This window comes from Meleagris gallopavo, chromosome 25 (assembly GCF_905368555.1).
Source record: "Meleagris gallopavo chromosome 25, MGAL_WU_HG_1.1, whole genome shotgun sequence".
Classification (NCBI taxonomy): Eukaryota; Metazoa; Chordata; class Aves; order Galliformes; family Phasianidae; genus Meleagris; species Meleagris gallopavo.
In genome coordinates, this window is record NC_139428.1 from 1,226,821 (window position 1) to 1,296,112 (window position 69,292).

At 53.1% G+C, this 69,292-nt stretch overlaps 2 protein-coding genes and 1 long non-coding RNA gene across 7 annotated transcripts; 2 read left to right on the forward strand and 1 right to left on the reverse strand.

The window, feature by feature from the left end:
- Nucleotides 1-4,084: 4,084 nt before the first annotated feature.
- SCMH1 (Scm polycomb group protein homolog 1) lies at nt 4,085-26,438 on the forward strand. Of its 4 annotated transcripts, none has more exons than XM_085208615.1 (15): nt 4,085-4,245; nt 9,591-9,674; nt 10,719-10,787; nt 11,485-11,555; nt 11,832-12,066; nt 14,419-14,507; nt 14,809-15,052; nt 18,806-19,038; nt 19,486-19,612; nt 20,471-20,671; nt 21,183-21,368; nt 22,995-23,126; nt 24,404-24,607; nt 24,855-24,988; nt 25,316-26,438. In XM_085208615.1, exons 2-15 carry the CDS (start codon nt 9,650-9,652, stop codon nt 25,439-25,441), a joined length of 2,076 nt encoding a protein of 691 aa, XP_085064741.1. In that variant the 5' UTR covers nt 4,085-4,245; nt 9,591-9,649; the 3' UTR covers nt 25,442-26,438. The 4 variants fall into 4 exon arrangements, with proteins under 4 accessions (XP_085064741.1, XP_085064744.1, XP_085064745.1 ...); XM_085208617.1 differs by lacking the exon at nt 4,085-4,245 and adding an exon at nt 4,330-4,465; XM_085208618.1 differs by lacking the exon at nt 22,995-23,126.
- A 392-nt stretch (nt 26,439-26,830) lies between these two features.
- On the reverse strand, nt 26,831-40,888 carry CTPS1 (CTP synthase 1). 2 transcript variants are annotated; one of them, XM_085208620.1, is made up of 19 exons: nt 40,737-40,888; nt 40,452-40,629; nt 39,482-39,652; nt 37,300-37,400; nt 36,539-36,655; nt 35,174-35,257; nt 34,768-34,848; nt 33,868-34,019; nt 32,788-32,920; nt 31,954-32,042; nt 31,366-31,460; nt 30,766-30,828; nt 30,151-30,194; nt 29,445-29,541; nt 29,266-29,321; nt 29,085-29,181; nt 28,682-28,826; nt 27,078-27,168; nt 26,831-26,948 (listed from the first exon to the last, which is right to left on the reverse strand). In XM_085208620.1, exons 1-18 carry the CDS (start codon nt 40,806-40,808, stop codon nt 27,084-27,086), a joined length of 1,860 nt encoding a protein of 619 aa, XP_085064746.1. In that variant the 5' UTR covers nt 40,809-40,888; the 3' UTR covers nt 26,831-26,948; nt 27,078-27,083. The 2 variants fall into 2 exon arrangements, with proteins under 2 accessions (XP_085064746.1, XP_085064747.1); XM_085208621.1 differs by having other exon boundaries at nt 40,452-40,621; nt 40,737-40,862.
- Nucleotides 40,889-51,803: 10,915 nt separating this feature from the next.
- On the forward strand, nt 51,804-56,394 carry LOC104914266 (uncharacterized). Its single transcript, XR_014879636.1, has 2 exons — nt 51,804-55,604; nt 55,816-56,394. It is a non-coding gene; the product is annotated as an uncharacterized LOC104914266 (long non-coding RNA).
- The last annotated feature ends 12,898 nt before the right edge of the window (nt 56,395-69,292 follow it).

The following is a 69,292-nucleotide window of genomic DNA, read 5'->3' on the forward strand; positions in this document are numbered from 1 at the left end:
AAACGGGGCCGGACCCGACAGAGATGGCACTCCGCTCCCCCTGCATCCTGCATCGTGCGTTGTGCGTGCTGCACTGTGCAATGTGCACGCTGCATTCTGCAGTGTACACTGTGCGTGCTGCACTGTGCAATGTGCACTGTGCACGCTGCATTGTACACGCTGCATTGTGCACGCTGCATTGTACACGCTGCATTGTGCACGCTGCATTGTACACGCTGCATTGTGCACGCTGCATTGTACACGCTGCATTGTATATGCTGCATTGTACACGCTGCATTGTGCACGCCGCGTGCTGCACACCGCTCCCCTGGGAAAACGAGGAGCACTGACGCCGTGCTCTCCCCAGCGCTGCCGCGCACGGCTGCACGGTCTCCACCCCCCTCCCCATGCTCTCCCCTCGGCAAAGAGGGCTCGTTTCCTTTTTAAGCACTGAATGTGCGGATCAGCAGCGGGGAGATGAGCTCCGAGCACAGGGAGGGAGACGGGGGGGGGGGGGGGAATTGTCCTTTGGTTCTTCCAGAGCGGCTCCGCTCCAGCGCGGCTGCATGCTGACAGCTGGGACGGGAACACAACGAGCAGCGCTCCGTGCTCTGCCCTCTGCAATCTCTCCTGGGCGGTGCATGAAGCTGCAGGCAGCACTGCATGCAGGCCGGGCACGGCACTGCAGACGGTGCTCGGTATGGGTGGTACACAGTGCACACAGAGCAGGACGCAGTTCGTGTCACTGCGGGCACTGCAGAGCAAACCATGCACAGTGCTGCAGGTAGAGAGTGATGTTGCAGGTAGAGAATGGTGCTGAAGGAATGCACGGTGCTGTGGGCAGTGCACGGTGCTGCCAGGAATACATGGTGCTCTGGGTAGAGCTCAGTGCTGCAGGCAGCGCCCTGCAGATGCACCATGCTGCAGCACTGCATGCAATCTCTCTCCTGACTCCACCTCACAGCTCGGGGCTGTTGCACATTTGTTCCACACGCAAAACCCCGATTGCTGTACTGATGAGGAAGTAAGAAGGTATCCTGAGGAACAAGGAGGTTGTGCTGATAGTGGGGATGCTGAGGAGGTGGAGATGCTGAGTGCTTTCTTTGCTTCAGTCTTCACTTCCAAGACCACCCCCCTGAGACCCCTGGACTCCAGGAGGAACAGAGAGAGTCAGGGAATGGAGAGCTTCCCTCTGGGTGAGGGGGGACGGTCCTGGAGCAGCTGGGTGGGAGCAGTGTGCAGGTCTGCAAAAGGGGCAGGGAGGAGGATCCAGGAAACCACAGGCTGTCAGCCTCACCTCTGTGCCTGGAAAGGCCACAGAGCAGCGTGTTCTGGGTGCCATCTCCAGGCGATTGGAAGAGAAGACCATCAGGAGTAGTCAGCATGGGTTCACCACGGGGAAATCTTGCTTGACCAACCTGGCAGCCTTCTATGATGGCATCACCAGCTGGGTAGGTGTAGGGAGAGCAGTGGATGTCGTCTGCCTCAATGTCAGCAAGGCTTTTGATGTTGTCTCCCATGGCATCCTTATATCGGAGCTGAGAAAGCCTGGAGCATCTCCAGGGAGGTCTGTGTGACCTGAGCTGCTCAGCCTGGGGAAGACTGAGAAAGAATCTGATTAGTGCTTATAAATATATTCAGTGTGGGAGACAAAGGCACATGGCCAACTTCTTCTCAGTGGTCTGTGGGGACAGGAAAGGGAATGTCCCAGCCTCCCAAAGTCCTGCCCTGTCTGATCACTGCCTTTATTTACAGTCTGTTCTGGGGGGGGAGGCAATGTGGGTTGTGCTTTGCTCTGAGGACTGATCCTGTTGGTTTTTCCTAAGGGTATTCCATGCACTGTGGCCCATTGGCTGAGTCCCACAGGTCAGCTGCAGATCAGCCAGAAGCTGCTTGGCCCTGGGCCCTGAATATTGCAGAGGCTGCACCGAGTGCACACTGCAGCCAGGACAGCACTAGCACTGCTGCTGTGCTGCATCCTGCCACCAGCAGATGGAGGTCAGCCATCTGTTCCTGCCAGGCAGAAGTGGGCATTAACTTTCCTAAAGGAAAAGAGAGAAACGTAACAAATGAGCTGAGATGTCTCAGACCTTCCTGCAAGGGTCCCATCCCATCTCATCCCATCTCATCCCATCTCATCACATTACATCCAATCTCATCCCATCCCATCCCCATTCACATTCTATCTTCATCTCCATTCCCACTCTATCACATCCAATCTCATCCCATCTCATCCCATCCTCATTCCCATCCCCATTCCATCTCATCTCATCTCATCTCATCTCATCTCATCTCATCTCATCCCACTCCCATCCCATCCCCATCCATCTCCACCTCCATCTCCATTCCATGGCATCCCATCTCATCCTATCACATCCAATCTCATCTCATCCCATTCCATCCTGATTCCCATCCCATCCCCATTCCCATTCCCATTCCCATTCCATCCCATCCCATCCCATCCCACCCCCATCCCATTCCATCCCCATCCATCTCCATCTCCATTTCCATCCCATGCCATCCCATCTCATTCCACCCCACCTCAACCCATCCCATCCCAAACCATTTAATGCCACCCTACCCCATACCCATCCTCATCTCTATCCCATCCCATCCCGTCCCATTCCATGCCACCTCATCCCATCTTATTCCATCTTATTCCACTGCACCCCATCCCACCCCATCAGTGACTCCAAAGTGACATTTCCATATCCCTGCTGAAATCTCTCTGCTGTGTTCATTCCCCCTCAGCCATCTTTTACATTCACTGCTGACATGAGCAGCTCTGAAGGTGACAGCGGGACCCGCAGGGGAGCCAGCAAGCAGAGAGTGGGCAGAACCTGGTGCTGTGTGTGTGTGTGTCTGCCCCATCCCTGGAGGTGTTCAAGGCCAGGCTGATGGGGCCCTGGGCAGCCTGGGCTGCTATGAAATGTGGAGGTTGGTGGCTCTGCATGTGGCAGGGGGTTGGAGCTTCGTGATCCTTGGGGTCCCTTCCAACCCTGGCCACTCTGTGATTCTGTGATTCTGAGGTGTAGGGGCTGGATGGCTGCAGGGAGCTCACACAGACAGAGCTGCAGGATGGCAGGAGATGCCTTTGGAGTGCGTGGCTGTGTGTGCAGCTGGACAGGGGACAGCACAGGGAGAGCTGGTGTTCTGTGTGCGGGTGGGTGGGAGAAGGGGAGGCTCAGAGGAGACATCATTGCACTGTATAATTTCCCCTATGAGGACAGGCTGAGGGAGCTGGGCTTGTTCAGCCTGGAGAAAAGAAGGCTGTGGGGTGACCTCAGTGCAGCCTTTCAGTACCTAAAGGGAGCCTACAGACAGGAGGGGAATCAGCTCTTGGAAAGGAGAGATAACAGCAGGACAAGGGGAAATGGTTTTATGTTGAGGGAGGGAAGATTTAAGCTGGATGTCAGGGGGAAGTTCTTGACAGAGAGCGGTGAGGTGCTGGAACAGCTGCCCAGAGAGGCTGTGGATGCCCCATCCATCCCTGGAGGTGTTCAAGGCCAGGTTGGATGGGGCCCTGGGCAGCCTGGGCTGCTATGAAATGTGGAGGTTGGTGGCCCTGCATGTGGCGGGGGGTTGGAGCTTCGTGATCCTTGAGGTCCCTTCCAACCCTGGCCATTCTGTGATTCTGTGATTCTGTGAAGGGAGGTTGGGGTGAGGATGGGTTTGGCCTCTTCTCCCAGGCAACAAACAGGGCCCGAGGAAATGGCCGCAAGTTGTACCAGAGGAGGTTTAGGTTGGACATAAGGAAGAACTTTTCTCTCAGTGGTCAGGCACTGCAATGGCTGCCCAGGGAGGTGGTGGAGTCGCCGTCCCTGGCAGCGTTCAAGAGGCGCCTGGATGAGGAGCTGCGAGATGTGGTTTAGTGCCTGTGGAAGCAGTGGTGGTGGGAGGGCGGTTGGACTCGGTGATCTCGCAGGATGTTTCACGATTCCATGATCCTACACCGGGATCACAGAGCGTCGGTAAGGTCGGGAAGCTCAACCACAGCACCGAGCCCAACCAGCGCCGGTGCTGCCGAGGCCGCGTCCCGCAGCCGCCGCTCATCCCGTCGGCCTCAGCGCAGCGCCGGGCCCGGTGCGGCGGGGGGCGCCATAACCCGGCGCGGCCCGGCAGGGGGCGGCTGAGCGCCGCGCTGTCCCGGCGGCCGCCGCGCTCCCCCCGCGCCGCCCCCCGCCTCACTGCGCAGCGCAAACATGGCGGCGGCGGCGGAGGCGGCGCGGCGCTGAGACGGAGCCCGCAGCGCTCGGGGCCGCGCAGGTGAGGGGCGGCGGGGCGGCGGAGCGGCGGGCCGGGAGGGGCGGGGGCAGCGCGGCCGTTCCGCGGGGCGGGGCGGGCCCGGAGCGCGGCTGTCACGGCGGCCCGCTCTGCACGCTCTGCCCGCCCGCGGCCCTCCCTCCGCTGTGCCGTCGCTCGGCCTGCCGTGCTGCGGAGCTTCGTGCCGCTCCCAGAAAGCCCGCGGGATGCCCGGCCCCGAGAGGTGACGGCGCGGGACGGAGCCGGGAGCGGCACCGCTCCGACGCGGCTGTGTGCCGTGACCCCGCGGGGAGCATCGCGCACTGCTGCACCGGGAAGCGTCGGTCCTCCTCCACAGCCCCTCGGGATCCGCTGCTGGAGGGGAGAGCTGGAGTGGGGTGGGGTTGGGTTGGGTTGGGTTGGGGGTCAGGCAGAGTTCAGGTCGAGGGCCGGGCCGGGTTTGTGCTGAGGGTCAGACAGGTTCGGGTTGGGATTCGGCGCAGGGCTGGGACTTTTCACGCACAGCACAATGTTTAAAAAAAAAAATAACCGCCCTGCCAGGCTGGCCGCTGCCGCACAGCACTCAGGTTTAATAACCCTGCGTTCTTCGAAGCCGCTGCGTGGAACTGCGGCCTCCTGCATGCCGCTGGGATGGCCGTGCTGGGATGGCCGTGCTCAGATGTGCTGCAGAGCATCAACCATCGCAGGGCCTGCAGCCGGCTGCCAGCCCGGCTCCCAGCGGCCAACGCAGAGACCCAGCGCAGGCCCCGGCTTTGATTTTTGCCTCCTTTTCTGTTGACTGTTGTTGTTTATAGCGAGCAGCGGGCGCTGAGTGGCTGCGAGCAGCCATGTGGCAGCTCCTCCTCAGCAGCAGCGGGAAGCCGCTCCCCCGCCGCTCCATGGCTGCACTGCTGGCACGGCCGCAGCCTCTCCTTGTCAGATGCTGCTCGTAGACCTTCGTGCTGTTGGGTAAACCGTGTGATGGGATAATTAAAAGAGAGCAAATGAGCACGAGTGGCACCCGCTGCAAGCCGTAGAGCCGTGCTGGAGCCCAGCCAGCCCCTCTGTGCTGCCTTCCTGCGGCACTATTGGGTAGCGTTGACCTCTGAGTCACCGGCCCAGGAACTCGATGAGTTCTGCAGCGTGCTTGGTGTGTAACTGGGAGATGCTGCTGGGGTGCACAGCGCCGATGTTATCCGTCAGCTGGCTGCTGTCAGCAGCCTGGGCTCGTGTCCTTGCCTTACGTTTAGTTTGCAAGGATCTATAAAACTTGATGTCAGTGCTGGGGCACGGCTTGCCCGGAGAGCAGCTGGAGCGGCCGCTTGGCTCCTGGGTGAGCCTCAGCCCTTCTGCTTCACATTTCTTCTTCCAGGCATCCTCCTGCTGCCCAGGTGCAGCACTCAGCCATCCCTGCTGCTGCGTTCCTCAGGGCTGCACCTTACCCTGCTCGTGCTTTGAGCCTGTTCCTTTCTGTCACACATTCCAGGGCACGTTTTGCTCTCTTCATCTCCACAGCTGAATTTAACCTCTTCAAAGGCTTTTTTCTCACATCCCAAGCTCTGTTGCTGTCCTCATTTTGTACGGGCCTGTTTTATACTCTGCATATCTCTGCCCTTCTCTGCATGCTGCTGCTGACCCGTGCTGTGGTCGGGCTGGGCACAGCAGCACTGCACTGCATGGGGCTCAGTGACCTCGTTCTCAGTAGGTCTGAGTGCTGCTCGGGGACAAAGGAGTGCAGCTCTGGTGTTTGTTTGCATACTGAGCAGTGGGTTTGTGGCAAAGGAGCTGGCAGCACTGTGAGCCCCAGCGTGCTCCGTCTGGAGGAGCTGCTGGCAGCACTCAGTGCTGGGTTCCCAATGGCATTCTGTTTGCATTGGGGCTCTGATCACTTTCCTGCCTTTTGCTTGCTGCAGAAGTTCAGCTTGCGATGAGACAAGCAGGTTTGGAGGCACAAGTTAGACATTTATGTTTAGAAACTTTCCTGATACGATGGCCATGAGAAATGGGGCAAGGTGTGCTGGGGTGGAGCCGCAGCTCCAGCTCCTCTTGCAGGGTTGGTGGCCTCCTCTGTAAGGCAGAAATGTCCAAAAGGAAAACCATCCCCAGCAGCAGGCAGCAGGCTGTCTGTACTTCTGTCCCCAGTCCCGAGCTGGGGTTCCCAGCACTGAGACCTCAGTGAGCTGAAGGAGAGTTCAAGGGATGCAGCATTGGTGACAGGGGACAGTCAGACCGGATGACCTTGGAGGACTTTTCCAGCCTTGGTGATTCGGTGATCCTGTGCCTTCAGGGAGGGGCTGCAGTTGCTGCTGTGCTCCAGCCCTGCCCCATTGCTGGGGGTTACGGTGATGGCTTTGTGGTTTGGCTCGTGTTCCTGCACTCTGGGTTCTCTCTGCCCGCTGTGCTGCTGGCACAGCTTTGCCAACTCTGCTGGCCACGTGTGTTCAGTGCAGCCCGTGTGCCTCACCGCCCTGCAGCCGCTCTGTCATTTCATACTGCTGTCAGCTGGGAGTCTGTGAGTGCTGCTGAGCTCTGCTGGCATTATAAACAGTGCGAGTGCCCAGCACGGAGTTTCATGGCTGGCAGCCAGGCTGGGTGAGAGCACCACGTCTCAGTGAGCTGCTTGGCAGGCTCTGAGCACGCCTCCATCGCTGCAGGACGGCCTGCCGGTTGCTTGTGGCCATGAATTCTGTTTGTATTGGTGTCTGCAGTCTCACAGCGCTGTGCACAGGATGGTGGAAGGCCTCGTGATGCACTGCACGCTCTGCACACCGGGCAGCACTGTTGGTTATGTGAGCAGGAGCGACCAGTCTGCCCCCTCCAGGGGTTCCACTGCTGTGGTCTGCCTTATCACTCCTTCTCTTCTGGTTAGGAGTGCACAGAAGTTCTGCTGAGCACTTGCTGGATCGCTCTGTTTGCAGCGCAGGGTGCGTCGCCTCTCGAGAGGTTTGAGTTCCTTCAGTCGCAGCTGAGCCTGGAGTTCTGCACAGGATAAAAATAGCAGGCGGTAATTAATGCACGTCCTCAGCGAGCCCAGCTCTGCTGCTCTCTCCTGACATGTTGCACTGCTGCAATTTCCTCTCCTCCTCCGAGGGAAGAGATGAATTAATCTCTGCACGGGTAGGAAGGAAAACGAGGAGGTCGGGAGCGGGACGGGAGCAGGGCTGTGCAGTGGGATGGGAGCAGGCTCTCCCTGAAGTTCAGGTACATTCATTTCATTCATTACTGCTACAAAGCTCTCATGCACTTATCCACCACCTGATACTTTTTTTTCCCATATCTCCTATCCTGTAAAGAGCTTTTTTTTTTAACCAGGAGACGCCCCAGCAGAGAGTGAGGCTGATGAAGCACGTTCTGTCACACGGAGCAGTGAGGGCTGTGCTGCAGGCTGCACTCCAGCAATGTCAGCATCCCACAGCACAGAGCTCCCGCTCTCCTGGAGCACCCAGGGAGATGTTCTGGGACATGGCACTATGAGCAGGGTGCTTCTCCCAGCCGCCTCGGGCTGTCCATCGCTCAGGGCTGCTCTTTCCTGCTTGCTTTGCTGGCTTTCTGCTTTTTGTTTTTACTTCTTGAAGCTCTTCCCTCCCCATTTCTCAGCCTGTTCCTGGAATGCACCGCGTGTGTTGGTTTTATTGAAGCTCAGTGGAGCAAGGGCTGCTCCTGGCCGGAGCTGTGGCCCGCCTGCATCTCTCAGTTGTTTTTTGGAGAGAGAAACAAAGCGCTATGGGATCCTGCCAGGCTGTGTTCTTTTCTCCCTTAAGCTGCACTCTCCCCAGGCTGTGTCTCAGGGCTGGGAAGCTCACTGCTCATGGTCACATCATCAGCACACCTCTGCATCATAACGTCTTTCCCAGGAGTGCATTCCTGAACAGTCTGGCGTTTATCAGCCTGCCTCTCACGTGGCAGAAAGATGAAAATTCATCCCAGAGAGACAGAAGAGATGTTGGGAACGGCACAGAATCCTTCTGGTAGAAGAGAAGTCGTGGTTTGCAGCCATTCCATCCCCCCAGGGATCACTGCCCCAGATGGGGAGCTGCCTTTGGCTGTGACAGCACTTCCTTGGCAGCTCCTGGTGTGATCCATGTGGGCTCCGGAGGGGCAGCGAGAAGAGGTGGCTGCGCTGAGCTGCGCTGAGCTGCGCTCCCTTCGTGCTATCCCTTATTTTTATGTTTCTCCTGAGCTCTCTCCTTTTTACTACTAATCAGACTCGGTCTTTTAAATCCTTCTTTGTGTGATAGTTTCGTTGTATGAAAGCTGAACTCGTCTGTATCAGCTCTGTTGATGTGGTTGTGCCCATATCAGAGGTGTGTGCCAAGCGTGGCCCTGTGCGCTCTGAGCTGAGCTTACAGCGCGCCGTGCTCTGCGCTGCTGTGCCAGGGGGAACATTTGTTGCGGCAGGCTTTAAATTTAAACTTGGGGTGTTTCCAATGAATTAAATATGAACATCAATAATGCAGCTGGTAACGTAGCTTCTCTGCAATTAAATGCAGACGCTCTCATTTTGTCTCTGTGCTTCCAGGTTTAGATGCGCTGCGGCATCCATCCCGACTTTGCTTCTGGTAGGAGCTGGGGGGTGGAGAGCTGCTGACAGCGCAGGGGTCTCAGTAGGAGGGGTTTTTTGGAGCTGTGGATGAGGCATTCAGTGTGCCACCAAGCAGTGGTGGATGGGGCAGCATCCCATTGCAGCAGGTTGGTGCCTTTGGAGCTTTTAGGGCAGATCCCGTCGCAGTGGGTCTGTCCTTGGTCTGTCCTTGCTGCTGGGTGACACTGGGGCTGAGGAGCGCCCTGCCCTGCTGTGATCACTGCTTTCAGGTAGAAGCAGATGGAAAAAGTCAGGAAAAAAAGCATTACAAGTTGTAGATGTAGGTGTGTAAACGTAGATGGCTTTTGGATATGGAAAGGAAGAGAAGCTTTGCCCTTCTCTTAAGCACACACAGCCACTCCACTTAGGAGATGAGCAGTAAAGGACTGCCACGTACCTTCTGATTCAGAGCTACAGACAGCTGCTGTTGCCTTTTCCCTGTGGTCTTATTCCAGTCACTAAGCACCCAGGCATTGCTCACTGGAGGCCCTTTGGCTGCACTGCTGTGGGAAGTGGGGCTCTGCCTTCCTCTCCAGCTGCATCCCAGAGCCACACTAGAGCTGTACCCTATGGAGCAGAGCACCGAGCTGCTCCTCTTGTGCCTCCCGTGGGGAGAAGGGCTGCTGGTTTTGGGGCCAGGGCGATCGATCTGCGTTCATCAGGAGGCGTTTGTGCAACGTGGGGTGAAAGCATCGCTGTTCTCCCAGCGGTGCCATCAGTCAGCATTGCAGATGTTCACATGCTCTGCAGCTGGGGGGTTTTCTCATGGCTCTTTCTTTTGTCCTAGGCGTCTTCAGTTACGTAAAGGCGAGTCGCTCCCACAATAAAGACGGCAGCGGTGATAGAATGCGGAAACCAGGGCCCCAGAAAGGTGAGCAGTGCTGCATAGGGCTGAGCAGAGCCACAGCTGGGGGGGCACGGGGGCACAGGGAACGTGTTGTCAGTGCCCCACTAGGAGCAGAGCAGAGTGGAGCAGGAGTGTGCATGGACGTGGCCACTACCAAGGTGCCCTGGCTGGTGCTGGGTCACCAGGATGGTGCACAACCCCTCCTGCAGACCCAGCGAGCCCTGCTGTGCTGTAGCTGTGTGCAGCAGTGTGTGCTGTGCCTGGCTGTGTGCTGTGTCATAACAGTGGGCATGCTGTGCCATGGCTGTGTGCAGCAGCAGCAGCAGGGCTGTACCCATGCCATCTGCTTGTGCTCCCAGCATGCACACACTGCTGCTCCCCCGCTGATGAGGTGTGCAGCCGTGGAGCTGCCTGTCTGTGTGGCTGCAGCCGTACAGTGCTGGCTGCTGCTGGCCCTGCTGCAGAGACAGGTTGCAGGGCTGTGCCATGCAGGCTGCCTGCAGCTGAGCGTGCTGACCTCGGGCTTTGCAGACCCCATTGATTTCCTTCAGTGGTGCTCCATCCATGTGCGTGGCCATCGGGGAGCTCATCTCAGCACTTTGAGCATGGGGGAAGGGAGCAGCAGAGCAGGGTGCATCCTCCACAGCCCTTTGTTCACAGCTGTGCATGCACATGGGGCTCATGGCAGGAGATTGCTACTCTCAGTTTATCTCCTTCCTTTATTTTTCTCAAGCATTTCCTTGGCTTCTCTTACAGTGGTGTTATCCTCTTCCCAGCACTGCTTCTACTTAAATGAAGCATGAGCTGCAGGGCTGGCTGCAGGAGAGCAGGATGGGGCTGGCTGCAAGGCTGGCTGCAGTGTGAGGGCAGCAGGAGTACGTTCTCCTTTTCCTTTTAAAAAACAGTCATCTTTTGGACACGTGAAGACGGATTTGCCAACAGCAACAGTGCTGATTCTGTAGAGCTGTACCCCAGTGCAGTGCTGCTCTTACCAGGGTTGTCACTGCATGTGGGAGGCAGGGATAGCTGTGCCCCTCACTGACACAAGTGCTTTGTTTCTTGTTATAGCCATAGACTGGAAGGATGGTAAGAAGCACAAGTACGGCCGCCCGCCAGAATCCCCCTCCCAGTACCAAGGTAAGAGCTCACGTCCCTTCCTTTCCCTTCCTTTTATTCCTTAGAGCATCATTTCAGGAGGTTGATGCCCCCTCAGGGGCTGAAATGTAGCAATGTAGCCCAAAGCAGGAGAAACTCCATTTACGTTCTGAGCTTCATGCTGACTTCAAATGCGGCAGGATGAGAACATGGCATGAGGGTGCAGAGCTGCACCGCTCACAGCTGCTGCAGTTTGACCTTTGGGTGCCCAGAGTGCTTTGCTTGTGAAGGTGAAGACATCAGAGCACAAAGCTGACGCTCTGCCTGTGAGCACTGCCCATCTGTACCATACTTGGTCTGCTTAAAAGTGCTCCAGGATCAATCCCTGCTCTACTGAGTGTCCAAATGCCATTTTGTGGAGGCACATGGCTGCCTCTGAAACTCACACTGCACCGTGCCGGATCGCGCTGAGCAGTGCTCTTAAGGGACAGCTGTTGGGAGGGCTCCATGCAACCTGTGCTGGGCCGGGGCAGCTGTTCCAAAGGACCCTGAGCATCGGTGGGCTCCGTTCTCCCCATCGCTGCAGCAGTGAGTTTTGTGTGGCCATAAATGCCAGAGGGCCACAGTGAGAGGGCACTGCCTGCGGGCAGCTCCTGTGCCAAGAGCACAGAACTGCCCGCACCGACACTCGGCCTTCCCTCTTCTTGGCTCCTGTTTGAATTCTGTTTTCTCTCCTCAGGTCACTTTACCTGGGAGAAATACCTGAAGGAGACATGTGTTGTCCCAGCGCCCGCCCATTGCTTCAAGCAGGTGAGGGGCTGAGTGAGAACGGGAAACCTGAGGGAGATGGTCTGCAGCCCGGGAGTGCTGTGCTGGGGTGGTCACCTTTTTGGCACGGGAAATGCTTCAAGGTATCAGAGCTTAACAGAAATCAGCACGTGCTGAAGCAAAGGCGAACCTACAGGTTTAGATGCTGCAAATGCTAGCACAGCACCAAAGGGCCGGATGGCGGGGAGCTGCGGGGTGCTCGCAGTGCTCACAGTGCTGGATGTGCTGGCTCTAACGGTCCCCTCTTTCCCTCGGCAGTCCTACACTCCTCCTGCCAACGAGTTCAAGATCAACATGAAACTGGAAGCCCAGGACCCACGGAACACCACATCCACGTGCATTGCCACGGTGGTGGGGCTGACGGGCGCCCGCCTCCGCCTGCGCCTCGACGGCAGCGACAACAAGAACGACTTCTGGAGGCTGGTGGACTCGGCTGAGATCCAACCCATCGGGAACTGTGAGAAGAACGGAGGGATGCTGCAGCCTCCTCTGGGTGAGCTGAGCTTCAGTGAGCACCCGCATCGTCCGTGGGGGGAAGCAGGATTGGTTTTCTCACGTTTCTGTCCCTGGGAAGGAGCCCATCACTGTCACAGCGGTGTCATCCCCCGCAGCTCTGAGTCCTGTGCACACTGTGGAGGTACTTTGGGTTGGAGATGCAGGAGCTGTTGGTGCACAGATGAGCAGCCTGCACTCTTGCAGCTCAAGCACAGGCTCAGCACATGCAGGCCGTACTCGTGCGCTTCCTGAAGCTCTCCCTGTGTGCCTCAGAGGAGAACTGTGTTCTCAGCTGTTTGTTTGGAAAGGTTCCAGGGCCACTTACATCTCCTGGAGGGCACCTGGAGAAGCAAAGGAACTGCAGAGCCCAGCAGTGCTGGAGGCAGAGCAGCTTTGATGGCCTTGCCTGGGCGTTGCCTGTACACAACCAAGACAAGTCCAGGTTCTCCCTCCTTGGGCTGTGTTGGTGGCAATGCCACAGCCTGGCTGCAGAGCCTTGCTGTGCTCACAGCACGTCCCCAGTGCTCCCCCTCCAAGCAGAGCTCTGCACCAGCATCCATAGAGGTACTGTGCTGGGGAGCTTGAAATTCTTGTGCACAGCACGGTCATGAGAGCTGTTAGGGCTCAGGCACCCACGCCATCACTGCTGGCCCTGCCACTCACTGCAAGAGCATTTCCACTTTCATTTTTGTTCCCAGGTGACTCAGCAGCTATAGCAGGTTGGCTGGGGTCTGTCTGACGGGGAACATGATGGCTGGAATCTGTCCAATGGGGGAACGATGGCTGGAAGTGCTTCCAGTGATTTAAGTGCTATTTAGAATGAAGGGATACTTGCAATATTCCATCTCTTGGTGCTCATTGTACTCATCTGCAGCTTGATGAATAACCGGGATAGCTGCTCTCTGCTTCCAGCCCCATCTTGCTTACACAAATTTCCTGATGCTGGCCCAACAACGGGCTGATTTCCCATTTTTCCTAACGAAGCACAAAGATTAACGTGCTTTTAACCATGGTCTAGTTTGGTCTGGTGGTTGGCGAGCCTGCACATAGCAGGGGGGTTGAAACCAGATGATGTTTGAGGTCCTTCCAACCCAGGCCATTCTGTGATTCTGTGATTCTTTTGCATTCTGCTGCCGGTTGCTGTTGCAGCATCTCCTCAAAACCCTCTCAGGGTTCCCAGATAAAATCAAGCCCATCTATAGCGATGGAAGAAACCTTCAGTGGACAACCTTGAGTTAGTGGGATTTGGGTTTCTGGTTTCCCTGGAGCATCGTTTGTGAGCTGTGCTGGAAGCACAGTGGCCCCAAGTGCACATCTGGCCCACCTGCCATGCAGCGTGGCGTGCACGACGCTCACATCACACCTTCCCTTCGTGTTTGCCACGGGTGGAGCCTGCTGTGAGCCTTAAAGCTGCCGTGCTCTGTGTTGCCTCCTCATGTGCTGTTGTGTGCTTGCAGCCCTGGCCCAGGTGGAGCTCAGAGCTCCAGCACCGCCAGCCCTGCTCCTGCTCAGTTCCTGCTCTGCCTGCTTTGAGTTTTGCCAGCAGATGGCAATGAAAGTAATCGAGCTGCAGAGCAAAAGTCATTTCTGACCGTGCCGAAGGAGGTCAGTGTGCTGTGTGCAGCTCTGTGCTGTGCCCCGCCGCTGGTCCCAGCAGGAGTGATGCTCTTGTGCCTAGCAAAAGCTCTCAGCAGAGCACTGTTCTTCCTGCCTGCAGGGTGTGTGAGCCTGCAGCTCATGGCATGGCATTCCTGCACTCTTGTAGCACTGTGTGCACACACCGTTGCTCCCTTTCCTTGCACACTTGGTGTAAGAGGTCCCTGAGGTTTGTCCCTGAGGTTTGTGGCAGCTGCTGTGGGTCCCATGGGGGTGGCGAAGGGTCTGTGGGGTGTGCCAGGAGGTGTGTGCTGCATGGCATCAGGAGGCTGTTGTGCACACACTGCAGATCTGTGTTGGCTTCAGGGGGACGCTGTGTGCAGGGGCTCCTTTGTGCCAGATCCTGCTGTGCTTCTCATGATTCATTTCTGCTTTCTCTTCGATCTGAACTTCCTTTTTTTTAATTATTTCTTTGTGTGTGTGTGTGTGTGTGCCTTTTCAAACAACAGAGCACTTTGGGTTCTGGCAGCTCTGGACTGAGTGCCCTCAGCATTCTTAGGGTGCTCCAGCAGTGAGGGACGCAGGAGGAGCAGTGCTGAGCACCAGGCACAGCCGTTGTGCACTCATACACTCAGGTCTCAGGGATTTGCAGTTTCCTTCTCACTGATTTCTCCTCTCTGTGTCAGAGCAGCTGTTTGTGGCTGCAGCCTGGGATCTCAGTCTGACAGTGCCCATCTCTGCTCCCTCCCCGCAGGCTTCCGGCTGAACGCCTCCTCCTGGCCCATGTTCCTCCTGAAGACTCTGAATGGAGCAGAGATGGCTCCCATCCGGATTTTTCACAAGGTACTTGGCTGTTTGGGAGCACATCCCCCTCCTGCATGGGGGACAAGCACACTACCAGCATTGCCATGTGCTGCTCCCCCTGGCAGCTCCGTGCCGCCGCTGCTGGCTCAGGGTAGGGCTCAGTGCTTACACAGCACCATGTGGGCTGTGCCCAGCAGCCTGGGGATGCAAGCTAGGCAGCTCACAGGGCTCACACCACCCCATCTGCTCCATCTGCTCATGGAGGTGAGTGGCGATGGAGGGGCAGCCCTGCTCCAGGTGGGCACCGCCGCTCTCTGAGCTCATTTTCCTTTTCTCATAGGAACCACCATCTCCATCCCAAAACTTCTTCAAGACAGGTATGAAGCTGGAGGCGGTGGACAGGAAGAACCCTCACTTCATCTGCCCGGCCACCATAGGGGAGGTGAGAGGTTCTGAGGTCCTCATAACATTTGATGGCTGGAGAGGTGCCTTCGATTACTGGTGCCGATATGATTCCCGGGACATCTTTCCCGTAGGCTGGTGCTCGCTGACTGGAGATAATCTGCAGCCCCCTGGAACAAAAGGTAAGGCCGCCTCATTGCCTAGCACTCTTGCACTTGAGGATGCAATAAGGGAACCATGAACATTACTGATTTTATGCCGTGGGGCTGCTCCTGTTTGCACTCCTGGTGGTTATCCTGGCGTGCCTTGTGCCGTAGTCTCTGTGAACATGAAAAAGCACAGGCATGAGCAGGAGCGAAACGTGAATGTTGTGTGATGCTCCTGAAAAGGCCTTCGTGTGTGCTCTGCTGTTGCTGAACTCACCTTTCCTCAGGGAGTCTGAGCAGCTCCAGCTTTCACTGCTCTTAACCGGGGTGGAGAAGCAAACTGCTCTGGGGTCATGGGCAGCAGTGGAGCGAGAATCCAGAGAGCCCCTCTCCATTATGAACAGAGCAGAAAATCGATTCTGAGGGTCAACCTAAAGAAGGAGGGTTGCGGCTCACTTACTTAAAAGTCACATCTGGAGAGGGTGAGAAAGAGAGATGTGTGGCTCAGGGCACAGCAGACTGGAGAGGGAAACAGTGGCTGTGATAAGAAGGAAGAGATGAGGGTGGGTTAATGGCTGTCGGTTCTGGGCAGTGTCCTGGCAGGAGTGGGTGGGGAGGAAACCTCCCATTACCAGAGCACAGCCTTGCAGAGAGGAAATGTCTGCTGCTGGAATGGCATCCTTAGCTCTGCTTGTGCACACGGAGCACATTGCTGCTGAGGGGCAGGGAGGTGCTGCAGCCTTCCCTGCAGTGTGACCCCCCTGCTGCAGCACTCTGATGGTGGGCAGTGGTGTAGCACAGCGTGCTGGTCTGGGCACAGCGCTCAGGGCAGCCTCCATCTCTCAGCACCCTCGCTGCCCTGGGATGTGTTTGTTAAGTGCTCCGTGTCTGCAGGTGGAGCTGATGCTCAGGCACCAGGCTTTCCACTTAACGTGATGCAGCATTTCTGGTTGCTGCTGCTTGGTTTCTCTCCCTCCTGCAGAGATGCTCGCTGGGAACGCAGGCGAGCGCTGCTCTCAGTGCTGGGATCAGTGCCCTGCTGTGGGTCCGTGGCTTGGTGCGTGCAGCAGAACTCCTGTTTGGGAGCTGATGTCACACCAGCATCATAGCTGCACTTTCTTTTGTGGTCTACCTTGAAGTTTTCTCGTAACCTGCAGAGTTGCAGTGCTGACTGGGCTGGGAGTGCTGCTCCCTCCCTAACACCATGGTGTAGAAGACAGAGTCCTGTGCTGCTCGATTCTCTCCTGCAGTTCAGACTGCTGCTGCTGAGGAAGCGAGCCATGCAGCCCAGGTGTGCAGTGCTGGCTCCAGGTGCTTCGGGAGCCCTGCATTTGCTCCATCCGCAGAGCATCCAGAGCTGTGTTCTGTTTGCACCCCATGTTTTGGAAGGAGGAGGAAAGTGCTTTGAGCCCAGGCTGCTTCCTGAGCCCAGCTGTGGCACTCAGGGAAGTGCTTGGTGCTTGGTGCTGAGAATCCAGCCCTGCTCACTGCACAGAGCACAGTTCTCTTGATCCTGGTATTTTTATAACTTCTGAACGGCTTTAAGAAGAACAGATGGAACAAAGCACACCCACCCACCGGTCTGCTGGCTTCTTCTGCTCCGAGATATCAGAAGTGCCCAGCTGATGTTTCACCAGGAAGCCAAGGCTCAAAATGCACTTCAAACAAGAGCAGAATGAGCAGAAACTGCAGGAATGCCCCAGAGTGGCCTGAGCACCACGGGAGTGTTTTGATTTGACCTGGGGGGTCAGAGTGACTGGGGATCACACTGCATTGTGCTTGGGGTGAGGGGGCAGGGGGTGCAGTGTGGGGGAGACCTGCTGTGAAAGTGACTGCGGACAGGTGCAGTGTTTTCTTATCCCTTGCATTGGAACCATGTGCCCTGGTGGGCTCGGTGCTCATGGGTTGGGTTGGAACTGGACTGCTGGCTGCTGCAGGGCTGGGCCCAGGTGCTGTGAGCTCCTGCGGAGCACAAGCTGGGGCTGCCAGCACTGAGAGCTCCTTGCAGGGCTGCAGGCACAGTCGGCTGCAGGCTGCTGCAAACCAGTGCTGCTCCCACACTGAGAAGGATGCACTCTGCAAAGCAAATAACAACAAAACACACGTTGAGTTTGCTGGGAGCAGGAGGGGAGCTGGCAGGGGAAGGGGATGCAGAGACGGTGCTGCTGGCAGCAGGAGGTGTTCGTGGGGGCTGCAGGCTGTTGGGGGAGGGGGAGGCTGATGGGCAGCTCTGGGAGATGCCCGCTTGGCACTGCCTTGTCCCGTACCCAAACACTTTGCCTTTGTGTTGTGACAAAAAGGACACGTGGCTCAGCTCGCCCATTGCTTTCCTATGGAAGGGGGTTGGCTCGGCGGGCGGGGTTGGGTGGGTGGTCGTGTCTGGGGTGGTCCTGTGTGCACGTGGAGGTGGTGCTGAGTGCCATCCCCAGGGCTCTGCCTGGGAGCAGTGCTCTGCCAGCCCAGGGGACTGTGGGGTCCCTTCCAACCTAACCGAGCTGTGATTCTGTGATGTTACGGTGCTGCCTGGCGGGTGCAAAGCACTTAATTTCTCTCCTGTACCCAGAAGAAATGGGGAGCCGGGTTTTGGAGTTAAGCAGATCTGCTGCTCAGCAGAATGCCTGCACTGGTGACAAGCATTTGGACATCCCCACTCAGCACAGTGCTCTGTGCCTGGTGCCCAGCTGGTCTCTCATCTCACTGGCTTGTTGCTGTGCTGTCCCCCAGGGTGCTGGGGTGAATTCTGCTCTTCTGCTGTGCGGCCATCCGGCGTGTTGAGCCACTCGTGGCCCTTCACCCTGTGCCGTTGGTTCTGCCGTTCTGTGACACGTGAAAAGTCCCTTCAGCTGTGTGCTCAGCCGGAGTGGTGCACTGGGACCTCTCAAACATCAGCTCTGAGCAAAGGGCTTCTGCCTGTGCTGGTGCCCAAAGGAGCACCCACAGAGCTGTGCTCTGCTGGGCTTTGCAGCCCGCCAACAAGGAGCTTTGTGTGGATGCTTCTGCTGTGACATCCAGCGTGCTCACCTCACTGTTCTCCACAGCTGTGCCTCTCCCCAGCTCCTGGGGGCTGCACTGATGCCCTCTGAGCTCCTCCTGCTGTGTGGGCACTGCAGGGCCCTGCTCTGTGTCGGTGGGGAGGAGCGCTTTGCTCCACTCACTGCTTTGTGTCTGGCAGCAGCAGGGCCTCCCAGTGCCCTGCTACCCCTGGAGCTGCCCGGGGCTGCTGCCATTCCTTCCATCCCTCGTTCTGTGAGGAGAGCTGTTTGTCCCCATCTCTTTGACACCGTGCTCACCGCCTGGCAGCCCTCTCCTCGTCCCGTGGCTCTCAACCTGTGTGAAAACTTTGCAGCTGCTCTGCAGAGCCCTCAGTTGTGGAGTGGCTCTGTCGGGCACACTGGAGCCAGCGCATGCCGTCCTGCTTCTTCTACTCATCCCTTTGGTGTTTAAAGGCTGTGCCAGGGTTCCCCTCACTCTGCCAGCAGCCCGACGCCTCCTCCTGGCACGCTCGTGTTGAGCACACAGCCAGGCTCCCAGCTCCGTGCACTGCCAGAGGTGTCCATGTGTGTCTTGCAGTGCAGCAGGTGTTGCTGCTGTCTCCTTGCAGCGGCAGTCGGAGCAGAAGGGCTGTCCTGCACCACCAGCCCCAGAGGGGCTCAGGGAAGGACTGAGCGGTGCCGGGGGCTGCGGCCGCTCCAGGATTTTTCCAAATGAACACTGTTTGAAGATGGAGGCTGCTCTTGTTTTCATCCTCGCCTGATTTAATTACATTTGCTTTCTCTCTTTTTATTTCAGTTGTGATTCCAAAGAGCCCTTTACCTGCCTCCGAAGTAAACTCGGAGAAGCCTAGCATGCACAGTAGCACAAAGACTGTTTTGGGGCATCAACAAGGGCAAGGGCGTCGCAAAGCAGGGAAGAAGCGTGGTCGAACGACCAAAGCGCTCATCCACCAGCCCATGCCTGCGCCCTCCAAATCAGTGGAGCCTTTGAAATTCCCCAGAAAGAGAGGCCCCAAGCCTGGCAGTAAGGTAAAAGCTGGTGCTGACGCAGGCGGGTGCAAGGCAGTGCTGCATGCGTGTGTCTGTGCACGTCTGTCGGCAGCGGTAGGAGAGCAGAGGGGAGCGCGGGGCTGGGAGCACCTCGGAGCTGCCGTGCCCTCCGGGGCCTCCCCACGGAAAAGCCGTGGCTCCTGAGCCCTGTTGGCCGTGGGGTAGCACGGCTCGGGCTGCAGTCATGGCAGGGCAGCCTGGCACAGGGCTGGCTCTCTGCCCGTGGTGCAGGGCTGGCAGATCTGGGGCTCGTCTCTCGTGTGTGGGGCAGACAGGTGTTGAGTGCGTAGATTCTCGAGGCTCCCCGTCGTCACCGCGCCGCGTCCTGTGGTGCCTTGTCTGTTGGATGCACAGCAGCATGTAGCGATCGTGGGTGGTGGAGGAGAGTGGGGGTAAAAGGAGAAATATCCTCCTCTTTTTCTGCAGAGGAAACCTAGGACATTGCTGAGCCCAGCACCCACCTCTCCAACCACCAGTACCCCTGAACCCGACACAAGCACTGTGCCCCAGGACGCTGCTACAGTCCCCAGCTCTGCCATGCAGGCTCCCACAGGTAAGGCTCTCGGGCCGCATCCCTGAAAGATTGCACACATGGGACTGCAGCCATCAGGACGCCGCAGGGCACTCCTACTTCTTTGTGAGCGCGTGCGCCGGCAGCAGGAGCAGAGGTGGCCCAGCTCTGCGTAGGGAGGACGGGAGAGACGCATGAGCTCAGCTCAGCCTTTCCTCTGCCCTCATCCATATCGGAGATGTGCAGCGGCTGTGGGTCTGTCTGACGGGCACGGGGGTGCCAGTCCCTGAGCTGCCCCCTGCTTGGCCGTGACCACAGAGCCCTGCAGGGCCTGCACAGCCTCAGGACAGTGGGCTGCAGAACCAGACCTGCTGAGCAGCAGGGCTGCGCTCGGGGCAGGGTTTTGGGGTACGTAGGGACAGGAGGGAGCGGAGCAGTGGGAGCTCTGTGCAGCTGGGTGGTAAAGCTGGGTAAGAACTCAGCGCCGGTCCTCATGCGTTTGAGCAGTGGATGTGAGTAGGGCCCTTTGTTTCCCCAGAGCAAAAGCAGCTCATTCTCAGGCACCTGAAGCATCCCGCTCCCCTGGAGCTCGGGCTGCATCCCTGTGCTTGCTGTGCGTGGTGCAGCCGTGCTGCCTGGCTGAAGCAGGCTGCTGAAAGCTGGGGAGCAGCCCCAGGAGGAGTGGCAGCAGCAGCAGAAACACCTGCAGGAACACTCCAGAGTGGTTCCCCAAAGCGAGACTGCTGCCAGCTCATGGGCAGTGACTGTGCTGGATTCACGCACGTTTTGGAAGCACTTTGACAGTCTTTGAAACCCAGGCATCCCTCGGGTTGGATGTTAGGCATCTTTCCTGTGCGTTCTTGAGTGGGTTAATAGCAAACACGTTTCTCATCTTGGCAGTTTGCATTTACTTGAACAAGAATGGCAGCGCTGGGCCCCACTTAGACAAGAAGAAAATTCAGCGGCTGCCGGACCACTTTGGACCAGCTCGAGCCTCTGTTGTCCTGCAGCAAGCAGTGCAGGCCTGCATCGATTGTGCTTACCATCAGAAAACAGTCTTCTCTTTCTTAAAACAAGGCCACGGGGGAGAGGTCATCTCAGGTGAGAACTGGCCTGCAGCACTTTGCCTTCGGAGATGTTGTGGCAAGAATCTGCTCACTGGAAGATGAAGCTTGGCACAGTCCCGGGCCAGGAGCAGACAGAAGATTTCTGTCTTCTCTTCCTTGCTGAGCAGCTGGTGCAGGGCAGGGGCATGTCCTTGGGGAGCAGGCATCACCTCCATCCCAGCACTGCTGGGCCCCAGGAGAGGATGGCACAGCATGGGTGGGCGCTCCGCAGTTCCCAGTGGAAGGAAGAGCCGTGCCATGAAGTCTCTATTCCCCAAGCCCTGGTTTTTAATGCTCCCCAAGCCCCTGCTGAGCTGGCCATGGGAGCGCAGCCCCCCCGGATGGCCATTCCTCCCCCCATCCCACAGCCCCACTCCCACAGCCCATCTGAGCCATGCTGGTGGCTCTGGTGCAGAGCGGCGATGCGGAGATGCAGCAGCTGATGGTGCGGCCGCCTGCCCTTGCCAGGGCCTTACGTGTTGGGCTCTGTTTGTTTCTGTCTCCAGCTGTGTTTGATCGGGAACAGCACACTCTGAACCTGCCCGCAGTAAACAGTATCACCTACGTCCTCCGCTTCCTGGAGAAGCTGTGCCACAACCTCCGCAGTGACAACCTCTTTGGGAACCAGCCTTTCTCCCAGCACAGCCACGCGCCGCGCTCACACGAGTACGACCACGACAGGTATCTACCAGGTAGGAGCTGGGGCGGGGGTGGCACCGGGGGGACCCCAGGTCCCGTACCCAGCTTTCCCCATCGCTCGGGAGGCGGCAGTGCGTTCTGCAGCGACGCCGTGCTGCTGCCTGCAGCTCAGGGTGCCACTGCCTGCAGCTCACGGTGCCGTGCCGGACTGGGGGTACGTGGGTGAGCAGCAAGCACAGCTCAGCACTGAGCTCTGCAGGGAGCAGGTGCTCCAATGTCTTTCTGAGGCGCCCAAATGCAGTGGTTTCGGGTGAGGGCGAGGGTCGTTCCGTCGTTTGTAGAGGTTGTGTGAAGATGAGGACGTGCTGAAGTCAGGCTGAGCGCGAGAGCTGCTGCTGTGTCACCTCCCACCCTGTGTGCCGCCGTGGGGCCGAGCAGGAGTGGGTCAGTGGGTCAGGGAGCAGTGGAGCTGCCAGCAAGCAGAGCTGATGGCTGCTGGTAGGAGCAGGGCTGGTGTGCAGCGCTATGCACGGGTCAGTGTGAAAGCAAGGGCAGGAGGAATGCCAGGACCACTGTGCGTGGACACCACTGTTACCTAGAAGCTCTGCTGCACAGCAGCCAGGGCGGTTCCTAGCCTGCATCTGCTCTTGGCAGCTTGGTAACCACGTCGTCTCGTCTCAAGCAACGCTCGGGGCCGCTGTGTTCCTGCACAGCCACTGCCATTGCTGTGTCTGCAGCCCCAGCAGCGTGCCCTGCGCCTTCTGTGTCTGCGTTGGCTCTGGTGCTCAGCTCCTCATTTCTCTCTGAGCAGGCGCTGTCCTGCCTGACCCAGCCTGGGAAGGCAGCAGCAGGTCTCTGTAAGTGCGTGCCACACACAAAGGCACCGAGCGATGCTGTTCTGCAGTGGTGTGCAGGTTTGTTGGTGGGTGCTGCACAGCACTGCTCAGCACTGCTCTGTCAGTGGAGCAGCACAGTGCTCCCACTGTGCCCCATGTGTGCCTGCTGCCTGCACAGCTGTGAGGGCACAGCTCACAGCACTGCGCCCTGCAGCCCACACTGCAGCGTCCTGTGGGGTGGGGGCTGGGCTGAGCCCCCTCAGAGCTGCCTGCTGCTGCTCCTCGCCTGCCCAGCGAGCGCCTGTGTCCATCGTACCCGGGGTCCTCCTGCCTGATCTCCCCCGCTGCTGGAGGCTCTTCATAGGGTTAAGGCATCTGTTGCACTGAGGGTGTTTTGCTTCTGTTGTGTTCTACTCTATCCATCCCCTCATCACCTCCATCCCTCCTTTGTTGACTGTAACGCATCTCCTGCCGGGCAAGCACCCGTCCTCTCTGCCACCGTCCTTTATGCCACTGTGTGGTGCCAGCCCTGCGCAGCTGGCCACCATGGGGTGACTGACTGGAACCTGCAGAGTACTGCTGGATGGCCTGGGGCACTGAGAGGGAGAGGTGGGACGGGGCTGAGCTGAGCAAAGGTGGCACTTGGGGTGAAGATGGCAAAAAGCACTGTGACCCCTGGTGAGCTTTGGCCCCGCGCTTTCCATCTCTAGAACTCACGGAGCGAAATGCAGAGTGCTGTGTGGGCTGGCTGCAACTTGGGGGGTGGTGGGGCACATGGATGCCTGTGGCACAGCCTGCCTTGCTTCCCAGCAGCTCTGAACAGAGCTTGTTCTCTTTCCCTAGACAGAAGCAGTTCGTTAGACGGCACTCTGCAGGGACCAGGCCGGGGTACAAAGCGTTATTGCCAAGATTCCCCTCCGTACAGTGCTCCTCTCTCCCCCAAGTTACCAAAGAATGACCGTCACCCACTGGAAGGTGAGCACAGCATCTCTTCCCAGCGCTGCAGGCACAGAGCTGGGAACAAGAGGGTAGCAGGAGGGGTGCTGCTGGCATGGGAGCTGCATGGAAAGGGACAGAGGAACCCCCACATCAGGGTAAATGGAACATAGCGGGGGTCCTTCCCACCTTGAGAGCTGGCAGCCAGGAGCACTACAACGGGGCAGTTAACCCACATCTGGGTGCCGTTGCTGTGTCACTGCTCCTAATGCAGCCCCATTGCTTCAGTCTGTCTGCCTCTGAGGTTTGCTGCGGCGCTGTGTGCGGGGCTGGTTGTGCACAGGTTGGTTGTGCAGTGCAGCCTCGTGGCTGGGAGCTGCCCTTCCCCTCACGGTCCTGGCAGCCACGCTGAGCCGTGTGCTGTCCCTCCTTGTTGCACCTCCCAAAGCAGCTGCAGTTGTTGGTGTTGGGAGAAGTGGGAGTTTGGCTCGTGCTGGGGATCCATACAGCCTCGCACTGCTCCTTCAGCACACCACTGTAATGTGTGGGAGTGTGACCACGTCAACACAGTGACTCTGTGTTCATTGCTGGACTGGAGGCGTTCTGAGGGTGAGCTTCGTACCCATAGCGCTGCACCACTGCAGCCCTGCGTGGCCACTGTCCCTGCTATGGGGGTGGCAGGGCCTGGCTGCAGCATGGCAGCCTCATAGAGCCCAAATGGATACTTGGGTGACAGAGGGAATGACTTCACCTCTGCTCACGGCATTGTTTGTGGCGTGGCACAGTGCTGTGCAGCTGATGGGGTGCAGCCACGAGCAGCAGCAGCGCAGGCAGAGGGGCTCCTGGTGCACAGAATGCCCCATGTGTGGTTGGCGTATGGACACTGCTCACTGTGACACAGGGCACCATGCACTGCCGGGACTTGCTGGGGATTCTTTGACATAGAAACTGCATCTCAGAGGGCAGCTCATGCAGCACTGGGTCTGCCTGGGGGTTGGGTCATGTGTGCTGTAGTAAATGCACAACTGCGCTCCTCGTGTCCTCCTTTGTGCAGAGAGTTGAGCAGCACTGCCTGGTATCCTGCAGGTCCGTGCCATGTGCTGCCCTGCAGCCCCACAATCTGCACAGCTGCCCCCTCTGGGAGCACTGGCAGGACGCTGGGCTGCAGGCAGGTCAGCAGAGTGGCCGCTGCGTGAGTCTGGCTGCGGGGCAGCCCTGGCTGTGGGGTACTGGGCCCAGAGCTGGCCGTGCTGCTCGCTGCCCTCAAGGTGGAACAGGATGGCCACACGCACTGACTGCAGTGTGTGGCATTCCAGGTGAAACCTTCGTGCTGGGAGACGGCCCTCCTGGGCCCCTGGAGCCTCGCATGGACCCCATGGACTCCGCCCTGAACGCCGTCAATGCCTCCGGTCACAGCCGAAGCTCCAGGGAGTTCCGCCTGCAGGGATACCGGCACCTGCACCAGCCCTGCAGCCTCAGCCAGGGCAGCACCTCCACGCTAGGCAGGCTCGGCTCCACGGGTAGGAGCACGTGGGGGCACTGATGGGCACAGGCTGGGGGAGGGAGCGCTAGGCAGTGCCAGAGCTGGGATCCATCTGGGGGGCTGCAATGTGTGCTTTGTCCATTTGGGCCCTTGCTTCAGGCAGGTGGGGAACAGGAATGCATGACTGCAGGTGCTGCTGCATGCATGTGGGTAACGCTGCTCTGTGCACGTGGGGTAATGGTGCTGCATGCACGTGCTTAACTCTGCCACGTGCTGTGCCCCAGGCTCCGAGCGGTACCGCGATGGCACACGGCTCAGCAGCCGCGACCCCTCGTGCTGGACGGTGGAGGAGGTGATGCAGTTCATCCGGGAGGCAGACCCACAGCTGGGACCCCACGCTGATCTCTTCCGGAAGCACGTGAGTGTGTCTGTGTCTGTAGCGGGGCAGGAAGGGCAGAGCAGGGATGGCAGGGTAGGGCACAGCCCAGCCTGAGCCCTGGTGCTCTTTGTGTGCGTGGGGAGCTCAGCTCACGGCAGCACTGAACCACACAGAGCTCTTCCTCTTGGAATCCTAAAATTCACTTCGTTGCAAATTTCTTCCAGCAAGAAGCACATTGCAAGTACAGCTTCCAGAGTGCCCTGCTCTGAAGCTCCTGTAGGACTGTCCTTGTGCCAGTGGCAGTGGGGGCTGGGATGGTGCTGGGTTGCTCGGCTCTGATGACTCTGCATTTCCTCATCCCGACAGGAGATCGACGGAAAGGCGCTGCTGCTGCTGCGCAGCGACATGATGATGAAGTACATGGGGCTGAAGCTGGGCCCGGCGCTGAAGCTCACTTATCACATCGACAAGCTGAAGCAAGGCAAGTTCTGAGGACGCTCAGCAGGACGGCCCCCGCGCTCACCTGCAGTCCGTCCACACGCACCCACCCACGCCACCGCCGCAGCCCGGCTGCAGGGATGCACCACGCAGAGCCCTGAGCCCCTCCTGCCCCCCTGGATCCTTGGCCACGTGGAATAGGGTGGGTGTCCATCCCCAGCCCCCAGCACTGCCTGTCTTCCACGCCAGCACGGAGCGGCTCAGCACCGGCCCCCCCTGGGGGTCTTCCATATTTATTTGGGACTGGGGAGGCCCAGGGGATGGAGCGAGCTTGGGGGCGGAGGAGCAGAGCTGGGCACCGTGGGACTCATCAGCCCTTCTCTCCCCCTCGCATTTTTTATGATGAGGAGTTGTCCATTGAAAACTGACTTTTTTTGTACCTGATGTTGAACTCACAGCTCCTGGGGATTTATAGCTGGAGGGGCAGAGCCCATCTCCCCGCAGCCGTCCTGCTCCCTGCAGCTCCTTCCCAGCTGGGCAGGGGGCTCTGTCTGATGTATTTATTTGCGATGGCACTCGGGCTCTGAGCTGCGGGCCGGGGACTGCGGGGTCCATCCCTGTACATCCCCATGCAGCAGCAGGCAGGACCACCAGGCAGAGCCCCTGCGCTGCCCCGAGAGCAGCCAGGGAGCTCCCCTGAGCTGCTTCATCCCTGGGTTACCCACAGTGCTGCCCCCCACTGCAACAGGGGGAGACCGGAGGGAGGAGGGGGGCAGGCTTACCCCTAAGGGGAAAGTTGCAAAAAAAAAAAAAAAAAAAAAAGGCAAAAAAAAAGGCAAAACCTCCCAAAGTGACAGAAAGGCTTTCGTCATACAGCACTGCCAGCACTGCGCTCCCTGCTCACAGGGGGGGTCCCACAGATGGGGGTCCTGCACCCCCACCCGTACCTGCGCCGCTCCCGCTGCAGCCAGGCCCCCACATGGGCTCAGCCCGTGTTTTCCTCTGCACTTATTTTACGTCAATTTGTTTATAAATAAAAGAATAATGCAGAGCTGCTTTGTGTGCAGGCAGGAGGGGAGCAGGGGGAGAGGAGACACTGCTGTCGGGAACTTCCTTTCTCTTCCGTGGCCACAGAGCAGAGGGTGCAGTGCTCACATTGCAGCAAGAGGCAGGAAAAGAAAGGAGAGCACAGCTGCTGCCCCAGGAGTGCAGAGCAGAGCTGGGGGCACCCTTCGGTCGCAGTGCACTCTCCTGGCAGCTGTAATTTGTGTGCTTTCTGTGCTAACGGCATCCCCCCAGGAAAGAAGAGAAGATTCCCCCCGTACCCAAATCTCACTCTTGTACCTTAAGGATGGAGCTCTCTGTGCTATGCTGAACTTTTTTCCCATTATGATTCAGCATCAACGCCGAAGTACAAAAGAAGAGCTGAGGAAAAGGAGAGGATGCAGTAACAAAAGTGTATAAATCATAAGTTAGGGAAGGCAGAAGCGGAGAGCGGTCACGTATTGCTGTGAGAGGGCCCAGAAAACCAAACGGGGGCTCTTCTTCAGCCACGACACAGCTGAAGGAAAAATAGAGGAAAAGAAGGAATCAGTGATGCTGAAGGGCAGCAGCCACACATCCACGCTCAGAGCAGAGCAGCTGAGCTTTCCTTTCCATAAGGGAAGGGGTTGGGAGCACTGGGAGTTACCGAGCATCAGTCGTGGTTGAAGGATGGAAACTTGAGCTCTGTGATCTCCGAGTCAGGAGAGCTGCTGCCGCTCCTGTCGCTGTAGGTGTCCCTGCAGAGGACAGAGGCAGTGCTGTAGGATGAGTGCTCACAGAGGGCTCTGCAGTGGGAGCAGTGCCTCCTTCTGCCCGAGGATGAGAAGTGAGGCATGCAGAGCTTCCCAGAGCCATCCTGTGAAGATGGGGCTCAGCCACGTGTGTTGATTTCAACTGACAAACCCTAAGATTATTTTTCTACCAGATCTTTTAAGACCACACTAATCAACACAAAGCTAATAGCAAATAGGCTGGTTAGCCACCTGCACTATGCATTCCCTTTCAGCCTCCTGGTGACAGCCAGCTGTCTTTAATCCATCAAACAGCTTTCAGAATCAATCAGTGGCTCTGCTGGGAAGCACCCTGGGAACAGCACAGCCAGCAGTTGGACCTCACTTACATCTCTCCTATTCTGCCTCATCCCATCTCACACATTTTTACAGTTCTATAAAAACCTGTTCCTGAGCACTGCTGGGATGCTGTCAGGTCCCTGTAAAGTCCCCATGAATTTTTCTGGAGCAAAGCCTCCCAGCTGCTGGATACCCAGCACCAGACCTGCAGGGTGAACTCCTCCACATGATGCACACACACGCATGCTGCACTCCCAAACCACGCAGGGAGTCTTCAAGATGCTGCCCCAGCACTTTGCATTGCCCCTGCTGAATTCCTTCCAGTTCTCTCTGCCCAACCCTGTACCCACATCCCTCTGAAGCACCCTTTGGTGCACAGACTGTTGCACCCCCTGCTGCCACCTGCACCGGTGTGTAGTGAGGAGCCTTGCTGTTAAGAGCTGTGCCAGCACGGCAGTGAGGAATAGAGGCTGTGCTGTAATGATCACACGTGTTTTGTTATCTGCTCACACCAGCACAGAGACTCTCCAGACATGCAACGCTGCCTTCAGCTGCTGCAGGAAGGATAGAACTTGGTCTCTCTGGATGGAAGGAGCTGCCTCATCCCCGTGGCCAAAGCAGGAAATTAAAACATCCCTGCAGCTGCAGGGCACTGAAATGGGGCATCACGACAGGGACTGTGCTCAGAAATCAACCAGAGCACAAGGGATGGCTGCTCCCCAGGCAGCAGCACAGAACTGCTGTGATACAGCTGTGCTGCAGCTCAGTCTGGACAGAGCAGCGCTCAGCATTACACCTTGCACTGCTTTGGTGCTTCAGCACTCCCTGCCTTTGGCACTGTTAACGGCCTTTTGCTGTGCTGTTCAGCAAGCATGAGCACTCCTACTGTAAAAGCAATGCTCTGCATTGCTCTTTACATGGAGAAAAGATCTAAAAGGAGAAAATCTTCTACAAGAGCAGGACTGGCTCAGCTTCCTTACAGCTCCCAGCAGGGCACCAGGCTGAAGCTGGCACATCACAGTGGGGAACTCACACAACACGGGTTTCCCACAGCACGAGAAGCAGCGCTGCACACCCCATCACCCTGCAGCCCCACAAAGCCCCGCTCTGTGACTCTCCAGTTCACCCCACGGGAAGCTGTGCTGCCCCATGAAAGGCCTGCTGTTCTCCTCCAACCCACCTGGGCGAGAGCCTGCAGCCCTTCTGCAGGTAATGTGCGAGCCTTCCTGCAGATGCCAGCAGCAGCCCGAAGTACGGCGGGGATGGCTTGATGGGTCTGGAGAGGAACTCAGGGTGGTACTGAACACCCACAAAGAATGGATGCTCTACAAGGAAAAAAAAACAGGACACATCACTGACAAGTCTGCAGGCCTGCAGCTGAACAAGCTGAGCTTGTTGATAACAGGGTCTTCCCTACCCCGATTCTTGCTCCTAGAAGGGCAGGCCCTGGCACTCGTGTTAGTGCAATTCACCATGCATGGAATGGTTGTGAGGGAGCGTGGCCCCATGTGGGAGCATGCTGTGTCCCTCAGCAGGTTCCCTGCAGATGCTAACACACACAATTCACCTTCTGACACACTCACCTTCTAGCTCAACTATTTCCATCCGCTCTCCTTCCTCATCCTGGCCGACAAACTTCAAGCCTTGCTCTTCAAAAGATTTCTTCAGCTCTGGATTGACCTAGAGGTCGAAAAGCAAGAGAACCCATCTTCTTTTGTGCCTGGGTTGTACAGGGGAGCCCAGCACCCACAACAGCAATCGTACCTCAAATCTGTGTCTGTGCCTCTCTTCCAAGAAATCGTGATCGCCATACAGCTTCCCTGCACAAAAAGAAAGGTGAACATCTGTGAGCAAACATCAACCAGTTCATACAGTGCCATGTTCTGACAAATCCCTGTGAGCACCAGGAAGCACTCAGAACACACAGGTAGGAAATGCCTTACTCATGACTGAGTTCTTCGTTTGGAAGAGCGTTCTCCTCTTGCCAAGCCTCATGGTTCCACCCATCTGCCCAGGGTTGTGTTCTGGCATGTCGATCACCTGGGAAATTCAGAGCAGGACGAGGCTGAGGGACGCACAGCCTCACATAGACACTGAAACATTAACAGGGGACAAGCAACATCCATGCAGAAAACAAGCACAGCAGCCCAAGGAACACTGTCCTGACTGGGCAGAGCAGCAGAGAGAGTGATGTTCCAGAAAGGCTGTATGGAACACTGTGGGTGTAGTGGGACTGCATGCAGCCTGCAGGCTGGGAACACAGCTCAGAGACCACTCACAGACTTTCCAGGCAATTCCTGTCTGCTTCTATTAATTACTGAGGTCATCAGTGAGTGATAGTGATGGCACTGGACGCAGATATCATCACACGTGGTGCCAGGAAATCAGACAGCTTTCCAAGTGCCCTTTAAGAGGGGCAGCTTTGTCTTTCCCCTCTGAAAAAACACCTTGGTTTCTCGAAGAAGTGCAATGAGATAAATCACGTTTTAAAGAAATCCCTGTCGCAGTCTACCAAGCACTGCAGAGCCCTCAAAAGCAGCAGCTGCCATACAGCCAAGCAGGAAACAACACTTTCCATGCAGATTAATAAGTGATGAAAACCAACTCGAGCACAGTGAAGATACAGCAGGCAAGTCATGGCATACTCACCACTGGATGAGTGGTGTTGAGGTCAAATTCTGTTGAGTTCGCATCTGCAATGTTACATCCAGGGGTTAGAAACACCTTTAAGTCCCTCTCACAGAAGTTCACAAACACAACTTAGGATATTCTGCATGAGGAGCAGAATGGGGGAGGGAGGAGGGCTCAGAAACACGTTCCTCCCTCTCACCTTCACTACCCGTGAAGGTTCACAATCAGCCTGAGGCACTGAGTTCAGTTTGGCCCTCTGGAGGAAGGTCTGACAGCGGGGACCTGCTCTATTTGAGCCCAGAAAGCACTTCAAAGCAGCAAAGCAGGCGCTGCTGCCTGCCCAGCTGAACTGCTGCTCTTTGTGGCCATGGGCTGTGAGGGCACACGAGCTGACCTGCACACACAGCTCTGCTCACGTCACTCTGAAAGCTGAGTGAGTGCCCCCACTGCATTCTGCCTGAACGAGATTATTCTTTTTTCCTTTGAGCTGGCAGAGGGGGAGGGGAATTTTCTACAAGCCTAGGAAAAATAAAATGCAATCTATGTGCCAATGGAAAATGGAAAGCATTACAGGCGTTACCCAAACAGCCAAAGGGAGATGTCCATCGCCTGGGGATGGTTCTGTGCAATTACCTGACCAACCAAGAACGTTGCGTGCAAACTCCACAACTGCTAACTGCATTCCCAAGCAGACTCCTGCAGAAGAAGAGGCAGAACACAGATGAGGTATCTTTGAGCCCACATGGTGAAGCTACAGACACCAATCACTGAAAACACAGAGAGACCACCACAGCCTCGTCTGCAACTCAGACCCCAGCACAGGGATCTGCCATCACAACCCACAGAAATCACAGAATGGCCTGGCTTGAAAAGGACCACAATGATCATCCAGTTCCAATCCCCTGCTGTGTGCAGGTCTCCAACCAGCAGCCCAGGCTGCCCAGAGCCACATCCAGCCTGGCCTTGAATGCCTGCAGGGATGGGGCATCCACAGCCTCCTTGGGCAACCTGTTCCAGTGCCTCACCACCCCAGCCAGCCCTGACTACATAACAGCCTGCTACCGGTGGTGGCACAGCTCAGCACAGAGCATCGCTGCCCTCAGCACTTATCTCTGACATTCTGAAGTCTGGATAGCAATGGAAGTCAGCAAAGCTTGTGCTGAAGTCCATTACACTGTTCTTCAGTCTCCTTCTTTGCTTTACTTCTAAATATGGATGAAAACCATTTCTCACCTAAGAAGGGTTTCTTCTGTTTTCTTGCCCAGGAAATAGCTTGGATTTTGCCCTCTGTGCCCCGAACACCAAATCCACCAGGAACCAGCACGCCACTGCACCAGGATGAAAGACACCATTCACACAGTGCTCACCAGCACAGCTCCCACAGCCACACACCACTTCTCCTCCACAACATTTTGGACCTGCCCCTCATTTCCTGAGATAACTCTTGGCATTTCTGCGCATTGCAAAACAACTCTTCCCCTCCTCACATCTCCCTGCAGAACTGCATGGCACACTTCCACCTTCCCTCCCTCTCCCTTTGGTTCGAGCAGTGCCCACCACTTCCCTTCTCCCTCTGTTTCCCTGTGCATATCGATTTCCCCTCCTGCAGCCCTTCACAGGATCCCCCGCTTTGTTAACAGCTCTTCCCCATTCCGCTTATCATCTCTTCTGCCTCTATCCTAAATTCCATCAAGAGGACTTTGGGGCAGCATGGCTGTGCACAGTGCCCAAGACACAGGCTTACAGTGCAGCTCTTTGTTCCCAGAGCATCAACAGCAGCAAGCTTATCAGCCACGGCCCAAAGAAGAGTAAGGATCTTACTGAGCACCACACAGCTTCTGCCACGCCTCGTGGTATCGGACAGGTTCCTCCTGCAGGGTGGCAGGCTCCAAGTCAGCAGAGTCGATGTACTGGGAAAAAAAATCCAGAAAAAGACAATGAGACAGCACCAGAGGGGCACCAAGACCAGGACTCTTCAATTCTCCTCCTCCCCTCCCCTGGATAGCTCTCAGTGTGTGTCCTGCTCAATGCTTTTGGGTTTTTTGCATTCATTTCCCCTTTGCTAGCCAACAGAACTGCTTCCCCCCACTGTCACACTAAGTGTGCACAAACTGAAGCCATGTCTTTGTATCCTCCTCTCCCTGCTGCAAGAGAAAACCCCAAATCCACGTGGCTCAGTGTCACACCTCCACAGAGCACCACGAGATGCAGACAATCACAATGCAAAAGCATCGTTCCACAAACACACCTCACCTAACCTTCAACTGGTACCAGTGAAACAAGAGGACATTGTGAAACATAGGTCATTATAGTTAAATAATGCTGTCATCAGTGCTGGGGATGGGAAAACTGCAGGTTTTCCAGTTGCAACAACCATCCTGCTCTTTCTGAAGCCTGGAACACAGCTACGTAATTCCATAAGGTGATGCAAGGCCTCTGTGTGTGGGCACCAGAGCCCCTTCCCCACCATCAAACACAGCTGCTGGGAAGTACCCACAGATTTTACTGTTCTATGCCTGACTGCAGATGTCTGGATGCTGTAATCCAATACAACTTCAAGGCTCAGTGACATAATCAACCCTCCCACACGGTTTATGAGAGACCTCATGAAGAGGGGTGGCACTGCAGGTGGATTTGGGAGGGGGAAACACACACCTTGATGTCAAGTTTATGGTTGATAGCCAGTGCAGAATGTTCCAGTGCTTTAATGACGGAGGCGTAGGAGTCTGAAAACTTGGTGTACTTGCCAACAAGTGCAATGGAGCACGTCTCGAGGAGACGGTCATACCTGAAGAAAAGCAAAACATGGGGGTTACTAAGAGAAAGTGGGGGTAAAAATCACTGACAGTCTTTTCCAAGTGACAGAAACAGCTCAGCTTCTACAAGTCTGTCAATGGGAAGAGAAACCTCCTGTGGAAGAGAAGGCCTCCCATGGCAACTGGGACCTAAAAACGTCAAAGAATGTAAGAAACAAAAAACAAAGTGAGAGGAAAAGCTGTTAGGAATAGATTCAAACTGTCTTTCTGGGAGGATTCAAAAAGTCAGCAGTAAATTACAAGGAAAGAAGATCAAAGCACAACTCTGCATGTTTCTCCTGTTCAGCATCCCCACGCTGCTGACAGAGCTCACTGCAGCAGCCAGGAATACAATACAAAAATCTTATGTTGTGCTGCCTCCTTTGTGCCCCCAGCACCTGACGTGGTGAGCTTCCTGCTCTCAGCTAAGGGATCCTGTTGGAAATTTGTGCCAGAGTTGCTAGGTACTTTCCATCACGCTGCTTAATGAGGGCTGTCCCTGCCCAAATCAGATGCTCTTTGCAGCAGTGCTCTGTTACAATGGGAGGGAAGCATCACTCAGCTCTGCTCCTTCCCAGGGCAGAGACGTGTCAGGGGCAGGAAGGACTCAGGTGCAGACTGAAAACCCTCAGCTTGGTTTTCACGAGGACAGAGCACTGTGGTCCCTGCAGTGTCTCAGCATCTCCTCTCTGCCTCACTCTCTTGAATGCACACCCAGAAGGCACTGCTTTTAATCCCTGCAGCCAACGAATGCCATGCACACCCAGACACGGATTTCAGCACTATGCAATAACAGCTTTTCCACCTCCATCCTCCCCCCCAGGAGGAAAATAAGGCAGGAGATGGCACTGCAGAACACTGAATGGAAGCAGGGTAACACTCATAACCCGATGAGCTACAAGGAGAGGAATTCCACCAGGCTCCCAACCCCGCAGCCCACCTGTCAGCCATCTCCTTCCACTTCATGAGCATCCTGCGGGGCTGCCTGCCAATGGGGAGGTCCAGCCTGCGCCTGAAGTAGTCCACAACCCCCTGCTCCTCCAGCAGCAGAGGAACCCGGTAGATGGAAGAGACATCATGAACGCAGATGACCTGTGCATCAAATACCAGCAGGGTTAGAGCTGAGCTGAGTGACTGGCAGGTTATTTTTAGGCAGTTATATAGAGATATAGGCACAGCTATTTTTAAAGTATCACTGCTCCTGACTCGCATGAAAGCAGAGCTCAGCACCTCACTGATAAAACTCCCTGAATTGTAACTCTTCTCCTTTGTATTCACTTTAAGTGCAACTGCAGAGGGGTAACAACCAGGTGAAGTTGTATCAAACTTCCTGGGAAGCATGTGGTGAGATCCAGCTTACTCACAGCTCCTGGCCAGCAGCAGGTTAGCCAGCCAGAGCTGAGAGCCCCACTTAAACTCCTGTTCAATTCTCTTCACACAGGCTTGGGTGGAAGAATAACATCACGAGAGGAGCAGCAAGCAGAAATGCATTCATGTCCTTTTAATTTTGGGCAACTGCCCTCTGGTCTCACAACACTGAAAAATACTCTTTCTTCTGTCTTTGTAGAAGGAATAACTGAGGTCAAAAGCTATTCAGAAAATACCTTGGATGCCATGAACTCCAAGCCTAAGTGTATTTACTTATTAAAAAATGCCGGCATAAAAGGGACCATTGTTGTAATGTTTACTGATGTAAAGAATGTAGGTAAGACAAAGAAGCAAATGAATTATGCAGCTCCCAGAAAGGCAAAGCTGGAACACATCAGCTCTGCGCTCAGATACAGCACCCAACAAACAGCCAGAACATTTATTGCATGTATCTGCAGACAGCAATCCTCACCTGTTCTGGTTCAACATGACAGAACATGGAAATCTTTTCTTTCACGGAGGTATCCAGGGGAGTGGAGCACCTGCAAACGATCTGACAGAACAGCAATGTCACCCTTGTGAAGCAAAACAGCAGCACTCAGGCACCCACATAACAAAGCTGAACAAAGCCATGGTTCCACAGCCTCTGACTTGGGAGAGAAAACAGCTCCATTCTGTGGGACCAATGCAAAAAGCTCCCAGCCTCAGCATTAACGAGGCCAGGCTGCTGCTGCAGCACAGGGACACGCAGTCACAGAATGGCTCTGGGTTGGAAGGGACCTGATGGATCACAGAGTTCCAACCCCAGCTGCTACAGAGTGCCAGATCACACTGTCAGTGCTTCATTCCCAAACCCAAAGCCACACAACAAAGCTTACCAGATCTGGGGAGAGACCGAGACCTCTGAGCTCCCGGACGCTGTTTTGGGTGGGTTTTGTCTTCTGCTCTCCTGTGGAGCTCGGCTGGTCAAAGAGCAGAATTGGCTGCATTAACTTCTGATGCTACAGAGCACCACACTGCAGAACTGGGGACTCTCCAACCCTACTGGGGACCCTCCACCCTTATTCATCTTCTAAAACTTTGATCTGGCTTTTAGACAATTCACATCAGTTTCAATTACTCCTCTGTATTTTAATCCCAAAGGCTGAGAGCAACCAGAAAAAAACAGAGCTGAAGTCTGCACACTGAGCAGGAATTTATCCTACTGCAGGATGGAAAGCCCAATATGTTTTTCCCCCAGTGTTCCCTCTGAATACTTCACATTTTCCATTCCTTGTTTTCTCCCCCTAAATCACCCAGCCTGGATGCAAAGGAAAGGAAAGAAACAACAGCAGAAAAGGGAGCAATCTGCACTTCAGAAACTCAATCAAATTACTCCAAATCCAGTTCCATGATGAGGAACTCTCTTCTATAGAGTTCTAGTGCTACAGAAAATGCTCTCTGGTACTGTCAAAAACCATGGAAGAATTGTTTTTTCAGCAGTGATTCAGAATAGAGCATTTTTGGGTGGGTAAGATTGTAAACTGCCTTCAAAGCCAGGTCAGATAACACAGATGAGGTTGTACCAGGCATTGCACACCATGGAGAAGCTCCATTGTGCTTTTGGTATTGACTGGAGCTTGCACCACCAACTGGGAACATAAGAAAACTTTGTTTTTCTTTGTGATTTGTAATTACATTTCTCTTCTCATAGCACTGCTTCACAACACCTATTTGGTTGCATTTCTGAACCAAGCCCTACAAAGCATGCTTACCTACAAAAGCTTCCCGTGTTTCCATAAGGAAAAGCAGCAGTTAAAGATGGGAGAGGCAGTAAACTCAGGCTTCCAACTATTTATAACACATTTACAAACTCTGAAAACTTTCTGTTCACTTCCTGTTTATAAAACACATAACCAAATATTCTCTGCATTTCACAGAATCACAGAATGGCCTGGGTTGAAAAGGAGCACAGTGCTCATCCAATTCCAACCCCCTGCTGTGTGCAGGTCACCAACCAGCAGCCCAGGCTGCCCAGAGCCACATCCAGCCTGGCCTTGAATGCCTGCAGGGATGGGGCATCCACAGCCTCCCTGGGCAGCCTGTTCCAGTGCATCACCACTCTCTTTGTGTGTGATTTCTTCTACAAGTTTCTATGTACAGAAACCCAAATACAACAGTGCATGCAGAGAAGGTGTTTCAGAATGCAGTTATGCAGGTGGCTCAGGAGAAGCACCCACCCAGCCCACAGCTGAGCTCCATACCTGTGGAACGAGGCTGACATGAATGTTACAGAAATTCTCTCTCCTGGCTTTGAACTGGAACTGGCGGAAGGCCTCGATGAAGGGCATGCTCTCAATATCACCCACCGTGCCACCGAGCTGGGAAAGACAAAGGTGTTTAGAATTCAAGTTAGCATCATCACATCCTATGCTACAAAGGCCCACTGAGGTGTGCTAACACACACATACAGTCACACCAACACACCTCCCAGCACCACCGCGATTCCCTAAGGGAGCATCAGCTGAGGAGCACAGACAAGTGCCTCGAGGTGACTGCCCTGCCCTTCCTCCACCCACCAGTGCAAAGAGGGCACAGTACGATTAACTCAGCCTTCCAAGTATCAACTTCTAATTAAAATTCATTCCGTAGATCCATCTGAGGCAGAGGGCCTCAAAAATGCAACTGTCACAGAACCACAGAATGGCCTGGGTTGAAAAGGACCACAGTGCTCATCCAGTTCCAACCCCTGCTGTGTGCAGGTCACCAACCAGCAGCCCAGGCTGCCCAGAGCCACATCCAGCCTGGCCCTGAATGCCTGCAGGGATGGGGCATCCACAGCCTCCTTGGGCAACCTGTTCCAAGACCCAAGTCTTTCTGTATGTGGATTCAGACACAAAGCACTGAAAAGCTTAAGGCTAACAAGGAAAATTCCCAACAACAAGCAGTCAACCATTCCTGAAAGGTGAGTTTTGCTAAACAAAACATGCATACAGTTTGGTTTAATCCATCCAGAGCTACGCACCTCAATCACACAAACTTGGGGTTCCACACCATCTTCATCCACAGGGATGCGTGCCTGCCTCATCACCCACTCCTGTATGGCATCTGTGATGTGGGGGACCACTGAGAAAGAAGCCAGGAGAAGAGTTAGACCACAACTTCTCTCACTGAAGATGAAACTATCAAAAATAAACTACCAGTGCTTCTTAGATCACTTCCCAAAGCACCGATGTGCATTTTTCAAGGATGAATGTTTGAAATGGTTATTTTTGGCTGCCATTTTCAAGAGGTGCCTTGGCAGGAAATGCAGCCCCACTGCTCACATCTGTTTAAATGGAAATGTTTCTTTTAAGCTGGAAGCTTCCAGTACAAACAGTTCCACACACTGAGCTCAGAGAGTCAGCTTGTTTTAAATTGCCTACAGAAATCTTTATCCAAAACAGCTGTGGAGGATTCTTGAAAAGGACAGAGACTGATCTGATCCTCAGAGATCCTTTCGGTCTTCTGATGACACCACAGTCTGACTTAAATGAGTTAAGCAGCAATAACTGTCTTAACCAGCTAGCGAATTATCCACATCGCTCTGAAGTTCCCATTTAGGATTGGCTGTGTCAGAAAGTCAGATCCAAGTCGAGGATACAGGTCAGGCAGCACGTCCATAGGATCACAGAAGGGCTGGGGTTGGAAGGGACCCCAAGAATCATCAGGTTTCACCCCCCTGCTGCATGCAGGGCTGCCAGCCTCTAGGTCAAGTGCTAGATCAGGTGCCCAGGGCCCCATCCTACCCTGCCTTGAACACCTCCAGGGATGGAGCATCCACAGCTCTGGGCAGCAGTGCCAGCACCTCACTGCCAGTCAGTGGAAAACTTCCCCCAACATCCAATCTAAACCTTCCCTCCTCTAAAACCATTCCCCTTTGTCCTGTCACTATCTATAGCGTAAATAGTTAATTACCTTCCTGTTTATAATCCCCTTTTAAACACTGGAAGGCTGCACTGAGGTCACCCCACAGCCTTCTCTTCTCCAGGCTGAACAAGCCCAGCTCCCTCAACCTGTCTTTGCAGGGGAGGTGCTCCAGCCCTCTGAGCATCTTTGTGGCTCCTCTGGACCCTCTCCAACAGCTCCACATCTTTCCTGTGCTGGGGGCTCCAGACCTGGACACAGTACTGCAGATGGGGCCTCATGAGGGCATAGCAGAGGGAATAATGCCCCCTGCCCACTGCCATCCATGCTGATGGAGCCCAGGATACCATTGCCCTAAGCACACACTGCTGGCTTGTATTATATTTTTCATCTACCAGGACCTTTAAGTCCTTCTCAGCAGGGCTGCTCTCAAGGAATTCTCCCAGCCTGTATACATATCTGGGATTACCCCGACACAGGTGTAGCACCTTGCACTTGGCCTTGTTAAACCTCGTCAGGTTCACAGGGACCCCCCTTTGGAGTTTACCACAGTCCCTCTTGCTGGCATCCCTTCCTTCTTTTGTATCAACTGCACCACTCAGCTCAGTGCCATCAGCAAAGTGCTGAGAGTGCACTCGATCCATCATTAATGAGATTGGTAAAGATGCTGCAGAGCACCAGTGCTGAGATGGAGCCCTGGGGACAACACTCCTCATCACCCCCACCCACACACAGAGCTGTTGACCACAACGCTTTGGCCACAACCATCCAACCAAATCCTTACCCACCAAACAGTCCACCCTTCGTATCTCTCCAATTTAGAGATGAATTCCCAAGCAACAGTCTGCAGAACTACAGCTAACCTACAGCATCTGCCACTACACTCACACTGCTGTGCCTTCTACTTATCATAGAATCATTGAATGGCCTGGGTTGAAAAAGATCCCAATGCTTATCCAGTTCCAACCCCTGCTGTGTGCAGGTCACCAACCAGCAGCCCAGAGCCACATCCAGCCTGGCCTTGAATACCTGCAGGGATGGGGCATCCACAACCTCCTTGGGCAACCTGTTCCAGTGCATCACCAACCTCTGGGTGAAAAACTTCCTCCTCATGTCCAACCTAAACCTCCCCTGTCTCAGTTTAAGACAATTCCCCCTTTTAAGAACAAATCATACCTATCACAAGGACAGGACAGACCACAGAAAGGCCTCAAACTGAGATGGAATCCAAAGAAGAAAAAAAAAGCAGGACAGAAATACAGAATACATTCCTCAGAATTAGAAACAAAGCTTCACATCACCTTGGACGGTTTTGCCGAGGTAGTCTCCCTTCCTCTCCTTGTTGATGACATACTGGTAGATCTTCCCAGTCGTCAGATTGTTGTCTTTGGTGAGGCGGATGTCGAGGAAGCGCTCATAGTTACCGAGATCCAGGTCCACCTCTCCACCATCATCCAGCACAAACACCTCTCCTGCGGCACATAGAGAATCACACACAGCTCAGAGCAATGCAGCCGTTGGTTGGAGGCTGCGTGTGACAGGTGGGCAGGGGTCTGCAGCAAAGTGTTGTGGGGGGCAGCTGGGTGGTTCGGTCTGGAGGAGGCTCAGCAGGGACCTCAGTGCTCCCTCAAAGGAGGCTGTGGATCATAGAATGGTTTGAGTTGGAAGGGACCATAAAGGCCATCTGGTCCAACTCCCAGCACTGAGCACAGACACCCACAGCTCCATCAGTGCTCACAGCCCCTCCAGTCTCACCTCTTTTGTCTGCAGGATGGGTGCCGCAACCTGTGCCACAGCCTTACCGCCCTTACTGCAAAAAGTCCTTCCTAACATCCAATCCAAATCTCCCCTCTTTCAGTTTGAAACCATTTCCCCCTGTCCCATCACCACAGACCCTGCTGAAGAGTCTCTCCCTTTTCTTACAGCCCCTCAGACGCCGAAAAGATCGGGCTGTGCTGCTGGGTAACAGCAACAGGGTGAGGGGCGACAGCCTCGAAGTGCACCAGGGGAGGGCCAGCCTGGGCATTAGGAGCAATTTCTTCTCCGAAACAGCAATGATGCAACGGCACAGGGCTCAGCATCCCGTGTGCGCTGCAGAACCGCACGGATGCGGTCATTGGGCACGGAGGGGGGGTCGGCCGGACGGCTCTGTGCAGCCATCGCGATTCTGTGGCAGCAGGAAGAGCTCCGCCCGGCACGGAGGAGGCGCAGGGCAGAGCCGCGCTGACTGTGACTCCGTGATTCTGTGACTGCCCCCGGCCCGGCGCTCACCGTGCTCGTATGGGGAGAAGGTTCCAGCGTCGATGTTGATGTAAGGGTCGATCTTGATGGAGGTGACGCGCAGCCCGCTGGATTTCAGGATGGTGCCGATGCTGCTGGCGATGATCCCTTTGCCGATGCCCGAGATCACCCCGCCCGTCACCAGGATGTACTTCATCTGCCTGCCGGTCTGACAGCGCGCCTCAGGAGGGGCCGCGCAGCCCCCGCCCCGCCGCGCCGCCCCGCCCTCCCGCCGCCTCACCCGCAGATCCCCCCGTGCTGCCGGGCGGCGCTCACCTGTTCCCGCGCGCGGGTTCCTGCGGGGAGGAGCGCACACGCACGCCGTGCCGGCGGGGCGCACAAGCGCATGAGGCCGGCGGGCGGCAGGGCGCATGCGCGGTGCTCCTCGGGCGCGTGCGCAGTGCGGAGGAGGCGTGGCTTAGGGGGCGGGAGCGTTCCCGCCCTGCGGGGCTGCCTCAGGGGTGCGAGCATAGGGTGATAGAATCGTGGAATCATGGAATCGTGGAGTCATAGAATTATAGAATCGTAGACTCATGGAATCGTAGACTCATGGAATCGTAGACTCATGGAATCGTAGACTCATAGAATTCTAGACTCATAGAATCATAGATTCATAGAATCATAGACTTACAGAATCGTAGAATCATAGACTCATCGAATCATAGACTCATAGACTCGTAGAATCATAGAATCATAGATTCATAGAATCATAGACTTACAGAATCATAGAATCATAGACTCATCGAATCGTAGAATCATAGAATCATAGATTCATAGAATCATAGAATCACAGAATCATAGAATCATAGATTCATAGAATCATAGATTCATAGAATCATATACTTATAGAATCATAGACTTATAGACTCATCGAATCGTAGACTCGTAGAATCATAGAATCATAGAATCACAGAATCATAGAATCACAGAATCATAGATTCATAGAATCATAGATTCATAGAATCATATACTTATAGAATCATAGAATCATAGACTTATAGACTCATAGAATCATAGACTCATAGAATCATAGATTCATAGAATCATAGAGTCATAGACTCGTAGAATCATAGAATCGTAGAATCATAGACTCATAGAATCACAGAATCACAAGGTTGGAAAGGACCTGCGAGATCATCGAGTCCAACCGCCCTCCCACCACCACTGCTTCCACAGGCACTAAACCACATCTCGCAGCTCCTCATCCAGGCGCCTCTTGAACGCTGCCAGGGACGGCGACTCCACCACCTCCCTGGGCAGCCATTGCAGTGCCTGACCGCTGAGAGAAAAGTTCTTCCTTATGTCCAACCTAAACCTCCTCTGGTACAACTTGCGGCCATTTCCTCGGGCCCTGTTTGTTGCCTGGGAGAAGAGGCCAAACCCCTCCTCACCCCAACCTCCCCTCAGGAAGTTGTGCAGTGCAATGAGGTCTCCCCTGAGCCTCCTCTTCTCCAGACTGAACAATCTCAGCTCCCCCAGCCGCTCCTCATAAGACCTGTGCTCCAATCCCCTCATCAGTTTTGTTGCCCTTCTCTGGACACATTTTAGGGCAGTGTGGGTTCAGCTCTGTGTGGGGCAGATGCACTGCTTTGCCGTTCTGCCCTTGCAGTGCTTTACCCTTGGGTGTCTCCCAGCAAAATACGGACCGTGAGCATCTTCCTTCCAGATCTGTAGGATGCGGTTCGCAGCAGAAGGCTTGGATTGGGGAGACACCCTCAGCTCAGCTGCAGGAGCGATCAGATGGCTCTGCTGTGGTGCAGAACCCTGCTGAAAGGTTGCCCAGTGGTGCCAGCTCTCTCTTAGCAGAGATGCATACAGCCCGAGCTGTGACGCTGCTCTTTCTTCTGCTGATTGTGAAAATGCCAATTTTAATGCTTTTCCTCTCCAGTTCCCATCAGTGTGTAGATCCCACCTGCTGCAGCCAGCAGGATGTCACAGAGATGCTCCTCTGCGTTTGGTTTCTGCTCTGTGCTCCCCAGGCTGTGTCTGTGCTGCATTGCAGTAAGCTTAGCAGAGGGGATGCAGTTATTGGCAAGAAGAACACACAGAAATGATTTGGGAAAGTCTTTTACAAAGCATCCACTGGGGGTCCACCCCGCATCCCCATAGCAGGGTCTTTTTGTACCACTCCTTTATGCTTTCAGACACCTGCAGAGTGCTGGGCTCCTTTCCAGAGGTGAAGCTGCATAAACTTTTGCTCTGAGCTTGGTCAGGTGTTCCCCAAAACGCGAAGTTAACCCTAAGTGACAAGGGAAATCGGGCGGGACGGACAAAGGAAGATGTGAATGTATGAGTAAGAGCTGTTTGTAGAAGATGCACAACGCACTGCAAGGGTGCCGTGTCTTCTGCAGAGATGTCCGCTAGATGGTGGCATTGAACAGGAAAAGAAGAGTTTCTGGAGTAAAGAAGGAGCTCAGCAGAACTGAGCAGCGGCATCTGTGATGATGAACCATGTCGTGCCTTTGGGCAGAGCTCAGGACTGAGCTGACCTGTCCTTGTATGCAAACCATGTGATTGAGCTCCTTAATAACCTTAATAAGGGGCAGGTCTGCCAGTCCTCTGCTCCAGGGAGAACAAGCACAAGGCAGTGCAAGGGTAGAGAAAAGAGACCTCCTACCCTCACAGGGGTCACAGAGCTGATCGTCAGACGTGGGCACGGAGCTGAGAGGTGCTCTGGTGAAGAGGCTCAGTGCAGGGAGGTGAGAGGGCAAGGGGGAAGGTCTGCTGGGACACCTGGGGGGTGACTTCTCCCTGGGATGCTGTGCATGCCAGCAATTTCCACAAGTAAACACAAGCCATCTCTGCTACTCATGTGCTCATCAGCCATGTATGTCTCACCATTGTAACAAAGTGCAGGAGGGCTCATCTGTCCAGGTGTCAGCCAGCACTGGCTGTGATGGTCTCTTCTGTGTGGGGACAGAAAGGTCTTCGCTGACCACAAAACAAAGGGGCTCAGTGCCATAGGAGATAATGCAGTGCCTTGTTTGAAGAGCCAGATTTAGAAAACCTGAGGTGTGGTATCTGCATGGCAGGACAGGAGCACTAAGCAGAACAGCGAGGTGCCAACAGGCAAAGCAGGTCCTGGTCTCGTTATCTGCAACATACAGTGCATAAACGTTGTCTGGGCAGTGTGTGACAGAGCCCTGTCCTCACTCTGTGCCTGTGTCACAGCTGGACATAGCACAAGCTCACAGCTCATCACTGCTGTTACAGGGTGAGAGGAGGAGTGTCAGAGGAAACCTCTGTGAGGAAGCACTGATTCTGAGCACAGCTCCAGAGGAGGTATGAGAGATGTAAATGACACCTCCCCTCATTCAGGAGGCTTTCGTGGGTGTGCCAAAGACCTGGCTTTTATTTCATTCACTGCAGCATGGCTGTGTAAGGGTTACCAGCCACAAGAAATGATCCATTTGGAGCTCATTCAAAGCCCTGCCGGCATGTATCCTTATTTCTGCACACATCTTCAGACGCTTACTGACAATATTTGCCTTGTAATGATTGAACTCTTCGTCTCATGTTTGCCTGGCAGCAAAAGCGATTTTTGGATGAATCTAGAATGCTGAGGCTTCCTGATTCCCCGCAGGAGTGTCAGTGCAGGACTCAGCTCAGTGCACGGCACAGGGAACCGCTGTTTCCTAATGGCAGGGAAAGGTTTGGTGCTGCAAAGAGGTGTCAAGGTGTAGGAATACCTTCCAGGGACTGGTGTCAGGGAAGCAGCACCGACTTTCTCCCACAATTTTGTGGTAACATGGGGCTGAAGGCACTCAGACCTTTGCTGAAAGTCGCTTGAGATTTCTGGCAGAGCTAAGGGCTGAGATCAGCTGTGTGTGTTCTGCTCCACGGTGTAAATCTGACAGGATCGCTCCCTTGCAATGAGAACAGGAGATACGGGCTCTCACCAAAGTGTCACCTTCCCTCAGGTTCTTCTGTCTGGAAAAACAAATAGCATCCTTCTTCCATTTCAGGAGCAGAGCATATGTGATTGTCAGCAGGAGAGCACATACCACGAGCACGGCAGAGTGCACAGTGCGTGGGGATCTGACCTTGGCACAAGGACAACTCAGCACGCAGAGGGAGCTCCGCTGCTCAGGTGCAAAGGAAACAGAACTGCTGTGAGAGGACAGCAGTGTGAGCAGAGGTGTGAGAACTGGAATGGCAGGCAGAAGATTTGCAGGGCAGTGCGTCTGGCTGACAAACACCAAGTCACACGGCGATGCTTTTGTGAGGTTCTGCCAGGTAGGGAAAGGAAAGGAGAAAGGAAGGGTAGACAACAGAAGGAATGAAGGAAATCCAAGTTGGCACTGAACCCTGAGAGAAGAGTGCCCTAGGGCAGTGGGATACCTGAGAAACGTGGTGACTTTCAGCTCATTCGATTCTCAGAAAATTGGAACTGCTATTTAATGTAAAGCTCCTGAAATAGAGCTCTCTGTATTCCTGGAACAAAGCCATTTGTGCTGTTTCTCCTCGGCTGGTGCAGCTGTAAGTGGATTTCTCATTTAGAGGCCACTTCACAGCTAATTTTTACCCTGGTTTTGCTTAACTGTCAATGAAGAAATATGTGCTTGAGGTACTCATTTCTGCCTAAATTAAAGCATTTCCCTGCGCAAACTGAGTCGCTATAGGAGAAACCTTCAAGTGCAGCCAGAGGACTGCGGCGTGCTGAGCTGCAGCCAAACAGATGCTCCCAGCTCCTCCTATTCAGCAGCAATGCAATGCACACCCCATGCCTGCAGGTGAGGCGAGCAGGTCGTACACATGGATCCTCACTGAGAAAAGAGACACGTTAGGAACGACATGGAGAAATCAAGAGCTGAGAGGAAAGGAAGGTGTGGAGAAAGAGGCAGAAGCCACATGCTGAGCTTCCCAGAGCTTAGCACAGACACTGCAAGAGCAGCTGCCAACTACATGGCCTGAGGTACGCAGGGTGCAGGGGGAACAAGATTTTTTTGTTTCAGTCTGGGACAGCAGGAGAGCTGGGTCAGGAACAGCAGGGAGCTCTGCGTGAGCACACCTGGGTTGTTCTGAACAGAAGTGAGTGCTACTCGTTGCCTTTGTTTTAGGAGCAGTGGAACAGCGAGCGGTCCTGCAAATGGCCAAGCCAGGTGGCAGGACTGTAAACTCAGCAGTATTCACTCCCCGGTGAAACAGTTGGCATTTGTATTTGATGTCTCTCTCTTGATCTCTCTAGCATAAGGCTGAGCGTGGCCTTAAGTGTCCAATAGTGAGAAGGAGGTGTGCTGCCAAAGCATATGAGAGGGCAAGCTTTTGTCCCCGCCAGCACCCGAGGCTGCTCTCCTGCCGTGTTTGCAGAGGGACAATCCGGATGGGCCGGAGGAATTTTAATCCTGAATGATTTCCACATTCCTTCCAGCATGGCAAAGGATTCTGCTGAGGCATCAACCACCTCATCCAGCTCAGTCTGTCCTACATCTGATAAGCTAATTGAGGATCTAATCGAGGAATTAATGAAGGCATTCTGCCATAAGGTAATCAGTCAACTTCCCAGAGCCAGAGCTTCCCAGGGCGTTTGGACACAGTCCTGTAAGCTAAACAACAAAATGCCATCAGCTTCCACTGCAGTCCTGGAGCACTGGGCGCTGGAAGCTGCAGTGCTGGCCGGGCTCTGTGTGCCCCTCTTGCAGTGATGGCTCGGCTCTTTGTGCTGCCCACAGCCCAAGGGACAAAGTTAACTTTAGAAGCAGAACTGCTGTAAAATCCTTTTTCTCTCCACGTGCAGCTGCCGCTGTTTGTGCTTTTTGTTAGATCTCATTCTGGCCTTTGTCTTAGAATCACAGGGAGATGTTCAGCTTTTGTTCCAGGGAGGTTTCTAGCTTCACTGTGCCAATTGCAGCTGTAATATGTAATGCAGCTGTAAGCTAAGAACTCTTTGATTCATTTTGGCTTTCCAAGGTATAACACGTGAAACTGGAAATTTGAAGGGATTATCTGAGAGCCACAGGGACTCTTTCTGGTCTCACTCCAATTGGTGTGAATAGGAAAAAGAGGAGAGGATAATCGTGGGTCAGGGCAGAAGCAGGAGTGCAGTCTCTTTCCTTTACTGGTGTGCTGTGGTTCAATGCAGAATGTTGTCCAAAGCAATTTTAAAGGATTCTTTTAGCCTTGTCTTCCTTCCTTTCTGAATTACAGTGTACTCCAAGGAAGCTGAAAGCGGGAGCAAACACTTGGACCTCACCAGGTCCTTGCCAAGATAACCCACCTGTCTGAGAGGTTTCTATCAGCTGACACCACGAGTGCTTCATTAGCATTAATGAAACATCTGATGCTTTCCAACTTCACACCACCCAAGCTACTAGCAGACTTTTTGCAGCCCAGTTTGTGTTTGTGTCCTGCTGGCAGCACAAAGTTATTGCTGCTGCTGGTTCAGATACAGTACCCAGCTGTCCGAATTTGAACTACCCAAAAACATTTTGTCTCCTAGCAAGTGATAAATGAAAACGTGAAGAGTAAAATTCTGAGTCCCAGCACAGATTTTCACTTTGATGATTTCTAATGGAGCATCAGAAGATTTTGCTTTCAGCTGATAAGAAAGAGATCGAGTTTCTCACCAAGCCTCAAAGGTGAAGCTGTGTGTCTTTGTCTCAACTATTCCACACTGGTATAATCCAATGGGATTGTAGGAAAATCTGTGATTCCAGGAGGCTCCTCAGCAATCAGCACTGCTTTTTCTGTCTCTGCCTCTCAAGACAAATCAGTTTGTTTCAGGATTATAGGAAGTGAAAAACCTGTGTCTTCTCATTTCTGTGCTGTGGCCCTGAGCGCACTGTACTGAAATAACATCATCCTTCTTCCATGACCATGTGGCTCTTCCCACTACCCGCACTGTGCCCCAACTTGGGGTCTTCAGCCCATCCATACTGCAGCCACTCCTCACCCCACACTGCACCACTGGGTGTCCCAGTGCTGCTGTGCAATAACTGCCCAACCAGGGTGAGTGTCTTGGTTGGCTGCTGGCTGCTGCCCAGCAGAAAGCAGAGTAATCCTTTAGCAGGATGCTTGTGTGCTAGCCTGCTGCTTTTTGTGTTGCTTTTTATTTTTGTTTTGTTTTGTATTTACATGAAGTTAGGGTCTTTGAGATCATGGCCCCAAGCTGCCTGAGCTCAAAGAGCTTTTGGACACTGCTCCCAGATATAGGGTTTGATTTTTGGGTGGTCCTGTATGGAACCAGGAGCTGGACTTGGTGAACCCTGTGGGTCCTTTCCCTACGGTCTCTTCCCTCTGGCTCATTGCACCTTGCAGTGCTTGCAGGAGGGGAGCTACACTTTAACAATCAGAAGATCATAAGCAGAAAGGCAACCTGAGGACTGGGGAGTTGATACTTGGAGAGACACGTGCCCCACACACAGTGCATTATCCCCTGTACTTCCCAGCTTTGCTGTGCAGGAGCCCTGCTCTGACACATGGAATTCTTCTCAAGGAACAGTATGAGTAACTATTTACATATATTTGTAGCAATGCAAAAATTTGAAACGAAGGTTTGAAACCAGGATCACAAGAGAAGCTTCGTGCTGAGCTGAAAAGTGCTGCCTGCATTCTGCCTCTGGAGGGCAGGAATGTCTGCAGGAGCTGCAGAGGACGGAAGGCCTGACACCAAGTGATAGGGAACGGCTGCTGAACGGAGCTGCCAGAGGCTCCACTGGCACCAACGTTTCCGTGCTCACTGCATGCTGCCTGCCCTCCTTCCAGGTCTGCACTATTTCTGCATTTCAGGATCTGCTGCCGTTCATTTGCAACCTTCATCTCCCACGAAATTCAGGCTGACAATCTCATAAAAGCGGATCAAAAGTAAGAAAAATGAAAGTGATTTTTTACAAGCCCAGTCACTTCACACAGCGGTTACGTGCATCAACATTTTTATCTTGCCAAATTACAAACAATCACATTATCCTTATCAAGGATGTGTCATCACAACCACCTTCTCCAGCCTCGAGATTAATTTTCTCTTCTGTGTTTCTGTTATTTGGGTTTCAGGAGAGCCAGGACACGGGCAAATGGGATTACAGACCAGACCTCCTCCACCAGGCGTTAAGGTGCAGGAGCAGCTCTCAACCCCAGAGGAGCTGGGTCCTCAACATTTATCACTGTAATTAACTGCTCTTGTTATCTATGATATATTTAATATGAACATGACTTGCTAGGTGATAGTTTTGTATTTTTTCCTGGTTTGCCCATTCTTACATCTATAGAAATGTTCACTTCTTAGTGAGCTCACATAGATCCTGTTGGCCCAGTCCCCACCTCCTGAGCTCCCAGTTTTGTGTTGTGTGAGCATTCGGTGAGGGTGCATTCCCATTTCTTTCTGTGTGTTGAATGACGTAAACCCCACAGGGGTAACACCAGGGGTACCAGTCCCTTGTTGCTGAGCACTGGGCCCAGTGTGCTGGCCAGTTTTCAAGCACCTCAGTGTAGCTCTGCCCAGCCTGAATTGCATTGCCTTCCAGGTGATACTTCTGCATGAGGCACCATCAGAAGCTTTAATGAAATCAAGACATACTGCATCAACCACTTTGACCTCATCCAGATAATCGTTTAGCCATAGAAGGCACTGCTGTTGTCTGGCCATAGTTTGTCTTTGGTAAGCCCATTCTGTTTCTGGCTGCTGCCTCATCCCACACAGCTTTGGATGAGGACTTCAGGAGGCCGTTCTCCATGAATTTCCATGCAGAGAGGTGAGGCTGGCACGTAGTTTCCAGTCCCTCTTCTTAGGCCAGCTGAAGAACATAAAACCTGGGAATATAAAACCCTGCCCAGCTGTCTGAGTGTTTCTTGCTTCAAAGTAATGCCTCTCTGATGAACATGGCCTGAAGTTTGCAAAGCTCTTCTGTGTTGGAGGTGCTTCTCAAACCAACTTGTTCTTTTCTCTCTCTCTTCAGCCAGGCAGCTGCTTCAGCTGTGCTTGTTCCAGATTGCTGTGTGATGTTTTTCTAAGATCTGCCTATCAAGGAGGAATTCATTTCAGTTGGCGAAAGACAATGCACTGAAACAGCTACAGCTGAGACAAAGACGGAAATTAACATTTGTAAAGGAAGAAAGGGACAAAAGAAATGTTGGTGACAAGGAAGAAAGTGAAACAAAAATGAAATCATTGCCATTATCCAACTACAAAGGGGAGGGATGCTGCTCCAGAGATGAAGACTCCCACCGTGCACCCTGCTGCCTGGGCCCTGCTCCAGGGGAAGAAGTTTGTTGTGTGCAGCAATGGATGGGGCACGGCTGTGAGCATGGAGGACTGATTCACCCATCATCACCACCGGTGAATGGTCTGTTCCCATGGCACTCACCAACAGATTCCCATGGTGTGGAGCTCGGCTGGGCAAAGAGCAGAATTGGCTGCATTAACTTCTGATGCTACAGAGCACCACACTGCATTACTAGGGACTTTCCAACCTTATTGGGGACCCTCCACCCTTATTCATCCTCTAAAACTTTGATCTTGCTTTTAGACAATTCACATCTATGGTGTTCATCAACAGATTCCCATGCTATTCACTGGCAGATCTATGCAAATACTTTTCTTAGGCAGGATATTTCTTCCCAAGAAGAAGGGAAGTCCCCCAAATGATTGCCCAGGTCTGCTTGCACAATGATCCTTCATCCTCACTTCTTGCTGGGAGGCTTTGAATGACTCAGTCCTAGGGCAATGCAGGGAGAATGCAGCTCACGCCCTGTGGCGGTGTCTGATGAAGCACACATTCCTCCTTTTCTTTCCAGGAGCTCCTAGAGGTGCCCGTGGTTGCTGCTGATGGAATCGTGACATCCATCCTGGCACTCACAGACAAGGCTCTGTTGTCGTCCCACCACGGCTGGATGCTCTCTTGCAGGTTTGCAGTTATGGCCATCCTGTTGGTGCAGATGAGAACCTCCATCAGGGATCAGAAAACACTTAATTTGGGGGTAGGTTCAGCAAAACCACAGGCACCAAGCCTGGAGCGTACGGATCTCCATATATACAGCCATTACTTGGACTCCTGGCTGAGGGCTCACAGGCAGGCTGACTCCCTGTGACACTGTCCTGGTTGTGGATGATGAGGGCATTATTTTTCATTCTTTTTCTGTGCTACTGAACTACCTCAGCCCGTGAGTTTTGCTTTTTTACAGATTCTCTCCATGCTGCTTTGCTGCCCTGGGAGGCAGAAGCTTGCTGGGCACACGACAACAATATCTGTGTTTCCAGGGTGCGATGGACCTTCTCTGTCCATTTCAGCTGAGCACAAATCATTGCCCAAGGATCAGCTGGGGCCCTGCTCCAGGATCAACAAAACCTTTTGGACCTCAGCAGCAATTTAGCAGTACATCCACACGCGTTAGCAACGAAAGCTCCGCCAAAGGGCAGAGGGGAGGATTCCTGCACAGCTCAGAATGAGCTTTGCCAGGGGAACCGTGCAGACTCATTGACAAGTAATGAATCATGAAGCAGCAGGAAGCAAGCGAGCCAAGAAAAAGTGTGAGCTCTGCAATTAACTACGGGGTGCTTAGGTGAATAACGAAGGGATATGATACTAAGGCACAAAGCAGCTGAAGCTGGGAGTGTTGCAAGGCTCATTGCTGTACACCATAGCTTTCCCGAAGAACTTTTAGAGAAAGAAATTGCTTGCTTATCTTGAGCAGAAGCAAACCCTGTGTGTGTGTGCTGATGGGGCAAGGCTTCAAACTCATGTTTAAATTGATGAGCGACCCAGATGAGTGGAAGCTAGGAAATTATCTACACCAAGACAAGGCAGCGGGCACGAGAGATGGCAGCAGAGCAGGGGAAGGATGGGTTTCCACTATGTAAGAGACACTTGTTGTGGGCGATCAGCTTACAGAGCAGATGGGAGAGAGACAAAGGGGAAACTTGCGTTGTGCCCTGGATTTGGGGAGGGATTGGAGTTTGGGGGGTGAGGTGCTGCCGGAGCTCCGCTGTGGGCACCCTGCAAAACGGGACCCTCGCTGGAAGGATCTTGGAGGTGCAGAACTCCTCTATTATTCACGTCACCCCAGTCCCAGTACGTCCACCTCCTCCTTCTCTAAGGCACTGTGCCAGGAGCAGCTGTGTCACAGCAGCCAGCTCCCAGCCATGGCCACAGAGGAGGAGACTTCTTCAGAAAACATTAATTTCAGCAAAAATCCCCTGTGTTTTGTGTCCTCACCTCCCATTCCATGTAACCCCAACGATACCAATGAGTACAGGTGTCTCCCTGGGCAGGGAGCTTTACATGTGCCTCTCAAGAAGAACAAGGGGAGAGGACACAGGAGGAGCAGAGATGGTTTCTTTTTCTTTCCCTGATGCAGCATCACCTTTGAGAGAGATGTCAGTGTGCATGTACAGATCAGGTCTTCGCCTGAGCACTGAGGATAACCTGGATAACTCCGAATGCCCATTTGCTAGAACAATTTCCTCCAAGCATCCAAAGGATGGAAGGTTCAGCCAGAGGCATCACTGCAAACTTGGAATCAAGCATTCAAGAGACCTGAGCAGAACACTGAGCCCGGTGCCTGTGGCCCTGCCTGCGTGGGAAAGGCAGAATTGTCACTCTGTGTTCACGATGCTCCACTGCCCTCAGTGACTGCACTGCACTCACCACTGCTCCGGTGCCTCCTGCTGCTGCAGGACAAGTGCTGGGTGCCACGTCTCTTCCCCATTGTTTCTCACTCTGCTTCTTCTCTAAGCTCCTTTTGTTTGCCCTGCACCCTTTGCCGGTTTCCCAGACCCATGAGGCGAGCAGATCAAACAGATGGATGCTCCCTGCTTGTCTCCAAGGACGGCTGATCTACCAGAGCCAGGAAGTTAGTGCTTGTGCATGGAAGTCACTCAACCTCCATGCAAAGGCTGTCACTGAGAAGCAAAGCAGCCCTCGCTCCCTGTAGCTTAATCCCCTGACCTCAGACCCGCATCGCTCCAGCTGGAGCAGTAATTCCTGCTGTTTACATGGGTCAGCAGCTAGACAAGGACTTGACTTAGATTTTCTCAGCAGGTCACACGGCTGTTTGCTAATCAGCGGTAGCATAAACACTGCCGGAATCCTCACGGGTCACTTGCTAGGGACAGGCTGAACAAACCAGCACCAGATGAAAAGCAGCACGGGTGAGTGGGTGAGGCTTGAAGCAACTGCACCGGAGCCCTGAGTCTGTGCCTGGAGGGCTTCCAGGACTCATGAAAGGGAGAGGCAGCGCCCAGGAGACCCATTGCTCAGCCGAGGTCCTTGCCTAGATCAGTGCACGTGGGGCAGCTCCCAGGCAGCATCTGCAGAGGTGTGAGCTGCCAGCAGCACGAGGACGGACCTTGGACACTGCAGGAGCGATGGCTGCAGCTCTCATCACATTGCCTCTGTCATCCACATCCTCAGGTGCAGAGGGATTCTTGCAGTGGACATGTATAATGGAAGGGCAGCTCCCTGCATGGGGACTCGCTGGGTCCTGCCGGCCCTGTCCCTGGGGATCCACTCTTCCACCAAGGAATCAGAATTGCTCCTCCAATGGTAGGATCTGGGAGTTACTGCCATCCCGATCCTTTAATAACAATACAGTTGTGGATATAGGAACCAGGAGATTGTGTCACACCTGTGTGCAGTGGCTCACCAGTTCTGTGAACCAGAGAGGCCAGGAAGGGTTTCATGGGGCTGAGTGGTGTAACAATCCCTGCAGGAAGGGATGCCTCTCTTCTTCCCTCTGCAAGCTGCTTCGTACCTCAGTACCCAAGGATCTAGGGCTTATGCTTTTATAATGCTGTCAAACAAAATTACGAGTCAAGTTCAGGGTAAGTTATATCTTGATTTTGTCTTTTTCCTTCTGAAGAACCCCTGGGAGTGGTGGTGGTGGTGTTGAGCAGTGATGGATCTTTTCAATCTCTCTTCCATGCTGACCATGTTATGGCCTGCCCCCGTTTTGCTGTATTTCTCAGCACTGCTTTATGCAGCAGCTCAGTGTTCCAGAACTAAGGGCAAACGCAGAGGTGAAATGCACTACATGTGCAGGCTTCCAGCCCCAATCACTGCCCTGCCCACCACGATCCTGCAAGCTGGAGCATGGGGCAGCCTGGGGTTTCCTATAAGGGCAGCACTGACCTAATTAGTGTCTGAAACAAACAGCAGAGAAAGACTCACAGCCGTATGGCGCAGCACAAACCTTCTCCCTCCTTTCACTCTCCCAGCCCCGGGGATCCATCCCAGGCAGGTGCTGCTGTGATTGCAGCAGGCTGTGAATCCTCTCCCCTTTCCTCACGGGGATGCCACCTGCTGTCTTCTGACCTCGTTAGCTTCTCCTCCTGTTCCACTTCCCTGCTCCGCGCTCCCAGCCCCACCTTGCAGCTAATTACTACAGACTGATCTGCAGGAAGAGCAGGGCCAGCAAGGTGCTCCTTGTCCTGCCTGGTCAGCACAGGAGAGGGATGTGCTGGCCGTCAGGATGATGCCCTTCTCCCGTTCTTCTCTTTTTTCCCTCTTTGTATCTATCTCAATCATTTGCTTGACGCTCCCCCTCGCCCTCTGCCCTTCTTGGACATTTTTGCACATTACCCATTACTCAAAAAGCAAATGTTGCTCTGTCCACTTGCACGTACTCACACCCACGTCGCCCCTCTTTATTTCAGATTGAGCTTTCTTGCTGTTCATTCCATATTCTCTTCCGTAACTCCAGGGTTGTGGGCCGCATCCCAAGGTGGCAGAAACCACATATGATTCAGGACGTTGTGCTTGCTGGAATTCTGGGCACTTCTTCTCAGGTTCTGCTTCTCTTGTATCATTTATACTCTGCAAAGGGATCTCACATCTGTGTCAGCCTGCTTGCATGAGATCTTTGCCTGAGACTGCTGCAAGCAATTCATTGCAGAGGCCTAAGAGGGCTGCAGTGGCTGTTCTACCCACTTTTCATGCTCCTCCAGCACCCAGCCAGCTGCTCTCCTCCTGGAGATCCCTCTGAGGACATTTGGGACTCTTCATTAGGAGACTGTGGCTAATTTTAGCTATTTCAGTACACAAAGTCAGACAAGAAGATCTTAAGGAATAGCGTGGTGTTGTGAGTGGTGGAATTTAAGAGACAAGATGATTCTCTTTCCTATTTCTCCATCAGCCCTCTCTGAATGGCTGAATGTCACATGGGAGCTTCTTTCTCCATCATTCATGTGGAACATGCCTGCACAGTACAAGTTTCTCTTAGACTTGAATTTCACGCTCTTCAAAGAGGCACACGGAGCAGAGCCATAGGGAAGGCTGGGCGCACTCTGCAGACACAGCAGCGCAATGCAGGAGAGGTTCAAGAGCTGGGGAGCATCTCCATGTCTGCAATGGGCAGCACCTTCATCCTGTGTCCTCTCCACCTCGGGGTGTTTTCTGCCTCTCCCCAGCACAGGAGGCGGATGTGCAGCAGCAGTTTGTTCCTTGGAGATCTCTGCTTCTCATGGAGGCGCGGTGTGAGCTCTGCCAGATGGCACAATTAGGCATCTGCCCTCTCCTCAGACTGTCTTCGCTGCAGTTTGGCTTCCAGATAAGTTAAAGCATTCTTCTTTTTGTGACATTAACTCCTTCAAGATCGCAAACTATCATCTTTCAAGAGCACTGATGTAGAAGCCAACTGAACTACCAACGAGTCTTTGGAGTATCTGTGGCTGTAACTTCCCCAGGTTAATCCCTGTGAGGCTTTCTGAGCCCTTTCCCATCTCCAACCTGAGCCACAGTGCAGCTGTGTCACACCATGCACACACCTGGCTGTGGACCCACTGAGCCCAGCCCCAACCTGGAGACTGACTTTGTGATGTTTTAATGCTCAGTGTGTGTGGATGGGGCAGATTGCTGCTCTGCCCTCGGAGCTGAAGCTCAGCTCCTGAGCTCCTGAGCCTCACCTTTCTGGCTGGAGGGGCTGTGAGCACTGATGGAGCTGCGGGTGTCTCTGTTTATTCCAGCGACTCAGACCAGATGGCTTTCGAAGGTCCCTTCCCATTCAAACCATTCTATGATCCTACGACCTATTGCTGGGTGGTCCCTTTAAGAAAAAGTTGCTTTCTCTTTCTCTTTCTCAGCTTTCACTTTTAGCCCACCACATTCCCACAGCCATGAACACAGAAGTCTTTCGCTTGAAGAAATGGACAAATTATATATTTTGGTACCAGAATCGCTGTTTTGAAATTAAGGACATGTGGCTCCACTACTACTGGTAAGTCACTGGAGAGGGAAAGCGGTGTGTGGCACAAAGGGGCTGACCCTGGGCAGAGCCCAGCAGGGCTGGAACTGGGGCTGGAACTCCCTCTCCTCTGCAGGGAAAGCAGAGAGCTTGCTGCTGCAGCGGCTCAGAGGCGATCCCAGCCGGGAGTCGAGGCGGTGCTTTGCTCCCTGGGATTTCCTCACTCTCCTTTCTCACGTTGCAGGGATAGGGATGACATTGGCATTGTTATCCGGGGCAGCATGAATCTCCACAACGCCACTGCACGGATTGTCAACTCGAAAACACTGCATCTGTCCAACCACAACCTAACGTACTACCTCAAGTCAGACAGTGAGAAGGACATCAATGACTTTCTCCACAAGCTTCAGGAGCTGGATGTCCGCATCACTAACCAATAGAGGTGCATCTCGTGCTCTACCATGCAGCACTTCTTTTCTTCTTGAGCAAACAACCATTTAATTAGGTTATATTTAAGTTTGGAAGCAGCGATTCCTCCAGCTGAACGCTTGAACTTGCCTGTTGTTGTACCCTTGAAGGAAATTCTCCCGTTATGTGCTGTTTATTTGCAACGCAGCAATGAAAGGGCACAAGGTGAGCTGAAAAAGTTGTGATCTGAGCTAGCGAAAAATGTCTTCAGCTCTGAAAATATCACATTATTTGCAAGTGATGACATTAATGCTGCCTGTGGGGGAGCTCTAGGAATTACTGGAAATTGAAAATGAATATTGCCTTTCACTCACACACTGCAAAAATAATAATAAAAGAAAAGCTGCCATCTGGTTTTGAATGCTTTGTGGTGTCTTTTTTTGTTATTATTTTTGGGGGTGTTTCTGTGCGTCCCCTTGTGAGTCCCTTACCACCCACAGCATCCTATGGTGCTGTGATCTGCAGTCATCGTGTCATCTGATTTTCTTTGTTTTCCAAACTTTTCAGGCATCCGGGATTTAATTTTACAGGTCTACATTTTGATTTTGAGATTTCGTATTTTAAAATTTTAGCTGAGACTGATTTCTAGACCCAGTTTTTGAAAGGCTGTAAAACAGTTCCTCCTCGTTAGACACTCTTGCTTTCTGTGCATCGAGGTGCTCGCTCATCATTCTGCTTTCACAGAACCGTAGAATCACCAAAGTTAGAAAAGACCTACAAAATCATCCAGTCCAACTGTCCACCATCCTATCCAAACCTTTTCATGGAGGGTGATGGAGTCCCATTTTGAGGGATCAGCAGAGCTTGCGTGTGTATGTTGCACTTTGAATTCCTGCTCTTCCCTTTCTTTTTTATGCAGGGAATTTCTTAGGTGGGTTCTTATCACACTGAATAGTGCTCCGTGGGAGCATCCCTGGCACCTGGAGGTGGAGCAGAGCTGACCTCACCAGCACAGTTCTGTGAATGAGGTGAAAAATCGCGTTGCCTTGGAATGTGAGTGAACTGTCAGTAGGAGGCATTTAAAGGGATGGGACAATATCTGTCCTAACTAGGTTGTACAGACAGTACTGTGGAAATGTAGGTCCAAAGGAAAACCATGTGCTGTACAGGGGATTTTTACCCCTCCAAAAGAGAGCGCTTCTCCTCCGTGTCACTGCTGCCTGTTTCCAAGGGATTCTGAAAAATACAGTGATTTTTGGAGAAAATGTTTTCCTTCTGAGATGCTTCTGACCCAGACAAGAAACACCACTGTCAAAGAGCTCAAGATTTATTGACAGATGTGTCTGTGCAGCACGTCCCAAGCACACGCTCAGCCTTTTCTGCAGCACTTGTGGGCAAGCTGAGATGGAGGGGCGTCCTGGTGTACAACGCTTGTGGGGACTGCTGACAAAACTGTCCCTCAGTGGTCTTTGTGGGTGGGCAAAGTGGGCAAGAATGTTGGTCATGGAGCAATGAAACAAATGGCAAAACCAAGAGGAGTCTTGGGACCCTGACAGGTCCGTGTGTCCGTCTGCCCCACACTTGGCTCCAGCACTGCAGCTGGGCATTAATCTCCAACTGCAGAGGGAGCTCTCAGGGAAAAACACACGTCCCTTCCAATTAATTGTGCTCAAATCCACTGAAATGAGTGGAGGGAATGCAACACTCAATTATTCCCAGCAATCAAATTAAATTGATGCTTGTCATTAAAGAGTCACCATGTGCCTTCGGCTGCCTTGCTGGGAGCTCTGATGGTGACTGCGTTGTCACCGTGGGGTGGTGGTGGTGAATGGATTCCTGCGCTTGCTTTATCCCCGGTCAATCTCTACAGACTTCATTTGCCAGCATTTTAATGACGTTCTCATCACAGGATTTGGAAAATACCCCCCAATCTGATATGCTGTAAGGATGACCCAGTGCATTGCATGATTTGTAGTCAAGGGGAGGAAAATCAAAGCGCCGTCACAAAGAAAGAAGAGACTGAGCAACACAAGTTGTTTGTTTGGGACGTTCATCTTTGCTTCGCCAAGTTTGTGGTCATATTTAAAAATGATGACCTGACAGCCTGAGGACACGGCTTTGTGCAGCAGTGTTGTGTCTTTGCCTCTTTTCTTTCTTCCTTTCCCAGCATTGGAAGCTTTTTGCTATCACTATAGAATCATAGAATTGCTCAGGTTGGAAAAGACCTCCGAGATCATTAAGTCCAACCACAACCTAACCATACGACCCTAACTCTAACAACCCACCGCTAAATCAGGTCCATTTTCACCACATCCAGATGGTTTTTAAACCACCTCTCTGGGGAGCCTATTCTAGTGCTTAACAGCCCTTTCTGTATAGAACTTTTTTCCTGAAAACCCCTTAAACTCCTGTCTGTTCTAGGAAAATTGCTATCTGGAAGAGAAGTGTGCCCACCAGCTTTCCTCCAGTAAAGGTAACGAATTAAGCAGGCACTCATCAACACATTAAATTACTGTGACAGTGATAGTTCATTGCCATTTCCTTCTGTTCTCAGCAGCCCTGTGAAATGCATCCACCAATTATAGTAAATACTTTTAAAATTATGAAATGTCTCTTATTTCTTGCCTGGAGAGGCTGTGGATGCCCCATTCTTGGAGGTATTTAAGACCCTTAAGATGGAGCCCTGGGTAACCCGGTCTGGTACCAGATCTGGACGTTGGTGGCCCTGCCTGTGCAGGGGCTTGGAACATGATGATGAGGTCCCTTCCAACTCAAGCCATTCCATGCAGCAGCAGGACTGGTGGTGCACCTGCCTGGTTTTGGGGGTAGCGTGTCTGGGTGATAAATGGAGTTGAAGAGGAGGATTTGTGCATTAACGTTATTGCTGTTATTGGGCTGGAAAAGATTATCTGGACTAGTCTAATGCTGGCCTGATCCTGTTAACCAGCTACCACAGATGTTTAGACAAACACATCCGTCATCTCAAAATGAAAAATTAAAGGATCTCAAATGGGTTTTCAAATGAGACTTGAGCACAGGAAAACAGGGCGATAATTGTCTCTCTGGATTTCTTTTTGGTGTACCTTTGTTTAATGTTCGTGCAAAATAATTGTTTCATATAGGCAGTTCAGCATATACCTTGCAGCCAAATTAAAACATCCTCAGCACATTAAAACTGTGACCACAGGGAAAGATCAACTGCACTTGGAACTAAGTGCGTGTATACAGCACAGATCTGTGTCCTGCTTGCACACTGCTATCCAAAATTACAATATGCCATAGGTGTGGGTTCTGAAGGCAATGGAAAATGAGCTCGTGCTCAGTGCCACTTATCTCGTGGCTGCAGTGTGGATGGGGGGGTCACTGGGTAAGCAGGTCTTCCTGACCTCAAGTCTCATCGTTTCTTGGAGCCATAGAATGTCTTTTGTTGGAAGGGACACATACTTGTCCCTTGCTTCTGTGTCACTTGGGATCAGTCTGACCTTGTAGAGAGCGCATGGTCAGCAGGACGAAGTGTCTCTGACCCTATGGACTTTCCTGGTGGGTTTGGAGAGGAATCTGTTCCCAACAAACTTCTCCCCTACCCACAGCAGTGCAGGTGGAGCGATGGGATTTCTGTGCAGCCCAGCAGCACAGGACCTGGCAGGGATTCGTGTCCTGCACACTGGATGGGGTTTCGTGGGAGCTGCTGGGACACTGATCTGCCTGGGTTCCCAGCTCAGAGCTGAGCAAAGATGTGTGGAGGTCTCCAGTCCGACCTGCCGTTTGGAGCAGGACAACCCCAGTGTTACACCAGGATGGCTGTAAGGCTTTGCTGAGCCAAATCTTAGAGAATGGAAGCCTCCGTCTGAACAAGGCTGGCCATCCTCCCGGAGAGGAAGGCTCTCCTGGTGCCAGCCCTGACCTCCTGAGCCTGAGCCTGTGGCTGCTGCTCCAGTGTCTTCACATCCAGTTCCCTTTCAGATAACTTAGGATTGATGTCCTGCTATTTTGCGTAACGCCCACCTCACTTGGTTTTTCATCATGTGTGCATTGCTGATGCTGAGCATCATGTCATCATCCAGATGTTAAAGGATGAGTCACTGGGGCCCTCAACCATTACCAGTTTTGAAGCAGACATCAGTCCATCACTCACCACCATCTGAGCCTATTTTCAACCACCAAAGAGCCCATTCTGCCTCAGCTTCCAAATAAAATGTTGCAGGAGAGCATCTTGTGCCACCTGACCCACAGGAATCACAAACACAGTTGCACTTACACTGTGCTCTGTCATTACAATCACTCCACTGGTTCTCTGTGAGCATCATTTTACATCCTAAGAATGTATTCTGGGTGGTTTTGCTTTAATTAACTATCATTATCTCCTGACTGATTTTACTCCAAGCTGGCCAATCACTTTTCTTTGCCTGAAATCCTATTGATTAATATTAATATTAATATTTGTAGAAAACAGTATATGTAATTTGACCAAATGCTGTCGGCCTGACCCCTGTGAGCCCAGCTTCAGCTGCAGCCCAAGCCTTTCCCTTCTGCTCCCTTACCAAGCCGATGAAAGACACTCAGAATGTGGTTTCTTTTACACCTTGTGTGTTTTCTCATGCAGATGCATATTCATGGCTGTTTGATACAGGACCTCACGTGGGTATGTGTATTTGCATAAGCATTCAGATAGAATATTTGCACGAGTAATTAGGACTTGTTTGCTTTTCACGAGTGCTTATTTGCGAGGGAATGTTTTTCTACCAAATATTCACAAACAAAGGAGGTGGCAAACACAACCAGAGCAGTTCACAGGAATTAGCTTGCAAGGAGATTTCACTGTGAGGCCATAATATCCCCACCCACCTCTGGTGGCTGCATAGCCAGTCATCTGCAGAAGCTGCTGGGCTCTAAGAACGCATTTCCAAGTGTGCAGCATCATGTGGAGTGCAGATGGAGGCAGTCCTATAGCACTGAGATTCAGCCAGTAATTAACTATAAGAAGTAAGAATATTAATTATAATAAAATAATCCTTGCCTGGCATGAGAGCCTGAGTCTGGACTAACACCTGTTCTTTATTCTCAAGGCGCCGTTCCCTGTTAATTCTTCCTGAGCTGAATCCAAAGGACAGGGTGCTGCTCTGCTTCCCATAAACCCAGGGACTTATTGTGAAGACACAGGTTGGTGAGCATGATGGGGATGGAAGATCTTTGAGGTCTTCTCCAACCTTAAGGATTCAGTGATGCTGTGAGTGGGCATGGTGGGCTGATGCCTGGACTTGATGATCCTGGAGGTCTTTTCCAACCTTAATGACTGAGTCTATGGTTCTATGGGTGGACACAGCGGGTGATGGGTTGATGGTTGGACTAGATGATTTTAGAATCATTAAGGCAGGAGAAGAACACTAAGGTTCTGCGTGGGCATGGCAGTGATGGGTTGGTGGCTGGATTTAATGGTCATAGAATCATAGAATGGCCTGGGTTGAAAAGGACCACAATGATCATCCAGTTCCAACCCCCTGCTGTGTGCAGGGTCACCAACCAGCAGCCCAGGCTGCCCAGAGCCACATCCAGCCTGGCCTTGAATGCCTCCAGGGATGGGGATCCACAGCCTCCTTGGGCAACCTGTTCCAGTGATCTTAAGAGATTTTTCCAACCTTAACAGGTCTTCAGTTTTATGTTGCTTAAGTCTTCTCTTCCACTTAGAGCACACTTTGATTCCAGAGCTCCCTGAGGTGCAGCCCCCTCCCCATGCAGGAGCTCGAGCTGCACGGCGCAGTGCTGATGGTGAGGCTGGCCCCACACACACTCCTCCTGCTGAGGTCTTGTATGCAGTGTGAGCTGTTAACCTAGCAGTGAAATACAGAACAAGATCCTTGGACGGGAGATGGGGCAAGGCAAACTCAACCCAGAAATAATTGCTGAAGCAGTTATCCCCTTGGGTTCCAAGGGAACAGAGGCCTTCTGCAGGAACAGCTCTTTGAAATCACTGCTGCCACTATGCAGGTGGTCACAGGGGCCTGGAAAACCGTGGCTGTGTGATTCCAGACTGAGCTCAGACAGGGTGAACCCGGAGCTCTGTGCCCTACTTAGCTGTTGTATATATTTGTCACTAAGTGGGACACTCAGTAACCTGAGATCTGACAGCCTTCACATCCCGTATGGGGAGATGTCAGTCATGCTGGCTTACATCAAGCACCTTCCCAAGCGTCTGGGCCACATTACAATATCCCAACACGGCCAAATTGTGGATGTGAACCACACGTGCTAATCTCTTGATCCTGCCTTATTTCCCTTTTGGACAGTCCCCAAGGGAAGGAAAAAATCTTGTTAGTGAGCACGGCCGTTGTCACTCTGCCCTGATTCTTGGTACAGGTACCAAGGGGTCCGGATGGGAAAGGTGCCCTCCCAGCAGGACCGAATGGGAGGAGCTGGAAATTCAAGCACAATATTAGAGAAGCAGCATGTGCTGGAATCCCTCTGCCACAATACCCTTTGGTGACCTTGCTTCCTAGTGTGGGAATACGGCAGGGATGGTTTTGGTCCACTGCAACTGGAAAGGCCTGGGCGGTTGGCCAAGTGAATATCTGCTGGGTTAATCACCGCGCAAATCTAATCAGGAGCAGGAATGTGCCAGGCTCATTACTGAAATTAAATTCACCTCCAATTAAAGAGAGAGCTACAAGCTTCCACCACACAGCAGTGCCCCCAGGCTGCCCCTCCCCAAAAACAGCCGCTCCGGTCCTGCTAATCGCTGGGGCTGCTGGATGCCGGAGGGCTTTCCAGGTGCAAGGAAGTGAATTGCTGCTTGTGCTTTCCCCGAGGCACTGCAAGGAGATTGCTGATGCACTTAATAAGTCACCCAGTGAGGCAAAAGCAACTTGGGTGGAAGGATTTTCTGTGAGCACTCACTGGGAGAAAACGGAGGATGCAGTGATTGCAACACCTCTGCCATGGGATTGCTCCTGGGGTCTGTGGGCGCCTTTACAGACTCTCGGCTGCATCGTGCTTTGGGACCAACGTGTCCCGTGTCTGCACTTTGGAGCAGGTTCAGTCCGAGCAAATGGGCTTTGTGAAGAGAACAGCGAGGTCACAAAGCTGAGCAGATAAAATGCAGAGATTGTAGAATTGTAGAATTGTGAAAAGACCACCAAAGTCACCCATCCGTCCCCACCCACCCCACCATGCCCACTGCCCACATCCTGAGGGATGTTCCACATCCCCACAGTTCTGTAACACCTCCAGAGATGGTGGCTTAAAAGCTGCTCAAGCTTCATTTGCCCCCGTGCCCTCACTAATTAGCCTTGCACAGCCCCATCCCATCACCACCACACTCAGCACCATCTCTCCCTCCGTCAGCTCTTCACCTCAGCATTATGTGAATTCAGGGAAGAAAATCTAATATCTTTGCTCAAAATCAGTGTTCCTCTCTGAAACTCACCTCTGTGATCTTGCCAAAACTGCACATGGCATCCCTGCCCTTCTTCTCCCCCCAGCATTCAGAGAAGGGCCATTCCACAAAGATTTGGGCTTGGCTCTCACTTGGAGGTGGCCAGCATGTGGCGGATGGATGGTTGGACACGATGATCTTAGGGGGCTTTTCCCACCTGAAGGATTCTATCTATCTCAGTCTGTACTGTACCAGGACAAAGCTGGGGGTGGTATTGTGTGGCAGCAATGGGATGGCAAGCCATGGTCTGCTCTAAAGACATATCCATCTGCATCCCTTTTTTAAAGGAATTTTCGACTGAAATCCCACATTGAGGAGGAGACAGAATCACTTCTATGTCTGTTTTGTACACAGTGTTTATAAATTTGTCTCCAAAGAGGAAAACAAAAAACAAAAAAAAAAAAAACATAAAAAACATTCTTAGAAATACCAGAATGAAATGTTCAGGATTTGTTGAATTATTATATGCATTTAGAGAGGGTGAGGGGAGCATCAGGTCCACCTCTGGTGGAGTCTCTGAAACTTCAGATCAAGCTCTATCAGACCGAGCCCCGCTCTCCTCATTCCCACTGAATTCCATCACACTTCATAAGTGTCCTATCAAGAGCTACAGGAGGTCCTGACAGCTTGACATGAAATTTCTGCAAGTGCTGCTTGCTCAGGAGCTGCAAGCACAAAGAGGAACACCTGGAGCCGAATGCCTCCCACCCCTCACAAGCACCATTCAAAGAGAAGAGCCAGCTTTGCTTCAGTGCAGGTAGGAGCGATGCTCCGTTGGGCTGTGAGGGATGCAGAGCTCGTTATGGAGCAGAGCTCAGCGCTGCCCCAAGGGTTAATTAGCGGCATCCTTTGCCTTTGGAGGTGTTCATCTAAGTGCTTCCTTGGTGAGGGACAGCCCGTCTTTGTTGCCTGGATACAGCCGTGTTGGGGGGGGAGGTACCTGGAGCTTCGTTAGGGATGATGGCAGCGGGGGCTGAGATCTGACTGCGATGTAAATGATCACCCGGGGCAGCCCCGAGGCAGAGCGGCTGCCTGTTACCATCAGCCGCACATCACATCCGAGCGCTGACAAGACAAATAAGGGTAATTGCCTCTCTCTCCTTAATCAGGGGGACGTGATTAGGCGGTGTGGGCCTCGGCCAGGTGCTCCCCAGCACTGCAGGGAGCAGAGAGTCCCTGCAGACCCAGGGGATGGAGGAGCGGATCCAACAGCCTTCAGCTGGAAGGGAGCAGCAAGCAAGCAGCACGCTGCTGTGCTTCGGAGGGAAGAAGAGCCGAGGGAAGGGCAGCTCAGCCCTGCTCTGTCCATATCTCACACCCTGCGTGGGCATCACAGGGCGGGCACGGCTGGAGCAGAGCTGGGGGCAGTGGGAGCCACACTGAAGGCTGAGCCGTGAGGACTGCAGCCATCCCTTCACTCCAGTAGCTCACAAATGGGATGGTTTGAGCTGTGCTCCCAGTTTATGTTCCCTGTGGGTCCCAGCAGGACCAGTATAGACTGAGGGGCATCCCTCTGTCTGCAGAAAGAGAAGGAGGAAAGACGGAGAAATTTTGATGGCTGTGAGAGGTTTTATAAAACCAAGTGTCACTGCTCTTCAAAGCACTGAGTGCGAGGGTGGGTCTGCACGTAGGCTGTATAGAATCACAGAATGATAGAATCATAGAATCACGAAGGTTGGAGAAGACCTCTCAGATCCGCCAGTCCAACCCCGCCCCACCAAGCCCACTGCCCACGTCCCTCAGTGCCACATCCCCTCAGCCCTGGGACACCTTTAGGGACGGTGACCCCAACACTCCCTGTGCAGTTGTGCCACCGCATCACTTCCGTTTCAGAGATATTCCTAATATCTGCCTTACCTCCCCTGGCACAACAGGAGGTCATCAGTAACACCTTCCTCATCTAATCTACCCCCACACCTGGGGTCACAACTCCATCCCAGCTGTGGATGTGCCATCAGCTCTGGCTGCAGCAATGCCCATTGCAGGGGCTGAGCGCACCCAGGGCACAGCCCCACAGGATAAGGGAGCAAAACTCTTGCCCTGCTCACCTCCTGCTCACCATCTGACCTAAGTTCAGACAAAACAATGTCTAGGAGAGCTGCCAGTGATGCAAACAACCCTCCTTGCTCTCTGCTCTGCTCCCTGCAGGAAGGAAATCGCGCGCTGCAGGCTGACTTCGGTTGGAGGCTTCCGATGGGGGTGGGCAGGAAGCAGTGGCAGATAAAACAACAGCCCTTTAATTAAAAGGCAGAGCAGATAATTGTGATGGTGATGCATGTTTTCATTAGAAATGAGGATGTTGTGCAGCTCGTCCTGGCCTGGCCGTGAAAACCCTTCTGGGTGCCAGCGAGGCATTGGCAGACCTTCCATGGCATCCCTTGCGCAGCTGCAAGTCTTCGTGCAGTCTGCTGATGATGGTGGCAATGCAGGGACAACTTTTGGTATAAAAGTCTGAGATATTCCCCTGCAGATTATGGGACTTCTAAGCACTGTCCTAGCAAGCACTACAGTGATGGAGATTGACAGAGCTAGACTAGCAAAAGCAGGAGTTGGGTGAGTAATCAAGACAAAACTGGACTATATTAATTATGGATCTGAGTGTAATAACTGTCCTGCAAATGGAGAATTTTGCAACAGCTGCCACAGAAAGTGAGATGCATAGGTGTGCAAAGTGAGCAAGGCATACAACGTCATCTCTGGGTGATGTGCATCCCAGAACAGCATGCCTGAAAGTCAGAAAGGAAAAAAACCCTTAAAAAAGTGAGAGGGAAAATGAAGAGGGAAGTCACCAGCACCAGGAACGTCATTTGCAATATGTGTGTCAGGAAGGGGATGTACCTTATTCTGATGAGAGCCCAGATTTTGTTGTTGGAGTAAAACACAATGCTACAGGAATTGATACTTGGAGTTTTGATATTCCCAGAGCTGTCCTGATCCCATCCCTGGCTGAAGGGCTGCATCCCACAGCTGTGATTCAGACAGAAGAGTCGAGAGGACGTACCAAACTAGGGAAGGAATTGCTTCTGTAGGACCATGGAAGCAATGAAAGGCAAAACCTGCACAACAGAACAGCCAGACCCAGAGCAGGAAGGGGAATGATGAGGTTTGGGGCTGCAATCCTGTAGGCAATGGGAAGAAGATGAGTGATGTAGGATCTCCAAGCACCTCTGCTGCCTCCTGGGGATGCTGTGCTCCTGTTTGGCTCTTTGGGGCCTGGCTGGTTCCACGTTCCTGCCAAGTGCTGAGCACCCACCACATCTTTTAAGAGATGGTTCCTTGGCACAGTATTAGACCACCAGGAATGTTGCCTTGATTAAGATATTTACCCTAAAATTTCATTTTTCTACATTCTGTCCTCTCTGTTCTCTTTTCATGCTCGAACACACATAATCTGCAAACAGATTGCCCTCAGTTGTGTTAGTTGGGCAAAATAAACAGAAGTGAAGCAGCAGAGACAAATGAGCTCCATTATGGTCTTATCAGCAATGTGGACAACGTCTCCATTGATGCTGCTGCAGGAGAGGAGGAGGTAAAAGCATTTGGGGATGGCATAGTCGATGGGGGCACATCAGAGAGGACAGATTTCCCCCCATCTAGGCACTCCTTTGAGGGAAGGGCTGCTCGCCCACTTGTCACCTACAAGAGTGGCCAACAGTTTAGGTGTTTCAAACCAATGACAAAGAGCAGGGATTTCTGTATTACCTTTTGGCAATGAGGCCAAGGCCACCACAGACCACTGCAAGTAAATGTTTACTGCAGCTGTAGAGCTCTGATCATGAAGGCTGAGCTACAGGAGTATGGATTGTGGACGTGGCTTCCTCAACACTGCTCATTACATCTCCCTTTGGCAAGGCTGATTTGGGGAAACATGGGATTCCTAGATGTGTTGTGAGGACCAACAAACCTTCACTACAAATAATATTAGAGCTTCTTTTGAAAGCAGCTGTTGTAGATGCATGAGTCAAAATGCAGTGCGTGAGTCAAAATTCAGTTTCTCCAGGGATTGGCCCCACCGATTCAGTTGGATCATGCACTACTGTGGGTCCAGAGCAGCCATTCTCACAACCTGGTCTACAAATAGAGGCAAGGGAGGGAGAGGTTGTGCTACAACAGCCTCATCTGGAGGTGGAATGACTTGATAACTCATTGTTACCACCAGCCTGCTCATCCTGGTTGTAAACAACCTCGTAATCACAGCATCCATTGGAACACACCTGAAAAGGTACGCCTGTGTTTAAAGAGAAATCCAAGAGGCAGATTTTGATTGCACCTCCACAGACATAATTACTGAACGCCGTGATTTCATTAACTGGGATGAGTGCTTCCTTACCCATTTGTCCATAACTTCCCTCAGTGGATGGCACAGTGCCTGCCCAGGCACCATTCCCTCCATCCCACCCAGCAGCACATGGCTCAGAACGGCTCAGCACCGCCACACGATGCAAACACAGCACCCTCTGTTATCTCTTCTCACCCAGATGAATGAGCCCAGAATCAGACATCAATAACTGCCTGACGTTCCTGGAGATCTCTGCACGCTCATGAGTTTATCTCCATACAATTTCCCTATTGAGAAAGCAACCGAGGGCTCCAGCAACAGCTGCTCCGTGCAATAGGAAGTTGTGGTAGAGGTTGAGCAATCCAAGGAATGCTTGAAACTCCCACTTGAGTTTTGGCTCTGCAAGCACTGTGTTCTGCTGCTTCTTGGCCTCCTGCTGGGAGCGTGCTTCAGCTCCTCAGCTCTTGGCCTCACTTTTTGGTGTTTCCCTCAGAAGCCCAGAGCTGTGTTTGCAGAGCAGAGAGCACAGTATGGAAGCAGATGAGCAGCAAACATGAGAATGCATCAGCAACTTGTAGCAGCCATGACATGAGTCTTAGTGGCCATGTCACAGATCGTAGTGGCTGTGACATGAATCAAGTTGTTTGGGAACAGAACAGCTCCATGACAGCACCTCATCCCATGCAGAGCTGTATTCTGCACCACTCGCCTTTAACTGCTGATCCTGAGTGCCTGCTGCCATCCCTCCACCTGCAAGCCTTGGGAGCGTTTGCTGGGACCTGAGCCATTGCTCTCAGCCCTGTCTATCCTTCCTGACGTGCTGCTTTTCCAGCACCTGACTGCCCAAGAGGAATCCATGACACAGCTGAGCTCTGCAGGACCGCACTGTGCTGGGTGTTCACTGCTTCTCCGTGTTTCCTGTTTTCATTCTGCTATCAGAAGTGCTAACACATCACGTGCCATGAATTCCAGCCCTGATGCACCAGGAGAAGGGGCCACAGTGGGTGCGTGGGAGCGTGGAGCCTTCCCTGCCTTTTCCCCAGACAGGCTGGGGATATTGATAACAACTGGAGATATTGATATCTGGGGATACTGATAACTCCCCAGCTCTCTCCTTCATTCACTTTCTTCCCTAATTGCTAGAGTTGCTGTGTTATCCCTCACTGCTTTAATGCTGGAGAGTTCTGCAGGGCTCTCCTTTGTCTGGTTTTATGAATTGCTCCCTTGCTGAATAAGTGCTGTTTGTCTGCTGATAGATGTGTACAAAAGATTGCTCTGAGGTCCAAGAGTTTTTGCAAAAAATGTGGCATAGCTGCCCGGATTCCATTTATCCACTGTCATGATAACTTCCCAATTCTTTCCCTGTCATTTAAGACACTCAAAACATGTGGGCTTGGCAACTTGTGGCTTAAAACACCAATTCTGCTGCTTTTAATTCCAGCAGTTCATTAAGACCAGATGTTGGGAGCAGAAACAGAGGGCACGCCTTGCAGCTTCTGAATCAGATCATGAGAAGGGTCCCACCCTGGGAAGTTTTATTCCTAACCCAGAATCTTTCTGAAAGCCATAAAAAATAAACCCCTTCTCTTTCTGAAATGTAGTTCA

Bases quoted from the DNA above. Each gene is read 5' to 3' on its own strand.
- CTPS1 (XM_085208620.1), bottom strand. From the start codon at position 40,808: ATGCGCTTGTGCGCCCCGCCGGCACGGCGTGCGTGTGCGCTCCTCCCC. The intron at 35,258-36,538 runs GTATGGAGCTCA...CTCTTTGACCAG, and splicing joins ATGTCAGCCTCGTTCCACAG to CCGAGCTCCACAGGAGAGCA. The intron at 34,849-35,173 runs GTAAGCTTTGTT...CTGTTCTGTCAG, and splicing joins TCGGTCTCTCCCCAGATCTG to ATCGTTTGCAGGTGCTCCAC.
- SCMH1 (XM_085208615.1), top strand. From the start codon at position 9,650: ATGCGGAAACCAGGGCCCCAGAAAG. The intron at 11,556-11,831 runs GTGAGGGGCTGA...TTCCCTCGGCAG, and splicing joins CCGCCCATTGCTTCAAGCAG to TCCTACACTCCTCCTGCCAA. The intron at 21,369-22,994 runs GTAGGAGCTGGG...CTCTTTCCCTAG, and splicing joins CCACGACAGGTATCTACCAG to ACAGAAGCAGTTCGTTAGAC.